This window comes from Drosophila miranda, chromosome 4 (genome assembly GCF_003369915.1).
Source record: "Drosophila miranda strain MSH22 chromosome 4, D.miranda_PacBio2.1, whole genome shotgun sequence".
NCBI lineage: Eukaryota > Metazoa > Arthropoda > Insecta > Diptera > Drosophilidae > Drosophila > Drosophila miranda.
This window is the reverse complement of record NC_046677.1, coordinates 31,517,319-31,578,015: the sequence shown is the minus strand read 5'-3', so window position 1 is coordinate 31,578,015 and position 60,697 is coordinate 31,517,319. Positions and strand designations below refer to the sequence as shown.

At 47.2% G+C, this 60,697-nt stretch overlaps 12 protein-coding genes and 1 long non-coding RNA gene across 24 annotated transcripts; 5 read left to right on the top strand and 8 right to left on the bottom strand.

The window, feature by feature from the left end:
* Positions 1-259: 259 nt before the first annotated feature.
* Positions 260-2,090, bottom strand: LOC108164063 (opsin Rh5). Its single transcript, XM_033393350.1, has 4 exons — positions 2,055-2,090; positions 1,758-2,000; positions 1,352-1,698; positions 260-1,283 (listed from the first exon to the last, which is right to left on the bottom strand). Exons 1-4 carry the CDS (start codon positions 2,075-2,077, stop codon positions 718-720), a joined length of 1,179 nt encoding a protein of 392 aa, XP_033249241.1. The 5' UTR covers positions 2,078-2,090; the 3' UTR covers positions 260-717.
* Positions 2,091-7,818: 5,728 nt separating this feature from the next.
* On the bottom strand, positions 7,819-9,277 carry LOC117188852 (zinc finger protein OZF-like). Its single transcript, XM_033393349.1, has 2 exons — positions 9,167-9,277; positions 7,819-9,115 (listed from the first exon to the last, which is right to left on the bottom strand). The coding sequence occupies exons 1-2, from the start codon at positions 9,250-9,252 to the stop codon at positions 7,888-7,890; spliced, it is 1,314 nt and encodes a 437-aa protein (XP_033249240.1). The 5' UTR covers positions 9,253-9,277; the 3' UTR covers positions 7,819-7,887.
* A 408-nt stretch (positions 9,278-9,685) lies between these two features.
* On the bottom strand, positions 9,686-11,322 carry LOC108163629 (gastrula zinc finger protein XlCGF52.1-like). 2 transcript variants are annotated; one of them, XM_017299035.1, is made up of 2 exons: positions 10,970-11,061; positions 9,686-10,911 (listed from the first exon to the last, which is right to left on the bottom strand). In XM_017299035.1, coding segments are annotated over exons 1-2 (1,050 nt in total). In that variant the 5' UTR covers positions 10,971-11,061; the 3' UTR covers positions 9,686-9,862. The 2 variants fall into 2 exon arrangements, with proteins under 2 accessions (XP_017154524.1, XP_017154523.1); XM_017299034.2 differs by adding an exon at positions 11,213-11,322 and having other exon boundaries at positions 9,688-11,150.
* A 4,010-nt stretch (positions 11,323-15,332) lies between these two features.
* Positions 15,333-17,487, bottom strand: LOC108164153. 5 transcript variants are annotated; one of them, XR_001775791.2, is made up of 4 exons: positions 17,424-17,486; positions 16,666-17,363; positions 15,710-16,149; positions 15,333-15,653 (listed from the first exon to the last, which is right to left on the bottom strand). It is a non-coding gene; the product is annotated as an uncharacterized LOC108164153 (long non-coding RNA). The 5 variants fall into 5 exon arrangements; XR_004473112.1 differs by having other exon boundaries at positions 16,870-17,363; XR_004473113.1 differs by having other exon boundaries at positions 15,710-16,146; positions 16,870-17,363.
* A 1,739-nt stretch (positions 17,488-19,226) lies between these two features.
* On the top strand, positions 19,227-20,277 carry LOC108162726 (very-long-chain (3R)-3-hydroxyacyl-CoA dehydratase hpo-8). Its single transcript, XM_017297594.2, has one exon. It carries the CDS (start codon positions 19,324-19,326, stop codon positions 20,065-20,067), a length of 744 nt encoding a protein of 247 aa, XP_017153083.1. The 5' UTR covers positions 19,227-19,323; the 3' UTR covers positions 20,068-20,277.
* LOC108162723 (cysteine desulfurase, mitochondrial) lies at positions 20,264-21,915 on the bottom strand. The gene is made up of 2 exons (XM_017297591.2): positions 21,681-21,915; positions 20,264-21,623 (listed from the first exon to the last, which is right to left on the bottom strand). Exons 1-2 carry the CDS (start codon positions 21,817-21,819, stop codon positions 20,365-20,367), a joined length of 1,398 nt encoding a protein of 465 aa, XP_017153080.1. The 5' UTR covers positions 21,820-21,915; the 3' UTR covers positions 20,264-20,364.
* A 102-nt stretch (positions 21,916-22,017) lies between these two features.
* LOC108162724 lies at positions 22,018-24,550 on the top strand. The gene is made up of 3 exons (XM_017297592.2): positions 22,018-22,932; positions 23,138-23,209; positions 24,081-24,550. The coding sequence occupies exons 1-3, from the start codon at positions 22,258-22,260 to the stop codon at positions 24,492-24,494; spliced, it is 1,161 nt and encodes a 386-aa protein (XP_017153081.1). The 5' UTR covers positions 22,018-22,257; the 3' UTR covers positions 24,495-24,550.
* Positions 23,348-24,013, bottom strand: LOC108162727 (mitochondrial pyruvate carrier 4). The gene is made up of 3 exons (XM_017297595.2): positions 23,833-24,013; positions 23,734-23,774; positions 23,348-23,665 (listed from the first exon to the last, which is right to left on the bottom strand). Exons 1-3 carry the CDS (start codon positions 23,924-23,926, stop codon positions 23,375-23,377), a joined length of 426 nt encoding a protein of 141 aa, XP_017153084.1. The 5' UTR covers positions 23,927-24,013; the 3' UTR covers positions 23,348-23,374.
* LOC108162725 (carbohydrate sulfotransferase 11) lies at positions 24,501-32,828 on the top strand. The gene is made up of 3 exons (XM_017297593.2): positions 24,501-24,904; positions 30,985-31,456; positions 31,520-32,828. The coding sequence occupies exons 1-3, from the start codon at positions 24,617-24,619 to the stop codon at positions 31,747-31,749; spliced, it is 990 nt and encodes a 329-aa protein (XP_017153082.1). The 5' UTR covers positions 24,501-24,616; the 3' UTR covers positions 31,750-32,828.
* Positions 32,829-34,450: 1,622 nt separating this feature from the next.
* Positions 34,451-35,321, bottom strand: LOC108162728 (electron transfer flavoprotein regulatory factor 1). Its single transcript, XM_017297596.2, has 2 exons — positions 35,150-35,321; positions 34,451-35,031 (listed from the first exon to the last, which is right to left on the bottom strand). Exons 1-2 carry the CDS (start codon positions 35,189-35,191, stop codon positions 34,816-34,818), a joined length of 258 nt encoding a protein of 85 aa, XP_017153085.1. The 5' UTR covers positions 35,192-35,321; the 3' UTR covers positions 34,451-34,815.
* A 333-nt stretch (positions 35,322-35,654) lies between these two features.
* On the top strand, positions 35,655-60,454 carry LOC108162105 (transmembrane protein KIAA1109 homolog). 6 transcript variants are annotated; one of them, XM_017296669.2, is made up of 23 exons: positions 35,655-36,341; positions 38,992-39,271; positions 39,330-42,471; positions 42,529-42,732; positions 42,792-43,350; positions 43,415-43,692; positions 43,762-43,882; positions 44,770-44,868; positions 45,247-45,827; positions 47,879-48,215; positions 48,281-49,489; positions 49,546-49,710; positions 49,770-49,971; positions 51,096-51,207; positions 51,302-51,417; positions 51,475-52,260; positions 52,328-53,186; positions 53,248-53,869; positions 53,927-54,856; positions 54,909-58,626; positions 58,690-58,890; positions 58,960-59,090; positions 59,155-60,454. In XM_017296669.2, exons 1-23 carry the CDS (start codon positions 36,228-36,230, stop codon positions 59,914-59,916), a joined length of 15,528 nt encoding a protein of 5,175 aa, XP_017152158.1. In that variant the 5' UTR covers positions 35,655-36,227; the 3' UTR covers positions 59,917-60,454. The 6 variants fall into 6 exon arrangements, with proteins under 6 accessions (XP_017152158.1, XP_017152159.1, XP_017152156.1 ...); XM_017296670.2 differs by having other exon boundaries at positions 49,770-50,022; positions 51,362-51,417; XM_017296667.2 differs by having other exon boundaries at positions 49,770-50,022.
* LOC108162107 lies at positions 37,572-38,835 on the top strand. Its single transcript, XM_017296677.2, has one exon. The coding sequence runs from the start codon at positions 37,848-37,850 to the stop codon at positions 38,625-38,627; it is 780 nt and encodes a 259-aa protein (XP_017152166.1). The 5' UTR covers positions 37,572-37,847; the 3' UTR covers positions 38,628-38,835.
* LOC108162106 lies at positions 45,902-47,653 on the bottom strand. 2 transcript variants are annotated; one of them, XM_017296674.2, is made up of 5 exons: positions 47,542-47,653; positions 47,309-47,480; positions 46,496-47,249; positions 46,196-46,409; positions 45,902-46,142 (listed from the first exon to the last, which is right to left on the bottom strand). In XM_017296674.2, exons 1-5 carry the CDS (start codon positions 47,605-47,607, stop codon positions 46,014-46,016), a joined length of 1,335 nt encoding a protein of 444 aa, XP_017152163.1. In that variant the 5' UTR covers positions 47,608-47,653; the 3' UTR covers positions 45,902-46,013. The 2 variants fall into 2 exon arrangements, with proteins under 2 accessions (XP_017152163.1, XP_017152165.1); XM_017296676.2 differs by having other exon boundaries at positions 47,309-47,440; positions 47,542-47,651.
* Positions 60,455-60,697: the final 243 nt, after the last annotated feature.

Sequence of the window (60,697 nt, the reverse complement as noted above, 5' to 3'; positions counted from 1 at the left end):
CGGACAGCACAGAACAGCATACAAATACAAGTACAAGAAAGAAAATTATTTGTGCACATATTAACATTAAAAAGAAATGGGTGATCTCACACCGTAAGATTGAATTGTTTAATAGCAAATACACAAGCTGGCTAATTGGAAACAGCTTGCTATATGATGGACCGTCCACGTCCACAGGACGAGCAATAGGAAGACCAACAAAAACCCTGGATAAGTGTTCAGATTACACTAGAAAGCGAAAACTTGTACATGCAACATGTCATATAGATACGGATCATTTATCGGAGGAACTGTCAATTAAATATACGAACAACAAGGAAAACAAGAGAGCGCATATAACAAAAGCTGTATCTAAGGCAAGCCCGGTGAGACTTGACAGGATAAAGAATAGCATCATCACGCCACCGAATCAGGAGTAGTAAAACTTCAATAGCTGGTGCAACATACTACGAAACGAAATTGAGAGTCTGCCACCAAATCTCACTTAGCTTTGCTGGGAACTTAAGAAGTTCGCCCAGATCAGCTCAACTTTTTCTGATTTGTACCTTTTGTATGCCCTAGATCCATGCATATGGACTTTAAAGGTATTCTTTTCAAATGCCAACTTTTTTTGGTTTGTATTTTTTGAACTTTTGTAGTTCGTTGCGCACTTAGAACTAAACTAATCAACTCGTAATCCATTTACCATTTCAGGGGCTATGTATATCCGATGTATCATCAGTTTTGGACACTGAGCGCCAGCGTGTCGCCACTGACACTGGCCACACTCTCCTGACCCCCAGATGATCCAGAAGCGGCATGCTTCTCCCGAATGCCCAGCCAAGGCAAACGACGCTCCAGCTCCAGGCGGAACTTGGGATGACTGGTGGCATACACCCAGGGATCCAGGCAGGAAACAGACTTGGCGGCCAGGCACGGCAGCATGGAGACGAAGGGCGTTATCAGCTGTTGCTCCCCAAAGCAACCGATCAAGGCCACCACCGAGTACGGAGTCCAGGCCAGGATGAACAGCATATAGATGATTAGGGCTGCCTTGGCAATCCGCAGCTCCACACTCATGTTGTCGTTGGAGGCATTGGCCGACAGCGATTTCACATTCATCTTCTTGGCCTGATTGGCCAACATCTTCTCGTGGGTGCGGACGTGGGTGAAGAGCTTGTAGTAGGAGGTTAGGATCATGGTCATCGGTATGACATACGACCACACAAAGATGGTGCGCACAAACAGTCGATTCTCATCCGTGCTGGACAGATAGTCGAAGGTGCAGCTAGTCAGGAAACCCTCTGAAAGATGGATTCTTGTCAATTCTTAAAGGTACTTACTCTGCCGGCTGTGGCCAAAATCAACTAACCCGGCTGATAGCGGCCCCAGATCTGAAACAGGGGTAGAACCGAAAAGGGCGTGGCCCACAGCCAAGTAAAAATAATCAAGATCACAATTTGTCCGTAACTTAAACGCCCATCAATCGGGTTCGAGATGGTCTTGTAACGGTCGAAGGCAATGAAGGCATTCGTTATTGATGCACCCATGCCAGATATGCCGCCATTCAACGCATAAATATCGCATCCTAGATCCCCGCCAACGATATACCCAACAGCCGCATTGAGAAGATAATGCGGCATATTGCTACACATGAACAGATCAAAGACGGCCAGATTCAGAATCAGCAGATTAGATGGAGTTCGCAGGGACTTGGAGCTGATTAGAGAAACAATTTAGGAAACAATTACATAAGTTAGGAGTGAGACCTTTCTTACGTGGAGAAAATCCAGATGACCAAGCCATTGCCAAATAGATTGGAGAACATGAGGACTATGAAGGCAATGTAAATGCCGGCGTGATAATAGATTGGTGCTTCGCGAAATCCCCGCCAGTGGGCATGCACCATATGCTGATATTCCGCCGGATAGCTATGTCCAATGGGATAGAGTGCGCCGCCGACATCTCCAGAGCTGTCGTTCACAAAGGCCTGCGGCCCACTCGGACCATTGAGGTGCATCCTGGCAGGAAGAAATGAACTTGAGTTCCACAAACCACTGCCCTGGCGCCTCTACTTTGCTCTGGTACGTCCCCACATTCTGGCCTTTGACTGGCCTGTGGAGCCTTCGGTCATGATGTTTTTATAGCAGGGCTAAGGAATTTAATTAAGGCGGATTATTAGGTGAGAATGTCTTGTCCGCGGTGCGTGTGCATACCTTTGGAGGATTATCCTCGCCTTAGCCGCGTCTTAAGACAATTAGAATGCCAACGTCAGGCGAAATTCAAGTTCCAACGCCTTTTGCAGTCGCTCCCGCTCTGACATGTACAAAACGTGTATAAGCGAGACGAACATTTGTACGAAATACGAAATCTGACACTCAGTTGCGGCGTCAACAGGGTGGCAGTTTCGAGCAGCAAGTGGATTTGCTGCGAGCAGCAGAAGTAGCAGCCGACACGACACTCTCGTTGCGGCAGGGCGCATCGCATCGCATTCACAATTAATCTCCATTTCCGCGGGTCTTTTGCCGGCTTCGACCTGTTTCTTTCAGACGCAAAAATGCGCACCGGCGCCCAGCAAAGGCGACAGAGCGCAGGCGCCAGACAGAGACCACTCTATAGCGCACTGCACCATCCGCCACCACTAGCTGTCCCGCTCTCGTTCTGCCGCTCACTGACTCTCGCTCTCTCTCTTGGCCAATGCTTTTGCCTGTTTTCTGGGCCCCTGGTTGGTTCGGCGCTGTTATTTCACAATGACCCACCTTCACGACTGACAGCGACGGCAAAAAAACGCGTCGCTTCGCGTCGCATCTCATCGCCTTTGCCTTCGCGCGATTTCTGATTGTTGTTCCGTTGTTGTTTGGTACTGAACGTAGCTCCGTTGTTACTCTGTTTTATTATATCAACAACAAAAAACAAAAACAGCAACATTTTCATTAGGCGGACAGAAAATATAATATCGTACCATATATGTAACAACAAGAAGAACGTCAGAAACAACAGCCAAACAACAAGAACAACAGCTACATACGTACGGATATACTGCTGGGCTGGCTTTCGCCTTTGTTGCGAAGCGGAATCCATGTTTGTGTTTCATGACGATGGCCTGTGTGAGTGTGTGTGTGTGAATGAGGACTAGAATCATGTGGGTGTATGTCGAATTATTTGTACTCTTACAATTGCGGGCGAATCAGGTATGTATATACATAAGTAACCTATATTTGATAGAGGATGTGTTTAGCATGGTATGCACCTATGATAATCGTTTGATCCTGAAAATCCTTATAGAGTTCGAATTCATACAATAATGTATCGAAAAAAACATTTATACGAGTATATCCGATTTATAAAATTATAAATATTCTGTTAAATGTATCAATGACACATGCTCAATTGTTTGCAGGGCATTTGCCAGAACGAGACCAACCAGACATTACTCGTTCGTTCTCGTTCTGGTTTTTTGCCTTCTGAGCTCGTCTCGCCTTGACCGTATTTTCTCATTGCCAAGTGAAGGACGCACCTTGAAACTCAAGGATTTTCAACGTTTTGCGAAATTTTGCAAACTTTTTCGGCAAAATGTGGGTCATCATGTGCGAATTTTTGCACAACGCTCGGAGCGTTGGTGGAGCTTGCTATACTGGAACGGAAGTGGGGGTTGTGGTGGGGGCCCTCACTGACTGTCGATGAGCTCATATTATTTTCGAGTGGCATTGAGATGAGCGCCGCAGAAACAAGTTCCTCTGTGTTTGTGAGTGTATGTGATATCCACTCGATGCGTGGCGTTGAACTCTCGGCTGTGGTTGGTAGTGTGTTTGGGGGCCACAGCGCATTTTGGGTGCCACAGCTACCAGCTAAACATTTTTGGGCGCCTCATAGCACAGGTTGTGATTTGAGCTTTTTTGGAAGCTAAGGTTAAGGTTATTCGCTAATTGCCACAGTGCAGCAGCAGCAGAACAAGCAGCAGCAGAACAAACAGCAGCGGTACTAACGTTTTGGGTCCCGGTACGATTCGAAGGTTGATTGGTACATTAGCCGTCGCAACGTGTCAACGACTTGCATGTCCGTCCCGTTTCTTAATAGTGCGGTCAGTCAGGCCCCAAAATCCAGTTTCGGGAACAGGCGCGCACAATGCGGCAACAAGTGGACGCCGCCTCGGCATTGGCGTCATCATCGGCAGCGCAAATCAAAAACGCGCACTGCCCTCGGACCCCACCATTCTCCGACAGTGGGGAGCCCGTGCATTTTGTGTTTGGTCAGGGCGTGGTCTGACATCGACTGGCCGTCTGGCCAGTGGATGGGATCCAAAGGGGAACACTCGTCGACTGCGGACTGTGAAGATGGGGTATAGGGCGTTAGCTTCTCTTGGCACTCGGCCAAAACGGCAGGGAATGAAGTAATACAGTGCGTCGCTACGTTCAGGGTTACGTATTTTGTGTTCCTTTATTTTATGCGCAGTTCAAGGCTATCATCCGCCCCCCCCCCCCCCCCCCCCCCCCCCCCCCGTTTATAGGAAATCTTAAATGTTTTCCGGATAAAGCCACCTGTTAAAGTACATTTTACAGCAGTTCGATAATCCTGTCAGACTCTTCGTTTAAATTGTGAGAAGTAAATGACCCAAAGAGAATAAATAGATGGGGTCCATATGTATGCATTCTCATTGGTTAGCTACAAATTGAGACAGATTTAATATTCTATTCATTCATTTTCACACCGTGTCTGGTTTCCGCTCAATTTGCGCCTGTTAAGCACTCCAATGCAGTAGGGCTGCTCAAAATAAAAAAAGCCAGGGCAAACATCAAAAGCTGACCACACGCTGACCATGGCAGAACTCTCGCAGAGGCTCTTGGAGCCCGTGCCAACAAACTGGTTTCCCCACGATTTGGCGCTTCTTCTTCCCCATACCGGTGGTACACACGAGCAGGCAGACGATGGTGGTGGTGAGGCCAATAGTTGGCTCTTTCTGTTTTTTGTTTTATTATTTTTTATCTTTTGGGGCCGTACGCTTCTCTTGTTCGGTGCCTCCACACTGTTTCGCTTCTGCTGCTTGCCTGTTATGATGCATGTGGGAAAACGTTGGACGCCCACAATAATAGATGCTTTTTTTATTTCATTTCTTTGGCTTTGCTGTTAGTTGTCATTGTGGTTAGGTAATAGTTTTGTGGCCCGCAACGAGCGCTGGTTGCTGCGACCCCAGCAGAATTTTGTGCAATAAGCAAAATGACGGGCACAAAACAAAATGTCCGGCCGGAGTGGAGGTGCCCGCAACTTCCGCCGATGGCGCTCTACATGATGATCATTCAGTCTCTCGCGACGCGCCGCGACGCCAAGCCAACGCCATCTTATCGTAAGTAGCAGTTATATGGCTCATAGTCACAATCGAATGAAATGGATGGCATGGCCCTGACGTTGGGGCAATTTTCTGTTGGCCTGTGATGTGAGCAAACAAAATGACTACTCAAAATTGAGCAAAATGTTCGAGCGATTGCAGCGAGTGGGTCGTGCGTAGGTAGGGTGCGGGAGGACGAGGCCGCCCGTTCGTTCTCCATGGGTTTGCATTAGAAATTTTAGTCAAACAAACAATGTTTTCTGTTGCAAAGTACAAAAGCGGGAGAGTGAGAGTGAGAGAGAGCGCGACTTTGTGGGCGTGTAGCATTGAGTTTTTGCCTTTGGCCGCCCCAGAGCTTGATATTCGCCAATCTGATGTGGCCCCATCTGTTGGGCAAACCCTGAACTAGCCATTCGTTTGGATTCAATTGCCCTTTTTTCCCCCATTTGTGTCGGTTGGAGGTGGAGTGCCAGTGCCAGTGCCAGTGCATATCCCCCACGGGATTGTGCTCAAAATTACACTCCTTATAGTAGCAAGAGCTAGAGAGAGTGAGAACACAAGAGTGTGTTCTGTTCAATTAACAGATTTCATTCTAATAACCGTTAGTTTGTGGCTTTAAACTGCTGCAATTTGTCAGGTTTTTGTATGTGAGAATTTCTTTGCTTCGCCAGCCCACGGACTCATACCGTGGGCATACACACACACACCAACGACCAGTCGTCACATGGCAATCCGTTAAAAACCCCTGCCACTGTGACACTATTGCCATCCCGCTCTAGCACACTGCGTGAGCGCACCAACGGCACAGTGTGCATTTGCGCTCTCCATCGACGCTTGAATTTGCTTCGATTGCCGCCTGCTGTACTCTCTGGGCGCCTGGTGAAAAAGAGGGAATTCACTTTTGGCGGGGTCTCGTTTTTCCTGGTTTGTCCAATCGGCCTTTTGTGGGCGCTGCTGTCTGAAATTGCCGCTCCGCCCGTCCAACAAAACACACACACGCTGTCGCACCCTCGCCCTCCGCCAGTCGCCAGTCCAAGCAGTGATGGCAAATTGTTGATAAGCTGATAACAAGGCGTCGACGGGCTTCAGGGGGCGGCTGGCATGGCATGGGATTTTGGTTTGCCTCCCCTCGTCGTGTCCGTCTGACTGGCTGGATTCTCTCTCTTGAAAATATACCGTTCTGTGTGATTGTCTGCTGCTGCTGCTGCTGTCTCTTTTCCATTTTTAGGGGAGGTAGTTAGTAATTTGCGTTAAATGTGCAGCCCAGCAAATTAATTTGCACGGTAGGCGTGGTTGTAGGCCTCCGCCCACATGCCCGTACATAGCAAAAAGGCACGTGCCGTCTATACCGAATCGGAACAAAAGTTATCCAATTCCCACAGACTTTTATACCGGTGGGCATGAAATTCGACAACGGCGACAAAGCGCCACAAAAACGAAACGAAATCGCTCCAAAGCTGGGGAAAAAAATTACCCCACAACACGCGCGGCGGCATGTGCGGACGTGGCCGGGCCCCGTGGTGGTGGCGGACTTTTTCAGACACGTTCGGTTTTCGGTTCGGTTTCCACCAGGCGAACAGAAATAACAGCAGGTCTTCCACCTGGTCATGCAGGCCGGCTGGCATCGGCAGAAACATCAGTCGGACCGAGTACAATGGGCCAGGCGGAATAATTTATCATCAAACTTCTTGGCGAATAAAACGAACTATCATTGTTAGGAAAGGAAGGTTAGCTTTCAATGTAAGTGTATCGATATACAAAGTTACACGAGCTTACGACAGATTGCTCTTAGCGAATTTCTGAATTTTTACTGAAATGCTTATAGCTTCTATATATGCCAACAGATCTTTTTGACTTGTCAGATCAGATCTGCTCCACATAGTAGTCCTCTACTACTGTGTAGTATATGTTAACCAGGTAAGGCAATGTACATTGTTCCCACCCAAAAGTAAATCATCAATATTCTAGATCAGGTGACTTGCTTCCATAGGCCTTTTGGCCTTGCTCTTGTCAATTTCGACCAAGTTTTATAGTCTATCCAAGCTTGGACGTTGGACAAGGGTTGGAAGAACGTTGCCAGAACTTGAGGTATGTATCTATTATGTTGAGATGCAGTCCTTCTTAATGTCTTGAGAGGAATCCTCGTACCGCTAGTAAACCTTCATCCTAAATAACTAGCGACATCCCCGCGCCCATCAGAAAGAACACTCAAATGGTGGCATAATATGGAGACGGCGCTCACTTGTCAGGCCGCAAAAGTTCTCGAGCAGCGGTCCTGGGAATGGTTTGCCGGTGGCATTGTACAGGGCATTGTACATTTGCACAGGGCAGAGAGCAGAATATCTGACTCTGTTTGCTTTGTTTCCAAAACTTTCTTGGACAAAAAATTGTTGTGATTAAGAAATTGTTTTTGTGCCAGAATAATACATACCTTATAAAACCTAAAATAATCTGAAACGAAGAACGACATCCCAAGTTACTTTAATTTGGCCCATCTAAAGAAAACCAAGAAATCGTAAATTTGTTGGTTGGATGTATTGTTACATACATAAGTATGTATCGGCGACCATCTATGGTTAACAAGTTTAAAGACCTCGTTCTGCACTAGGTACAATCGTATCTTCCTGTCCCAATTTGTCTTCGCTTGTGTGAGCAAGTATGTGTTTGTGGTAGCTATTGTTTCTATATCTAAATGTCTTTGAGCAATGGGTACACTTGTAAGGATGCTCCCCTGTGTGAGATCGCATGTGTACCTGGAGATTCGACTTTCCTTTGAATGACTTCGAGCAATGAGCGCAGGGGTAGGGTCGTTCACCTGTGTGACTACGGGTGTGTATAAGATATTTAGATTTATCGCTGAAAGATTGTATGCAGTAAGAACACTTATGCGGTCTTTCCTCCGGAGTACAGATGTGTTCCTGGAGATGAGGTAATTCCTGATATGACTGCCTGCAGTAGGTACACTTATATGGTCGCTCCTCTGTGTGACATTGGATGTGTTGTTTAAGTTCGTATTGGTATTTAAATGACATCGAGCAGTGGGAACATTTAAAGCGTCGTTCACCAGTGTGCGTACGAACATGTTCTTGAAGATGGCCTTTCTGTTTAAATGACTTCGAGCAGTGATCACATTGGAATGGGCGATCACCTGTGTGCGTACGGGTGTGTGCTTGAAGATTGCATTTTTGTGTAAAAGACATTGGGCAGTATGAACAGTGGTAACGGCGATCAACTGTATGCGTATGGGTGTGTGCTTTGAGATCGGATTGTAGCTTAAATGACTTCGAGCAGTGTGACTTCTTGTGTGTTCGAAGATAGCATTTTAGTCGAAAGGGTTTTGAGCAGTCGGAGCATTTGTAGGTTCGTTCTTCAGTGTGTAATTGTTTGTGTCTATTTAGATTCGATTTGTGCGTATAGCTCTTTGGGCAAAGACTACATTTGAACTGATGATCGACATCCTTTGCATTTTCAAATTGGTTGGATTGCTCATTTCCACTATCTGACGGCTCCCAAGCCGCATCGTCTTCCAGATTATCACAGATGGCTTCTCCTCCAGCCTCCTCCAACACTGGAAAATAGAGCTTATGGCTCTGCTCGCAGGTCTTCTTAAGGCTGAATGCACCCACTGCATCCTCAAGGCAGGGTGGACATATGTTTTCAGGTAGTAAGTCCCCTCGCCAAACCACGTACCCGGTGCACTCCGCTATCATGTCAGCAATGCAAGTGTCCCAATTCTGTGCCTCATCAAAAATGTTTTTGAATGGTCCGGAGACTGGCGGTGCCATGCAGACTCTGCATACTTCCGCCATTTTTCTGCAAGTAAATGAATGTTAAATGATTGGAAGACTTAAATTCCGCACTTACATGTGGTGGTGCAATAAATAAACAACCGACGAACCAATTTGCAAAATTGTAAAAATTGCACGAATTTTGTGTTGACCACAAAACATAAGAATTTGAGCTGTTAGACGCGAAATATAGCTCAAAAAATGTTGTGGGAAAAACAAACAAAATGTGCTGTTGGACGCAGTAGGTATCGGTGGGAATGTGCTATCGAACTCCACTTTTTAAGTTGCAATGTTTTGTTTAAACATAATAATCATGCAAATTTGGAATTGCAAGAAGTCTGCAATGGACCGAGGACCCATGGGCGGAACGATCTAGGATCATGCACAAGAACAACACCTGGACCCAGTGCGAAAGGTAGGAGCATGTAACACACTTTGTTGGCCACATGGACGTGATATTGTAAGTAGATAGATTCCTGCGCGTCTATTATCGTATCAAGAAGGCGCTTGAATTGCAGCGAATGATTGTGAAGAACAGAAGCAGTACATGCTAGAACCAGACACCTGCTTTTTTGGTACAGAAATTCGGAATGACTATTCTATTTCATAGTTTTGCTTTATTATCTTTATTTTACAGACAAAAAAAAGTATTAAGTTAATACTCTCTAAAACCCTTTTTCGAAGAAGATCTGAGATTCTCTAGTAGTTCTGGAATAGGTAGATATTCCATATACATATATATACTTTTATATTTGGAAAGCTAGCGATAATTTTACGAGTGACTGCAGGCGTGATTTTTAAGAGATGTTTTATGTTTGAATGCCTTCGAGCAGTCAGTACACAAATATGGTCGCTCCCCCGTGTGAGTACGGAGGTGTCTGCTAATATACCATTTATATTTAAATGACTTCGAGCAGAGGGAACATTGGTAGGGACGATCAACTGTGTGCGTACGAGTGTGTATGTTTAGATCGGATTTTAGCTTAAATGATCTCGAACAGTGAGAACATTGAAAGGGTCGCTCACCGGTATGCATACGGATGTGATTGTGGAGAGTTCCGGAGTGAGAGAAAGATTTCGAGCAGTGCATACACTTATACGGTCGCTCCCCAGTGTGAGTACGGCTGTGATCAATGAGCTGGGCTTTTTGTTGAAAGGATTTTGAACAGAGGGAGCATTTGAAGGGTCGTTCCCCTGTGTGCGTACGGATATGAATTTGTAGTAGTTTAGGGTACAAAAAGGACTTCGAGCAGTGAGTACACTGATATGGTCGCACTCTCGTGTGAGTGGGGATGTGAATCTCCAGAGACGCTTGCTCTCGAAATGACTTCGAGCAGTGAGAACATTTATATGGTCGATCACCTTTGTGACTTTGTGTGTGATTTTTAAGTGATATCTTATGTTTAAATGCCTTTGAACAGTGAGTACACTTGTACGGTCGCTCCCCAGTGTGATAACGGAGGTGTACTTTGAGTTTATCTTTTTGCTTAAATGATTTCGAGCAGTAGGAACATTGATAACCTGTGTGCGTATGGGTGTGTGCTTGAAGATGGGACTTTAGTTTGAATGACTTTGAACAGTCTGAGCATTTGTAGGGTCGTTCTTCAGTGTGTAATTTTTTGTGTCTATTTAGATTCGATTTGTGCGTATAGCTCTTTGGGCAAAGACTACATTTGAACTGATGATCGGCATTCTGATCATCTTGAACCTTTGAATCGGTTTCAAATTGGTTCAATTTCTCAGTTTCCCCATCTGACGGTTCCCAATCCACATCGTCTTCCAGATTATCACAGCGATCTTCTCCTACAACTGGCTCCATCACTGGAAAATATAGTCGATGGCTCTGCTCGCAGGATTTCTTAAGATTGAATGCACTCACTGCATCCTCAAGGCAAGGCGGGCATATTTTTTCTGGCAGTGAATCCCCTCGCCAAACCACGTACCCGGTACACTGGGATATCATGTCAGCAATGCAAGGGTCCCATTTCTGTGCTTCATCAAAAATGTTTAATGATGCTCCAGTCGTTCCCATGCAAACTCTGCATATTTCCTCCATTGTCCTGCAAGTAAATAATTCTTAATAAACGGAATGCACTCTGCTGATATGATGGTGTAGCTTTACTAAATTGAAAATATTAATGATTAATGTGAATTGTTTTGTTTTGAGAAAATGAAAATGAGAAAACACACGGAATGGGCTGTTAAGCGCAAACCACATATAATGGAATGTGCTATCGGATATAATAATATGGGTATTTCTGTAATTGGTTTTCACTTTGGACTAATTTTTTAAATCAATTTTGTTTCCATTTCCACTTTTCCATTGACAATTTTCTCTTGGTTCTGCTTCTCTTATTCTTGTATTCCCTCCAGCTCTATTTGGCGAGACGCTTTCTGGACACAAACTTCTATGCCGTGATCCCCTCCTCTGACCCCGCCAGGTAAAGTTATTAAGTTATTATTTATTCATTTACTTTATTTAAATCTTTCTTTCATTTTAGCAGGTCGCACCCTCGGGTGGCTAGGAATACCTCTTGAGTGCCCGCGAATACCGATATTACCAGGGGCATCACCTTTTTGGTCTTCCGGTTCATATAAGCAAGGTTGCGCCCGATTATGTCTGTCCAATCCAGGCGCCTGACCAGCTGACATCGCGAACTCCCAGCCGGCTCCCGGGCACGGGGCCACGATGCCGTGTGCCTCTCGAGCCATGATTCTTGTGGCTTTTTGTCCGACATTTTAGTCCGGCCACTGCCATGGCCATCTTCCTTGCGTCCCCCGTTGTTTCCTCCTCCACTGGTGATTCCGCCGTAGTTCCTCGTCCTCTGTGACAGCCACTGGCTTGCCTGTCCTGATGCCGCTGCAACGTTAGTGATGATCAGTGAGCTGCTGTGATCGACGGCGGAGTTGTTGGTTCACGCCAACGGGAAATAATGTCAGCAACCCCCCATTCATAAGCTGCCGAATGAAACGCTGGGCTTCAGCATCGAGACGCGTAAGTAAATCAGTATAATCAAGACGGACCATGGCACGCCCAGATTGGGCTACAAATCAGGATAGGGTTTTTGGAGTCCTTAGCGAAGTATCAAGGATATTTTTCCAAATACACGAACCTATGGAACGGCCAGATCGGCCCACAAATAACGAAGAAAACAGGAAAAATATGACTGCAGAAAATATCCTGGATCTTTGGCCCATGGTAAGGACTTCACCAAATCAAATATTTTCTTAAGATCACAGGAAGCTGTTGCACGCCTAGATCGGACCATAAATAGCGAAGAAATCAAAATATGTATGAATCATGAAAATCGAGATTTTGATGCCGTTCGACAGTCTGGATCGTCACGATCCTGGGAGAGTTGGTCCTTTACCGATCGGCCCCTAAATAGCCGAGATATAGCATTTTGAAGATTTAGATTTTGCATTTCATTAGAGTACTGGTTTTTTCTGCACGCTATATCTCTGCCATACGGCAGCTGATCGGAGTGCGGTATGTATTCTTGCGATCGGGAGAGTCCTCCCAATCGACTGCCATCGGAAAAAGGGACATCCATTTTTTCACGATTTTCGCCAAAAATCATGATGGTTAATCCTCACGATCCTGGGAGAGTTGGTCCGTCAACAATCTGGCCCTATTTATCCGGGATATAGCCTTCCGAAGATTTCCATATCATTAAAATACTGTTACTTTATTGAACTCTATCTTTCTTTTTAGCAGGTCGCACCCTCGGGTGGCTAGGAATACCTCTTGCGTGCCCGCGGTCACCGATTCGCTTGTTTACCAGGGGCATCACCCTTTTGGTCTTCCGGTTTATATGAGCGAGTGTGCGATGATTCCAGTCGCGCGCGGCTGGGGCCTTTTGTCCGACATTTTGGTCCGGCCACTACCATGGCCCTCTTCCCTGCATGCCACGCTGTTTTCTTCGTCTTTTCAGTTCGCTCGCTGTCGGTAACTCCTCGTCCTCTGTGGCAGCCACTGACTGGCCTATCCTGATGACGCTGCTGTGTAGCTGGCCCTGCTAGTGGCGCCCGTCCGCTGCAGCAGTGACCAGTGATCGACGGCGGAGTTGTTGGTTCACGCCAACGGGAAATAATTTCAGCAACCCCGCCTTCATAAGCTGCCGAATCAAACGCTGGGCTTCAGCTTCACGACACGTAAGCGAATCAGTATATAATTGTGGATATAATTTTAATTCTATCTTCCTTCACAGAGGACTTACTTATGTACCCTACGCTTTGCCACAAACCATGTCGTATCTGATTTGACCCAGCCAGACGGTCCTATCCAAGCATGAGCGAGGCGTTTTCGAGTCAGACCGAGTATCCCATTGCAAGATTCATACCTAACAAGCCATCGTCATCCTTCAACATGGTGATCGACAAGAAGGACTTTGACTATGGCCACCAAGGGAGGAGCTACGCGGGACGCTAGATACACGCATCCATTCATTTAGATAGTACTTAAAAAATGTTTTCCACTTTATTTATTTATACTAAGCTAAGTTTTGATGAATAAAACTATTGAAAAATCATCCTTGCTGTATCCTTAATCGGGGAAACTATCCCGATTACAAAAAGGCGCGGCACGCCGAAATCGGTTCACAAATAGCGGAGAAAACTAAATATTTGTAATTGGGGAAAATGTCCTTGATCCTTGATAAGGACTAGCAAATCAGGGACAATTTTCCGATCACAGGGAGCCATCGCACGCTCAGATCGGTCCACAAATAGCCGAAAAAACTAAATATGTGTGGCCCGGGGTTTTTGGAGTCCTTATCAAAGGATCAAGTACATATATCTGATCAGGGGAAGCATGGCAAGCCCCGATCGGGCCACAAATAAAGGAGAAAACGAGATATATAGGTCTGGGGACAATATCCTTGATCCTTGGTCCGTGATAAGGACTGCATTAGATCAAGGATGCTATTCCGAACACAGAAAGATGACGCATGTCCCGATCGGGCCACAAAAAGCCGGGAAAACTAAATATGTATGGTTGGGGCGGTTGATGTCCTTACCGAAGGATCAAGGAACAAGATCTGAGCACGTGGGTCCTTGGCACGTCCCGATCGGACCTAAAATAATGGCAAAAACAATATATATACGTCTGGAGTAAATATCCTTTATCCATGGTCCTTGACAAGGACTCCATCAAATCAGGGACATTTTTCCGATCACAGGATGTCGTCGCACGTCCCGATCGGGCCTCAAATAACGGAGAAAACAAATCTAGGCTGTAATTTGTTATTTTTGAAAATGTAGTTCAAGAAATCACCGATAGGGGCGCCACCGTACAAAAAATAACTCGCCTCAAATGGCTGGGATACCAGGCAAACAAAAATCAGCAGAAGGTCGATGATTTTTTTTAAATTTCGAGCCCCCTAAGGTATGCTGCGAAAATTTTTTGCAGTTCCTACAGTTGCTTGCTGCTGATTTCTGTTCGCCTGGTATCCCAGCCATTTGACGCGAGTTATTTTTTGTACGGTGGCGCCCCTATCGGTGATTTCGTGAACTACATTTTCAAAAATAACAAATTACAGCCTAGATTTGTTTTCTCCGTTATTTGAGGCCCGATCGGGACGTGCGACGACATCCTGTGATCGGAAAAATGTCCCTGATTTGATGGAGTCCTTGTCAAGGACCATGGATAAAGGATATTTACTCCAGACGTATATATATTGTTTTTGCCATTATTTTAGGTCCGATCGGGTCGTGCCAAGGACCCACGTGCTCAGATCTTGTTCCTTGATCCTTCGGTAAGGACATCAACCGCCCCAACCATACATATTTAGTTTTCCCGGCTTTTTGTGGCCCGATCGGGACATGCGTCATCTTTCTGTGTTCGGAATAGCATCCTTGATCTAATGAAGTCCTTATCACGGACCAAGGATCAAGGATATTGTCCCCAGACCTATATATCTCGTTTTCTCCTTTATTTGTGGCCCGATCGGGGCTTGCCATGCTTCCCCTGATCAGATATATGTACTTGATCCTTTGATAAGGACTCCAAAAACCCCGGGCCACACATATTTAGTTTTTTCGGCTATTTGTGGACCGATCTGAGCGTGCGATGGCTCCCTGTGATCGGAAAATTGTCCCTGATTTGCTAGTCCTTATCAAGGATCAAGGACATTTTCCCCAATTACAAATATTTAGTTTTCTCCGCTATTTGTGAACCGATTTCGGCGTGCCGCGCCTTTTTGTAATCGGGATAGTTTCCCCGATTAAGGATACAGCAAGGATGATTTTTCAATAGTTTTATTCATCAAAACTTAGCTTAGTATAAATAAATAAAGTGGAAAACATTTTTTAAGTACTATCTAAATGAATGGATGCGTGTATCTAGCGTCCCGCGTAGCTCCTCCCTTGGTGGCCATAGTCAAAGTCCTTCTTGTCGATCACCATGTTGAAGGATGACGATGGCTTGTTAGGTATGAATCTTGCAATGGGATACTCGGTCTGACTCGAAAACGCCTCGCTCATGCTTGGATAGGACCGTCTGGCTGGGTCAAATCAGATACGACATGGTTTGTGGCAAAGCGTAGGGTACATAAGTAAGTCCTCTGTGAAGGAAGATAGAATTAAAATTATATCCACAATTATATACTGATTCGCTTACGTGTCGTGAAGCTGAAGCCCAGCGTTTGATTCGGCAGCTTATGAAGGCGGGGTTGCTGAAATTATTTCCCGTTGGCGTGAACCAACAACTCCGCCGTCGATCACTGGTCACTGCTGCAGCGGACGGGCGCCACTAGCAGGGCCAGCTACACAGCAGCGTCATCAGGATAGGCCAGTCAGTGGCTGCCACAGAGGACGAGGAGTTACCGACAGCGAGCGAACTGAAAAGACGAAGAAAACAGCGTGGCATGCAGGGAAGAGGGCCATGGTAGTGGCCGGACCAAAATGTCGGACAAAAGGCCCCAGCCGCGCGCGACTGGAATCATCGCACACTCGCTCATATAAACCGGAAGACCAAAAGGGTGATGCCCCTGGTAAACAAGCGAATCGGTGACCGCGGGCACGCAAGAGGTATTCCTAGCCACCCGAGGGTGCGACCTGCTAAAAAGAAAGATAGAGTTCAATAAAGTAACAGTATTTTAATGATATGGAAATCTTCGGAAGGCTATATCCCGGATAAATAGGGCCAGATTGTTGACGGACCAACTCTCCCAGGATCGTGAGGATTAACCATCATGATTTTTGGCGAAAATCGTGAAAAAATGGATGTCCCTTTTTCCGATGGCAGTCGATTGGGAGGACTCTCCCGATCGCAAGAATACATACCGCACTCCGATCAGCTGCCGTATGGCAGAGATATAGCGTGCAGAAAAAACCAGTACTCTAATGAAATGCAAAATCTAAATCTTCAAAATGCTATATCTCGGCTATTTAGGGGCCGATCGGTAAAGGACCAACTCTCCCAGGATCGTGACGATCCAGACTGTCGAACGGCATCAAAATCTCGATTTTCATGATTCATACATATTTTGATTTCTTCGCTATTTATGGTCCGATCTAGGCGTGCAACAGCTTCCTGTGATCTTAAGAAAATATTTGATTTGGTGAAGTCCTTACCATGGGCCAAAGATCCAGGATATTTTCTGCAGTCATATTTTTCCTGTTTTCTTCGTTATTTGTGGGCCGATCTGGCCGTTCCATAGGTTCGTGTATTTGGAAAAATATCCTTGATACTTCGCTAAGGACTCCAAAAACCCTATCCTGATTTGTAGCCCAATCTGGGCGTGCCATGGTCCGTCTTGATTATACTGATTTACTTACGCGTCTCGATGCTGAAGCCCAGCGTTTCATTCGGCAGCTTATGAATGGGGGGTTGCTGACATTATTTCCCGTTGGCGTGAACCAACAACTCCGCCGTCGATCACTGCAGCTCACTGATCATCACTAACGTTGCAGCGGCATCAGGACAGGCAAGCCAGTGGCTGTCACAGAGGACGAGGAACTACGGCGGAATCACCAGTGGAGGAGAAAACAGCGGGGGACGCAAGGAAGATGGCTATGGCAGTGGCCGGACTAAAATTTCGGACAAAAAGCCACAAGAATCATGGCTCAAGAGGCACACGGCATCGTGGCCCCGTGCCCGGGAGCCGGCTGGGAGTTCGCGATGTCAGCTGGTCAGGCGCCTGGATTGGACAGACATAATCGGGCGCAACCTTGCTTATATGAACCGGAAGACCAAAAAGGTGATGCCCCTGGTCATATCGGTATCCGCGGGCACTCAAGAGGTATTCCTAGCCACCCGAGGGTGCGACCTGCTAAAATGAAAGAAAGAGTTAAATAAAGTAAATGAATAAATAATAACTTAATAACTTTACCTGGCGGGGTCAGAGGAGGGGATCACGGCATAGCAGTTTGTCTCCAGAAAGCGTCTCGCCAAGTAGAGCTGGAGGGAATACAAGAATAAGAGAAGCAGAACCAAGGAAGAATATTCAATGGAAAATATGAATATGGGGTAAACAAGGAAAACTTACCCGGTCCAAGCCGATGAGGTAAAGCATCGTGCAGGAGGGAAGACGATTTCGGTAATGTATGCACCTGCGAGGCAGGTTCGTCGTACGTCGTAAAATGTGTACCTTAAACACACCTAGCACCTTGAATACCCTAATGGACAATTATTCCACTGAGTTAACTTTGATACACTCATCTATTATGTTTAACGGTCGACTAACATATCATTGGACGTCATCGGCGTACCTGTCCACATTCTAGATGATTCTTCCTGATTCTTTCTTGATGATATAGATTTATTAAAAACATTAAATATGCACATGGTTATTATTTATCAGAGTGAATCTTAGCTTTCGTTCGCTCGCTACAAAATGCTCAGTGAAAAACAGTTATAGATTTGATCGGGGCTTTTGCGCGGGCAAATGATTCATTCGAGGGTGAGCACGTATTATGTGACCGTTGAGATGTCCTTTACGTTTAAATGGCTTGGTGCAGTTAGAGCATTGGTAGGGTTGTTCACCCGTATGCATACGGATGTGACTTCGGAGGGTTTATGATTGAGAAAAAGACTTCGAGCAAAAGGTACATGTATACATTCGATCCTCTGTGTGAATACGTACATATGTATGTGCTCGATGAGAAGGGATTTTTGAATAAATGACTTGGAGCACTAAGAACACTGATATGGTCGATGGGAATTAATTTCAAATGAGCATTGATTCGTATAGCTCTTGGGACAGGGACTACATTTGAGCTGATGATCGATAAATTAAGCCCGTAAAGTAGGAAATTGATTAATTAATCGGATAAAATTATGTGGGCAGGGCAAAATGTTTTATCTAGCCAGTAATATTCCACGGAATATAAAAATCAAGCAATATAGAAGTTTAATTCGTCAGTATATTTACGGTATATATTTTGGTATATTTCTGAGGGTCTGATCGTATACTTCATCGAATTTTCTTGTGTTCTTGCCACCACGTCTAGCTCACACACCTCGCAATTTTTATACTTTTAATAGTTTTTTCTAGTATTTTCCAGTATATTTTAAGACGCGTATGGACTCACCCTCTTGTGCAATGCACCAATGTAGAAGCCGTGTAGAAATGCAACATAGAGCCATGTTCCAGGCCACATTAAATGCACATTAAATCGTGATCAGCATCGAATTCCTGATCGTTTGCCGTCAAAATCTCAATTTTTTCAAAAATGTCGGTAAAAAAGGCATGTCAAAAAATGGATAACGGAGGTTTTTCACACTGGCGCTTCCATGGGGCTTATATGAAAAAAAACGGGCAAAAATTTTTGAAACGTACTCATTTCCCCTTCAGGTGTCGCCTTTGGTAATTACATGAAAATGTAGTTAATATGTAGCGAATGTGTAGTTACCGTGTAATTAAATTAGTTTATTGGAAATTGTTGTTGAGCGGTTTTGTTTAAACCTTATTTTATAAACAATCCAAAAATGATGAGAGTTTAAAGTTAACCAGTCTTGTAGGAAATTGATGTAATAATCGGATAAATTTATGAGTTTAGACCCTCAGGTCTTAGCTAGCTAGTTATATTCCACGGAATATAAAAATCAGCAATATAGAAGTTTATTTCGTCAGTATATTTACGGTATATTTTGGTATATTCCTGAGGATCGGACGGTATATTTTGGTCAACAGGTGAAAGCGACAATCGCGCGATAAGCTTTGACGACTGTGATTAAATTTAATCATTTTATTAGTCGAGGGGTGAGGTGAAAGTTCACGCTGGTTGAAAATGTCCGCAAAAGTAGCCAAGTCAAACAAGTCTGCCTCCAAAGAGCCGTCGGCGTTGGCAAAGCTCTACCTTATCGGCTACAACGCTGTGCAGGTGGGCGGCTGGAGCTACATCCTGTATCAGTTGGTCGACTACTACCTGCTGCAGGGCCCCGAGTTCCGCGCCCAGATAACGCTCTGGGACTACACACAAGTGGCTGTCATTATCTTCCAGAATGCAGCCTTTGTGGAAATCCTCAACGCAGCCTTTGGCCTGGTGAAATCTAATCCGGTGGTCACCGGATTTCAAGTCTTCAGCCGCATGATGGTCGTCGTTGGAGTGGTCATGGCCACGCCCACGGGCAAGGTATCGCCAGGTCTGCCCATTGCCCTCTTTGCCTGGGCCATCACGGAGATCATCCGCTATGGTTACTATGCGCTGAACATTGTCAAAGTGGTGCCACACTTTGTGGTCTTCCTGCGCTACACCACCTTTATTGTCCTGTACCCGATTGGCGTCACCGGCGAGCTCCTGTGCTTTTGGTGGGCCCAGAGCTATGCCAGGGAAAACAGTGTGTGGAGCACGGTGATGCCGAACAAATGGAACGCCACCTTTTCCTACTTAGCCTTCCTGTGGATTGTAATGCTCGGCTACATTCCCATCTTCCCCCAACTGTATCTGCACATGTTTGCCCAGCGCCGCAAGATCCTTGGCGCCGCCAGCAGCGCCGTCGGAGCCTCTGCCCAAAAGAAGAAAGCGCATTGAACCTTGCCCAACCAGCACGACACAAATTCCGGACTCAATTTGCATACCGCTCGTCGTCGCACTTTGGAGTCGGTCGTCGTAAGCGTTTCGCGTTCGCTTTTGGGGTCGCCTCTTACCTCACCTCTTGCACAAACATATTCGATTTTGACGCGTAAGCTTTAGCTATTAAGTGGTTTTTGTGTACAAATAAACTAGATACTTTTTTCCAAAGGCGTTGCAACTAATTTATTTTGGGGTTTTATAATTATTGTATTGTATTGTAACAGTAACGGCTAAAATATTAGATCTCTTTTTCGCTTAGTGCTGGGACCATTGTATGGACTTGAGATCTATGCCCTCTTGGACCATTTCCCAAAGCGGCGACATCTCGCGCAGCCTCTCCACATGCTTGATGCACTTGTCCGCTGTGTAGTCGACCTCTTCGACAGTCGTGAAGCGTCCAAGACCAAACCGAATGGAACTGTGCGCCAAATCCTCGTCGGCGCCAATGGCTCGCAGCACATAGGATGGCTCTAGGGAGGCCGATGTGCAAGCAGAGCCACTGCTTAGGGCCACATCCTTGAGGGCCATCAGCAGAGACTCTCCTTCAACGTAGGCAAACGATAAATTCAAACAGCCATTGTAGGTGGCCACAGCATCCCCGTTGCGGATGACGTGTGTCAATGCACTCGAAAGTCGATCCACTAAGCGGTTAGATAGAAAGTCTATCCATTTTTTGTCGTACTCCATCTCCTGCTGGGACAGCTCGGCAGCTGCTCCCAGGCCTACGACCAAAGACGCTGGGACCGTGCCGCTTCGCAGGCCACGCTCCTGCCCGCCGCCACTCTGAATGGGCTCCAAACGAACTCGAGGCCTGCGACGCACATACAGAGCACCGACACCCTTGGGTCCGTATATCTTATGCCCCGATATGGACATCAGGTCAATATTCATGGCATTCACGTCCATGGGGATCTTTCCTACGGCCTGGGCCGCATCAGTGTGGAAAAATACTTTGCGGGATTTGCAGAGCCTGCCAATCTCGTCGATGGGCTGCTTCACGCCAATCTCATTGTTCACTGCCATAATCGATACCAGGGATGTCTCTGGCGTGAGGGCCTCCTCCAACTGCTTCAGATCGATGATACCATTGGTCTGGACCGGAAGGTAGGTGACTGTGAAGCCCTCGTTTTCGAGTGCTCGGCAAGAGTCCAGGACGCACTTGTGTTCCGTTTGTGTGGTTACGACATGCTTCTTCTTGGTGCCATAGAACCGTGCCACACCCTTGACGGCAATGTTATTGGACTCTGTGGCACCTGATGTGAATATAATCTCCTTCGTTTCGGCGCCAATAAGATTGGCAACTTGTTCGCGTGCCTTCTCCACAGCTGTTTCCGATTCCCAGCCATAGGCGTGCGTGCGAGAGTGAGGATTCCCATAGTAATTGGTTAGATAGGGCAACATGGCATCCAGCACACGTGGATCCATAGGTGTTGTTGCCTGGGCATCCAGATACAAGGGCCGACCCTTTGTCTGTTCGTTTTTGATGTTGAAACGTACTTGGCGCTCGCGAAACTCTGCAAATATTGTACCAGTTTACAAGCATGCACAAGTATAATCTTCCATAGCATTACCTTTAGATGTTGCAGCGAATTTTACTGCTGGTTGTGCAGGGGCTGCCGTTGTGGCTTCGTGCCTCACAACCCCCACAGCTACATTTGTGGCCCTGGTGCGGAGAACGTGCGCTTGCACGTGACCTAGCACCTTCTGCATGATACAATTTGTACTCTAAAATTCGTTAGTTTAGTTTTCGTAATAGTTATTTCACAAGATTTATTTAATTTTCTTATCAGCTGCTGTTAATCGACTGTGCTATCGATAGCCACCAACGTAACGTTAAGGCAGTCTATCGTTACATGAAGTCGCACGTAGCGCAACGTACGCTACTATAAAACACGATTTCGCTTACAAGTCTTGCAATTCGATCCCGATCTGGATCCAACCAATATTGGTTTACTATGAAGAAAAAAGCTTTCACTTATTGAACTCCGTTCATTTAAATGATTGAATACTCCGCACATAAGTGCAAAAATTTATTGATACGTAGCTACGATAGTAATTGTAGCGCTATCGATTGTACTGCAAAAACAGCTGATCTGCCGCCGAGCAAAAATTATGTTTATTTTTCAATAGACAACGTAAAATAAAAATATGGATAGAGGGGAATACAGAAAAGATCGCTTTACAGATAGAAGAGAACAGTCTTTACAGAGAAGGGATCGCTCTTCTTCACATGGAAGGGAGCGCAGTTCACACCGCAAGGATCGCACATCACACAAAAGGAAACACTCTTCCCGCAAAAAAGAACGCTCCCCACACACTGCGTCAGATCGTGGAGAGTCTCGGGAACGCTCTTCACACGAAAGGAAACGCTCATCACACCGAAACGAAGGCGCTGCGACATCCAGACGGGAACGCTCACCACACAGAAAAGTGTACTCCTCACATAGAAGGGAGCACTCTTCCCCACACAGAAGGGAACGCTCACCACACAGAGCAAAACGCTTTCCACCGAAGGAGCACCTAAAAACGCCGGAAACCAATGTCCTGACCTACAAGAAGTTGCAGCAGATGCCCGTAAATCTGCGCAAGAAAGCAATTAGAGAAGCACGCAACCGAAACGAGGAGATACTAAGCAATCGCAAGGGAAAGAAAAAAAAAGACAAATCATGGATCACTGCTCGACGCCAGTGCAACGCCGCCGAATGTTCCGAGCACAATAACCTGGTGGACAGCACAGAGCAAGAACTCCGTCAGATTTTGCAGGGTTTCGATGTACTCTCGGACATCCCCTACGACTGTACGGCTACGGAGCTGCTGGGCGAGGTAAGTGACCCCGATTTCGCACAGTTGAGGCAAGCAATTAGCACACTAGGGTGTTCTGCCATCATTGATGTCGTCACTCTCAATGACTGACCTACTGCCCGGTCTGAAGACTCTACAGATGCTAATTGATCGGCTTTATTGTGGGAAACGGCTACCGTTATGCGCAAGTCAGTGCTCACGTATTGAATATGTTTCATAATTTCAGATTGCCATCGCAGAGGGAAACGCCACAACTATTTTCGTGGAGCGAGATGGACTCAGCACCCTGACAATTGTGGTTAGTAGTATCTGGAAACGCAGCTGTTTGCACTCGCTTTCGGCGGCTTATCAATTAGCTTGATTCAATCACCAATCGATCAATATTTCACGAGTGAAATGTTGGCGCCGCAATGTCAATCCAGAACAGCCTCAATAGTTTTATTTGTTAGCATGCTTAGACTCTTTAATGATCTTGTTTAGAAAGTGGGACAGTGCTGTTGGGTTCCACTCCTCGGGGTGACCGAAAGTCCTGCCACACCTTGACCAGATCATTACTAATGCTCCTCCACAGCAGGACGACTTGGGAAGCAGACATCACAGCATTGCAGGCCATATAATTATAGTTCCTGGGCCTGATGACCATAGACCAGCGAGACCATAGGACACCACTCAAAGCTAGAACAAGAGTCTGCTTTTTTGATATCAGATGCGGCTGTCGATTAAGCACATCACCAAGCCCAGCCAAAACCACGCTCTATAGGAGAAAAGAGAGAGCAATGTTGGGGATCAAACACCTAAGGGAGGGATCCGATCCGGCCATACCCATTTGACAACAGGACCCCAGAAGAAGACTGTCTGCGGACCTTAACAGAAGAATTTTAAATGGGGAAATCCGTAGTGTAAGCCGATCTGTTAGCATACCCGTGGGTGAGGTCCAAAAGGGTCTCAGCGGGGCCGGCACATGCCTGTCTACGTTCCTGACGACGACGCCATACAGCAGGGAGAAGAGTCTCATATCCTATTATGTTTTTCGTGATATCCGAAATCTTGTACAATTATCGTATTGTACAATTTAGAATTTTGAATGGTTAGGCAACGAATGTACGATGGAACTCCAAACAAAACTCTCTCTCTTGAGGCATGCTCTCTCTAATGTTTTCTCTCCGCAGCTCCATCAGCCCGAACCGACCATCGCGCAGCTTAAGAAGGCCATTGCTGTGATATCTCGCGCCGAGCACAAGCGAAGACAGCGCGAGCGGCACGAAGAGAGTCTCAGGCGTCGTGGATTGGCCGACGGCGGACCCGAAGATCCACAGCGGCAGCAGCAAGTTGCTGGTGGAGCTATGCCGAGCTCCACCGGCGAGTTAGTTTATTCCGCACTGCGCAACGGGCACGATCATCGCGCGTTCGTTTCTTGGCACTTTCTATGGCGCTGCTTTGGCCTCTTCAACGTGGAAACGAATCAGCCGATCGACGACCGCTCCAACGGACGGGCCACCCTCACAGAGCTGGGCATTGAGAACGCTGCCACCCTGAAGTTTGTTCATCGCGTCAAGTACTTCGGTTGCCAAAGGCAGAAATAGCCAGCAGAGCACATCCACTGACAGCCAATGACAGTAGTAATCTTTTATAACATAAACATCGGATCATTGAAAAGCCAGTCGCTGGGCGTCAGCAATCGTAAGGAGGCCACCTGCACTGCATTATGCATCAACTGGTTTCGCTTTGGTTTTGCATTTCACTCGTTGCCACCACCATCTTCACTCTCACCCGCTGCACTCCGTTTGAGGATGGGAACAACAACAATGTCAAGATCACCAAACGGAGCCTGGAGCTGACACAAACCATCAATATCCAGCGGCAGGAGTATATGCAGCGGCAATGCGAGCTACTCGGCGAGCACACCCAGACCCAGGAGGATCTCACGGAGCTGCAAATGGATCATATGATTGTGGACAAGCAGCACAAGCTGCTCTACTGCTATGTGCCAAAGGTATGTCAACCGCTGGCTTCCTGCTGACGCAGCAAAACGATTGAAAAACGAGCCGACGGTCATGAATGATGTACATATTTGTACATTATTGCGGTTGCCATGTGCCTTCCCAAAAAAGGCGTCGGCATTAGTCAAAAATCGGCATAAATACCGAGTTCTCTTTTCCTGCTCTGCTTTGTTTATAAAAAAACTTGTTTCCTCTGCTTTTTGTGCCTCACGTGTTCTCGTTTTGCTTCGAAACTCGGAGAGTCCAAAGCATGTGTTGAGGTTTTTTTTGTTTATCTTGCAGCTTGTGGCAGGGACAAGCGAAGAAGATCCAACCAATGAGTCTGTGTTTGCTTAGGCCACAATTAGAAGCTATAGTTAAGTGATGTCTTTCACCCAATTTGGTTCTATAGAGACTTACAAGCGCATTTGTAGGCACTTTTAGCTTATCGAAGGGTTTACACTCTCATAACAGCATTATATTATAGCGAACCACTTGTATATATACAGTGAATTTTCTTATAATCGAACAATCTCCTGTTCAGGCATAATTTTGTATAGAAAAATCAATTAAAATGTTCCTTAACCAAATTTATCAGCTTATGGGGACTGCTCTAGTATTAGAACAGTTTTAAATGTAAAACTTCCGTTGATTTATATGTTTTATATTCCTTTATACAAATGAAGCCACGTATATGCAGCTTGCAGTTAACTCTAGTCCGTTTCGGTTCTATACAGACTTACAAGTGCATGTCTTATCGAAAGGGGCTTACGCACTCATATCAGCATTCACTTCATATATATACTCATATATAGTATATTCCTTGAATATACTGCTGATTACACTGGAATTAAATGCTCAATTACAGCTCAAAACGACTGTTCTCGATCAGTTTCGACCCTCAGTTATTCTGTTAAATGGCTTGTAATTATACGTAATAATCTACAACTTTTGTAATTTGTGATCTAAGCCACCAATAAATTACCAACTAGATTTGCATTCACTTGCAAACTACTGACTACTACTCGTGTTAAAGTAATCTGCTTAGCTCGGGAGTCAAAAGTCAATGTCTTAATGGGTCTGGCCAACCGCTGGCTCAGTGCCACTGTCCCCATTCTCTAGTTGATAAGACCTAAAACGAAGCTGAACTTAGAGATTAATATAGAAATATTTGCAAATATATGGCGATTATCTGTGGAATGGCCCCCATGAGGCCATCTATTCTGTGACGTCTTTTCCCCACAGATAATCCAATCCAATCTATATAAGTATATACAAAAATTAATTAACTTAAACTCTATGCACCTTTGATTGCTTTAACTAATTGGATTAGGAAATTACCTATAGAGGAAATTAACCAAAGGAAATGGCCTTACAATAGTACCACCCGCTTATCAGCCAATAAGTTATTGGAAAACATTAGAACCAAAACTATAAGATTAGATTGTCAGAGTGGCCGCCCGATGCCGGTTGCTTGGTGTGAGGCGGCTTGACATAAAAATAGATTCCTGTTTCATGTTGCCGGACAACCTTTGAACCCCTTTTTAGTTCTTCAAACAAATTCATTTCGGCTCCTCCACAGAACACAATTGAGTAATAGCCAATGAATGATGCGGCATGCGGCATGCGGAATTCTACGCTACTTATCAATGCGATACAAACCTTGATTGTGGAGTCTGGTTATACCAGTACCCAGTATCAGCTTTTTGGGGTAGTGGAGGAAATGTCATCTTAAACGCACACACTTCAAAATCTTTTCTTTATTCGAATTATACCCATTTGTTGTTCTACAAGATATAATTGTGAGAGATATGGATGTGCTATAGAAGTTTACTGATGGATGTTTAAGGGACCAAAAAAGAAAAGAAGAAATACATATCATAGTTTCATTAGTGGGATTAGTTTTCTAAGAAGTACCCTAATCTTCACGAATTTAAACCTATAGGAATTTACAGACTACTCGTATTCCCCGGAAAAAAGATTCATAGAAATGATTGGTGAGGTATTCTAAAAAAATAATCTTTTAATAAGGGAATTTAATTATTAGAAATATATCAAAATATAGATCAGCTAGGGACACTCAAACTTACTTGATTTATCAAGAGTTTATGTGCAGAAACTATTTGGCGGTCAGACATGGTCGGACAATTCATTTTTGCCCACATATGGGACGACGACGACCCAAAACTTTTTATACCCGATACTCAAAATGAGTATTGGGGTATATTAGATTTGTGGTAAAAGTGGATGTGTGTAACGTCCAGAAGGAATCGTTTCCGACCCCATAAAGTATATATATTCTTGATCAGCATCAATAGCCGAGTCGATTGAGCCCTGTCTGTCTGTCCGTCTGTCCGTCCGTCCGTCCGTCCCCTTCAGCGCCTAGTGCTCAAAGACTATAAGAGCTAGAGCAACGATGTTTTGGATCCAGACTTCTGTGATATGTCACTGCTACAAAAATATTTCAAAACTTCTCCCCGCCCACTTCCGCCCCCACAAAGGACGAAAATCTGTGGCATCTACATTTTTAAAGATAGTATAAAACTAAAAACGCAGAATCGTAGAAGATGACTATATCTTCTAGAGTGCAAAATCTGAACCAGATCGTATAATTATTATAGCCAGAATCAAGAAAACAATTTCATTCTTTCTCGCTCTGTCTCTCTCTAACACACAGGTTTCATGGTCGGTTTTGCCAATTGCAAAATATGAGTTCAAGGAGCTCAGAACCTATAAGAGCCAGAGCAACCAAATTTGGTATCCACACTCCTGTGATATCGGACCTTGACCGTTTTGTGTCAAAATTTCGCCACACCCCCTTCCGCCCCCGCAAAGGACGAAAATCTGGGGCATCCACAAATCTCAGAGACTATTAACGCTAGAGTAACCAAATTTAGTATCCGCACTCCTGTTAGATCTCACTATAAAACGTATATCTCAAAATTTCGCCCCACCTCCTTCCGCCCACACAAAGAACGAAAATCTGTTGCAGAATCATAGATAATGACCATATCTATCAGATTGCTGAATCTGGATCAGATCGGATCATTTTTGTAGCCAAAAGGAACAAATCAATTTGCAGTGGCTACGCAGCCCCCGACGTCACGCTCAGACTGATTTTCTGTCTCTCTCGCACGCACTCTTTGTCTTGTCGTTCAATATTAGCGGCGTCTGCCGGAGGAGAGCAATACTTACTAAGTATCGGGTATAAATGTAGAGTTGCGGTGTCCGCAGCAACTCACAACGTTCCACCTCGTTTATATAATATATTGATGAAGTTATCTGTAACGTAACACAACTCAGACTGCAGATCACTATTATCCGCAGTATTTGCTTTTAACAAAGCGCTAAGTTCGAACAGAGTGTACTAGGTTTGTTATCCGATCTAGGAGATTAACAATCATTGTTGAGTATAGAAATTTAGTTAGACATTGAAGAATGTTGCGACTAGGGAGGGAGTAGGCGTGTCAGCGAACATGCCACCTGAAGTGGCTATACACACGTTCCCCTTATCAAGGTATTGCCTCCACTCCACTCCATGTCTATAATCTGGCAGAGCGAACAATGAGAGGGGGATCTCTTAAATCATATATGTAATTACAAGCTACTATTCATATTCGACTCTTTTCATATATGTATGTACACGCGCGCTTCGGTCAAGCGTTTTCCCAGCTCATTCTTCCATGAAGTCGTAAACTGTTTGTGTTTACCCTTGGCCAATAACACTCTCCACATCATATTTCGTATACCCCGATATCCTCCTCCACTGCTGCTGCTGCTGCTGCTGTGATGGAGGCTCGCCCAGAGTGTCGGCTACTCGTTACGAGTACGCGGCCGTCGCGTGTTACTTTAATGGCTATAAATGAATTGCGTTAAGTTCGCATATTTGTGTTTACGATTGCTTACGTATGTATTGAGAGTGTACTTACTCGTATTTTCAGCATTACTCTGAACTTTGGCCCCGAACCCTCCTAGAGCTGGAGAGCGAATATGACAGTGGGACGAGATTGATTGAAAAGATGACAAGAAATGTTTAAATTTCACTTGAGTGGTGAATGTGGTTCTAAACACTCAGTCTGCTCTGTGAGCCTTGGTTTGATCAAGTAAAACATTATTTATTAATTTACAAAATTGTAGCCTAATATTATTTCTACAGCACAATTTAATGTGCTAAGTTATGGCTGGAGCAACAAGGCCTTCAAGCTGTAGTAAAACCTAGAAAGGCACAAAACGAAAGCCTGATTGAAAACTTTCACATTTTCATTTTCTTTTGATTTGTTGACAGATCCTCCAAGCATTCACGATGAACTATGGGCTTGATCGAATGGGGGAAAACATGGTTTAGATTGTCTAAACATTTTTCAAGGTTTCCATTTCGTTTTCCTCTGATCTAGACAAATAACTGAGTACTGTAAGTACTCGCATTCTTGAAATTACTGCGTAAGCATTCTTTCATTCGACACTGCGGACATATCCCTTTTCACTGAAAGCACTTACAATCGAAAACTTGGACTTGGATCATGCGAGCGGGGTACACTGAAGCAATAGTGATTGAAAATACATGTATACGCTGCTGTGTTTGGTTAAATCTTCTGAAACATTTAAGAAATTCGCTTTCATCAAACTGCTTGGCATATGCTAGTTGTTCCACCGAACTGATCTTTTTGAACCTCCGTCCGTCGTTTCTTTTTGGATTGTGGTTCCACTGTCTACGTGGGAATTGTTTGCTTTTGTAATGTGAAATGTTTTTGCGGTGTTTAATTGCGCTCGGCATTATCTGTCCGCCCAACCAAAATGTTTATATACAATTGTTTTTTCGAGCTGTACGCGAGTACTCGTTTGCCCCTAGTAATACGTACTGTTTGTGTGTGTTCAGTGTTGATGTGCTGCTTGAGGCTAAGGCTGTGCATAGTTTTCGTTGGTTGACTTCAACGACTTGACTTATTGCCCAATGTGTGTGCCCCATTCGGCCGTTGGCTATCCCCCAAGCAGATCTTTCTCTCTTGGCGAAAATTATAATTTATTGCAGTTGGCAATTAAAATGAAAGCACTTGCCTGATAGAGGTCTCCGAAGAGATGTAATTTCACGATTAACACTCGCAAAATTGCAACAAAATGGCATTAAAAAAAAAAACAGACGTCCAGACGGGGTCACTTTTCTGAACAACGATCCCAAGAATATGATACCTTTTTTTACTAGTACTTCATACCCAGCAACAGAACTCCTCGAAAAGCGCTGACTGGACTATTGAACTCGAGTTTTTTTGACGGAAAATTGCTTGCGACTGTTGCTTCTTTTAGACATTGATTTTATGACTAATAGATAGGTACATATGTATATTGAGTGACAAAGGTTTATATATAGAAATATACTAGCAGTTGCTCCCAGCTCCTTCTATTGCTCCGAGATTTCAACAATTTCAAACACAATTAGACTAGATCCCTAACCTAAGTCTCTCTAAGTCCCTACTTATAGTTCCTTAAACTATATTTAAATGCTATCAAAGTTATCCATTTCAGTTCAACAATTGTCAGCCTAAGGCCATAAAAGGATCTACTTGGAATCTCATTCAATTCAATGACTATTGTTAATTGATAATATATCCTATTCAAAAGAAATAAGCTAAATGAATTAAACAAATTACTTTATGAAGTGACTCAAAACTAATTTGATAACAGATATCTTTAGAAATATCGAATACAATGATGACAATGATAATATTTGCCCTTTTGCAGAACTTCTTTTTGGAATAGTTATTCAATGTGTGTGCAAAATGATGGCAACAAATAGATTTCTTCGACCTTTATCTATCACTAATGGGTTCTCCCCGTAAAGTAATGGAAGATATGCTATAGGCTTATCTAAGTTTTCCTTTGAATTATGTGATTATGTGAAATGTATGATGATTCATTCCGAAACCCAAAAAATTATTCTGGCGAAATAACTCATAGGGAAAATGTAAACGAAGAATTGTATTTTTCTTGTGGCCTCAATCGGATATGTACATATTTCTTGTTTATTTTGATTAAATTGCTGAATACCTCTTGAAACTAAACAAATTCTAATGCCGCTTTTCTCTTTGCCGTTTTCCAGGTTGCCTGCACGAACTGGAAGCGAGTGCTGATGCTACTAACGGGGAAGTGGCATAATGGCACAGATCCCCTGCAAATCCCCGGTTCTCTGGCCCATTCGGTGGGCATGTTCGCCAAGTTCTACGATTTGAGCGATCAGGAGAAGCAGCAGGTGCTCAGCGAAGACTATACGCGCTTCATCCTGGTGCGGCATCCGTTCGAGCGGCTGCTTTCCGCCTATCGCAACAAACTGGAGGGTGATTCCCCGAGTGCTCGGTACTTTCAGTCGCGTGTGGGCAGGCAGATTGTGCGGGAACTGCGCCCGGAAGCCAGCAACAAGTCGCTAGAACATGGGGACGACGTCACGTTTGGAGAATTCGTGGAGTATCTGCTTACTCCAGAGCTCAGCAGGGCCAATCAATCGGCGTACAATGAGCACTGGGAGGTGATAGCCAAGCTGTGCAATCCCTGCGTAATGAAATACAATGTTGTGGGTGCGTATGAGGATACCACATCATCATTCGAAATCCATATCTGACCACGACTCTTTTTTCCAGGCAAATATGACACATTGCTGGATGATTCCGCATTGGCGTTGTATCTGGCCGGTGCCACAAATCTGACATTCCCCACCGGCCACAAACCCTCCAGCACGCGTGCCAATCTTCGTAAATACTTCGATCCCCTGCCAATCGGTGCTATACGCCAGTTGTACGAAATCTACGAGGAGGACTTTCGCTTCTTCGACTACGGCATGGACGATGTTCTGGGCTTCGAATTCGGCTGAATGAATGAATTTGTAATGTGAATGTTCTCTGCTATGTCCGAGTCACTACCATAACGCTTTCCACTGGAAAAGAATGTGATTTTTATCATAGGATTCGTATTAGCAAATTTTGGTTTAGTTAACGTTTAGTGAAGCGCCATGCGAATATTATTTTACATTCACCCCTCTCCACACAAATATCACAAACATTATTCGATTATTACTCGTAGTAGTTGTGTTCGGTTTGTTTAAGAGATTATTAATGCAATCAAAGTGTTAATTTGTTAGGGAAATTATACTGTAATCATACGTTTACATATTGTACGATAATATAAGTATTTTATTTGATTTTAGTTATACGCCAAATGTAGTTAAACGTATTAAATGTATTCGGTTATGTTGGAACAATACTTTGACGTTTGTGTTTAAATTAGATTAGTTAGATTTAGAATGGACAACAGTATACCTTCAGTTTGATGCGTAAATGGTTTGGAGGATAGTCTATAAATATTGTAATCTGTAAGAATTATTATTATAGATTGATGCTTAAAAGATGTGGAAGATAACTCTGCACATATTGCAATCTCTTAGCATTGCATTGTTGAAGACCAAGAACTATATAGTAAATTGTATAGTTGACAGCATGTTCACCATTTCAATCCTTGACGATTATTGTCATTATTTCAGTTCGAAGCTTTGGCCTCCAGTTGATCAGTAAATATGCTTATCACTGAGCATTACATTGTAAGGCTCAAACATACTTATTATAATTAACGTTCGAAGCTTAAGCCTCTCGAATAATCTATTCTGTAAATATGGTAAATTTAAAATCCGAACTAAAATTGTGTTGGGATATTGTATTATTTATCTATTGCGTTGTGAAGTCAAAACCTCATTAAAATTATTATAGTTCGGTGCATCATAGTGCATCAGACCCTCTGTAAGCATTTTAATCTTAAGCATTATTTTCTTGACGACAAACGACCTTTAAATTACTTCTCAGCTTAAATGTTGGGTGTGATACTCTGTAAATATTGCAATCTGTAAGAATCACATAGCGGGGTTTCAACATGTTTATTATTAAAGTTATTTGATTTTTAGACGGTGTATAGGATAGCTCCGTAAGTATTGTAAATTGGGCAAAAATTATTCCAATTATTAAAAGTTTTTGGCTTATATGGTGTCTCGGATATTGTGTAAATATTTTAGATAACAGAACCTTTCTTATATTGCATGTAGGACACTGAGTATATATTGTTATTTTAATCCACTGCATTGTAGAGACAAAAAACCCTTAGAATTTGTATAGTTCGATACTTAAAAAGTGCATCAGATTGTCTGTTAACATTGTATAAAGTTTTCAAGTCTTTATTCTTTCACGACTTTTCTCCTCCTTGGAAAAAATCTAGGAGTATATATGTATCTACACAAATTTAGTTAAAACTCGAGTGGACAAAACAGGTTATATTAGAAAAATATTAACTTTTAATTCCTTTAGATTTAAAGTGTCTTCGTTCTATGATAGATTTACAACTACTAGATAGTACTTTCAAAATCTATTTTCATCTTCGCGTAAGTTTCATTTACTCCTTTTGCCTTCTTGGAATATCTCTCTATCTGTATGTATATATATGTAGATATGTATAAATGTATATTTTACCAATTCTACCAAGTTCTTTATGGATAACAGATTCAAGTTGAAGTGTAGTTTCCATGGGCTGTAAATCAATTTATTTAACGATTCTTTATTGGGTTCAATTGTGGAAATGGAGGAATGAACAAGTAAGAGTGAAAAGAATGATTGAATAAGAAAGTGTATAGTGGAAAAAGGCATCCCATTGTCTATCTAGTCAAGAAATCCATCGCATCAGCGCTTTATGTAAATCCAGCTTTTACTCTATAAATAGTAAGTACGCAAATCTAAAAAGCGAATCATGTAATGTGCCTGCAAATGACGATCACATCTGAATGAGTTTACACGATTTTCATATTGACATCATCTGAACCCTGGACACACTTATCAGTTTTACATTCCCGTGCTGCATTGATCGATGAAAATCGCATTGTTTTTGCCCCTTGATTGCGCGAAAGCTTTCATGTTTTCGTCAGCGTAAAATAAAAGCTCAATCAACCCGATGGATGGCGTCGGAAGTTGTTTATCGCCTTGGAGGGGCGACCCCATGATCAGCCCAGCCGCCCGTCTGAATAATTTAAATACGCAATATTGTCTATAAGAGAAACGGAGACGGCCGGCGCCCAAACGCATTCGTGATATTATTTCGTGTGTATTTTTATCCGGGCGACATATCATCAACAAGAGCGGTAGAGTTGCAGCCAAAGCCGAAGCTATTGATACCCTTTACAGATTGAGCCATTCTATAGTGGTTATAAAGAATCTTGTGAAGCTTAAGTTTGTGAACTTTCTTGAGTAAAAGGATTTGATTTGGAACAACATACATATGTGGAGATATAAACTTGAATATGCAATTTCCAACATCGTTTTGGATCTAAATATCATATGGCTCGTGATTTACGCTAATTATATCATTAAGATCAAGAATATATATATTTTATGTGAGGTCTTGTCTTTGTTGCAAACATCGCAATACCCTCTGCAGAGGGTACAACAGTAACGATATCACATGCGCGACCGGCCTTCCTCCCCGCCCTCTACAAAAAAAGCGCCGCCAGTTCAAGGTCGCCCCATACAATTATTTACGTTTTCGGCTTTGGTTATTCAATGACTGCTTCTTTTATTCGCTACGTCAATTTTTTCGCTTTTTTTGTTTTTGTTGGGTTTTGCATCAATCACAAACTTGAAGTTAGACATTGACAAGACATTCGAAATTATGAATTAATAGGTTTTTGTATAGCGTATAGGTATAGGGCGTGTTGTGCTAGTATTTTATAGGGTGTGCGGTGTGTTGGGAGCTGCGTTGTTTTGCTTTGGCAAAAGAATATGCATTATACATATGTATGTGTGTGTGTATTGTTTAAAGCAAAAGACATATCATATTTCTCTCTCTCTCGCGTCGTCAGTCCTTGAATTTCAATATCCGCATAAACTTAAACACCGCCGTTGCAGATCTATTCATTGTAGCTATAGCGCTGCTTCACGGTCCGATACTTCTTCAAAGAATAGAGCGCTTCCACCTCCTTGGCTAGGTAGCGTCCTTGCGCCAACAAAGCCACAATCTTCTTGGGATCACTCTCATCTTTGTGATTCATGAATGCGTCATGGATTTGCTTGCGGAACTTCTGAGGCCCATTTTGGCCGGGATACTCACGGCCCAGATACTGCAACTGGAGGAAAATAACGTTTACGCAATGTTTTTTGGGCGGGGTGGGGGTGCCCTGTTTTCCCAATGGAATGCGCCGGAATGCACGTGGCCGGCCCGGGTGGTTGCTGCAGCGAACTTACGTGCTTGTAGAGGCTGATAACTTTGGAGCGCAGCTGTGACATCACCAGAACTCGGGGAGATTTGTTTGTTTGTTAAATGCAAAAGTATTGACTAATGCGACCGCAGCTTTGGAGCAGTGCAGCTTTTCAAGATTTTAAGTGAACCAGAGATGGGAAACAATCAATAACATTTGACAATTGAACGAACTTAACCCACTTTTCGCGGCTTAACTCTATATGTTCACCTGTTTAAAACGAGGGGATTAAGTTGGTTAAGTTCATACAGCGAATATGTCGTAAACGATCTTTCCACAAATTCCAGCAGTCTATACATGCAAAATGCGTGTACACCAATACAATAAAATATGCTCTCAAGAGAAACAGCAATAAGAAACACACATATCAGTTCTAGCGGTAGCCGAAAACCCTGGGATCTAATCCATCTTTATAGTTTGGTTGTTCTTCCATCGGTATATTTAAAATAAGACGGTATATTTCGGTATCGGTATTATCGATAGCGAACAGCTGTTTCAAAAAGAAGAAGAAGCGCGACGAGATGGGAGTGTTTTCGTTTGAGCGAAATAATTTGATATTACTTTTGCGCTAAATAGCTAGCCATTTGTTACTAAATATAGTTTAAAACGTGATCTAAGTAGTTAAAACACATCCTAACCATTACGGCAACACCGCTGATTCAATAAAAGTGCACGAAAAAGTCGAAGGAAAATTTGAGACACTTGCGACGATGACCTATAATACAAATACAAAGTGGGAAAAATCGAACAGTATATATGCGTGTTTGTGTGTTTGTGTATAAGTGCCCCCCCCGTAGAAATAATAAATTTAATTTAATATCAAATGAGCGGCACTGCAGCACACCATTAAGGTTATAGTAGCCACCAAATATGATATGATGTTGTGTATAAATGTGTATATGTATAGTGTGAATCGATAATGTGCAACAATGATGATGAGCAATCAATAGCGATAAGTGCAAAATTCCATTAACAACAACAACAACAACAGCAACAGCAACAACACAACGACAAAGGCAGTCATTCGATCCATCCACGCACACACACACACACACACCCCCAACATGGAAGTGGAGGAAACAAGTGACGATGTCTTCCCACTGGGATTTCTGGAAGTCGGCACCTGGAACAACACCCACAATGTAGCCTTCAATGACATGAATTTGGATGCACGAATGGTATGGCATAATGAATAATGAATAACGAAAAAGAATACGAATTATGTATAATAAAGTATATGGACGTGTGTGCCTGAATTTGAGAGTTGTTTGGATGATGATTCCAGCATGCGGGCTGTGGCTGTAGAAGCATATGATAGCTCCAATACTGAACAGGACAAGGTGGTATCATATACATATGTATATGTACATCTCAATTAGGTTGTAGTGCAGACACACACACACACCTGAGTATAATATATATACTATATTCTTATATACATATGTATGTAATCTGATTAATATACGATGCTATGGGTACATGAATCAACCGACGAATGGCTTTATCTGCACGGCTAATGGACTGATTGCTGCCTTTTAATAGTCTCATTCCCCGTCAGAGTCACAGTCGCACTTCCAGAGGCACATTCCCCGCCGCTGTCGCAGTCCCTGTTGCCGTTGGAGCTCTCACTTTGTGCCCCGGCGAATGGGCTTATCAATCATTGTGATTTGGTCATTGACACACACACACAGTCCCTGCTGCTCCCTGCTTCTACTATCCCACTGGCTCTACAGAACCCAGAAGACCCAGAACCCAGTCGTTGCTCGCTGATAAGTCATTCAGCATGTTCATATGTAGTTATTGTTAATTCCTACACTTAACGCCCTCTCATGATCTTTTTCTATAGCTATAAAACCAAGAAAATATGTAGTTTCCTTTGTACATTAGCACAATACCAATGTCTATATTTGTCTAAAATATAAATGGAGTGGTATGTCCAAATACATAGTCAATGACTGTCCCTATGGAAACTAGTGCCTGACTTTTCCATATATCTTTCTGAAGCTCTTGTTCCGTTCCACTAGTGGACGTTCGTTTGGTTCACTGTACAAATTTGGCATTAACAAACGGCATTCGAAGATCCCTTTATGCCAAATCCTCTCAAAGAACTTGGTTTTTCCGCCCCAAATGTTGAGATTTCCTTCTATACATAGAGCAGGAGCACTCACATAAGTTGGGTTCCGATATTTCCTGATCCAATTCACAGAATCTACAGGAGTTTCTATCTCTACAAGGAGACAGTGCCTGGTGAGATATCCCATTAAAGACGAGTTTTTATGGAGAGAAAAAGTAAATGCATACATTATATAGATTTTTATACTCCCTTCACATATGAAATGCTTCCTATAAACAAATTAAATGTAAAATTGCAAATCACATCTGCCTTTCCAGCTCCAGCCTAAACACTGTCAAAGGGCTCAAAAAAGTTGGAAAAATCTCAGTTCTAAAACTCAACACGTCCGATTCGTCAAAATTATTTCTTAGCAATAGTATCTTGTTTGCAAACCAAAAACGTATATTTCGAACGTAAAAAACAAAAAACACGACACAAGCAATAGAACGAACGCCGAAGTCCCCCTTGTAAATTACGCGCTGCGTTTAATCGAAATACACGGCCACATTTTTGGTTTTGTTGTCTCCTTCGTTAAGCTTTTCCTTGTTTGCTGAAATCATCGTTAGTCATAATGCCACTGAGGGCCCTCGTGGGCTGTGCTGTGCACTGCCAGGGGATGCTGGCTCGCGCTGTGTGCAGCAGCAAGTCTTCGACGAATGTTTGCCGCTTGGCCAGCAGCAAGAGCAGCGTACCAGAGCCCACCTTTGTGCTGGACGATCCGCGGGAGATTGAGCTATCGGAGGTGGAGAAAATGGGCCCATGTCGCCGCAATTTTGCGTCACTTCATTCTCCCCAAATGTTCTTTTTCCCGGAAATGGTGGCGCCGGCCCACCACGACCCCAACAGCCTGGATCTGATGTTCCTGCAGGAGAGCGACGAAGTGATGTTCCACAACGTGCGGCGTCAGTGCGGAGACTTTGAGTTGACGGTGCAGCAGATGCCCAAGCTGCTGAACTCCTACCTGAAGTCCATCTTCTATCGCAACTGCGAGGGATATCAGGGATTCAGGGACTCCATGGACTTCACCGCCATTAGCCTGAAGTTCAGCTGCGACGTGGACCTCGCCATCAAGGCCTTCCTCGACCTTGCAATCAGCGAATCCACTCGCCTTGCCGAGGCCAACTACTGGGTGGACTTTGTGAATCCGTACACGGGACGGGCACACCACGCACCAGCCGCCGCGGAACTCTACTACTTGAACAACTTTGGACTGGCGGGCCAGCACTGGAACTACGAGAACGCCAATGGCTGCACCATCATCGATGACTCCCACGAGAATGAATTTACGGGCACCATTTACACCGATGCCCCCGTACATGTTATACGGAAATGGTATTGCTCTGAGCGTTAACTTGAGCTGAAATGTCTGGCCGATCTGTTGGTTTAGTTTTTACATTTTGAATGGCCCAAAGCTTTCAAGAGTATGGCAATGTCTTCTCCCCTTGCTCCCCCGAACCTGATAATTGATAATTGATTGTAGCCCTCGAAGACATAAATGTATTTGAACGAATTTCTGTTAAGTAAAAATTTAAGTATCACTTTCGAACAAGCACAACAAATTTCGTATTTGTCTATTAGTTTTCTTATAATAGTAACGATTTAATTTTATATAACCATAACCAGTTATAGGTTGAAACAGCATGAAACAATTCAGCGAATATCAACCTCTTACCCTGCTTTAATTAAGCTTCTGTTCTTTGGATCCTTAACTTTAGATATGGCTGCTGTGTTCGCTGCTGACGACCATCACCTGGGTGACGTACATCACGTTCTACAACCATCGGGTGATCGGGATGCTCATCACGAAGATAGCCAATCGGTGGTTCATCAAGGGGGCATACTTCAAGATCGGATCAGTGTCGCTGAATCCGCTGGCGGGGAAGATCATGTTCCGGGACTTTGTGTACATCACCTACGACTACACGGTGCGGGCGCAGGATGGATACTTCATATTCCGCTGGTGGCGTTCCTATGTGCCCAAGGACGTGTCCGAGGGTAAGAGAGAAGTTAACCTCGAATACAGATCTGTTTCATTCTGCTTTTCCCCAATTAGATCTCTCGCATTCGGATACCCGTTTGTCCGTTCAGTTGAATGGCTACGAACTGCACATCTACAATCGATCGGATCTGTACGATAAGCTGGAGAAGACCTTTGGGCTGGAGCCGTCGCTGCTGATACCCACGGATTTGCTGAGCAACGAGGAGCGGAATAAACTGAAGGAGCACAACATGAATCTGGAGAATGCACGGCAGAGCCAGCGGGTGAACAGCGTTAAGAACTCGGAGGCCATGCAGGCCACCACGTGGCGGGACCTCATACCAGTCATCAAGATCGACATCTGTTCGGGTCGCTTTGTGTTTGGCAATCGCCTGACGCCCACCACACTGTCCATATCCGTGGAGGAGGCCCACTGCACGTACAGCACCAAGCCGGCTGTGTGTCGTCTCGATCATTTCATGCATTTCGTAAAGGCCAAGGTGGAGAATGCCAAGGTGCTCTTCTGTCCGAGTCCCAAGTACACGGGACTGATTGACGAGCCGCCGCGGTACATGGGCGAGGGCTTTGTGGTGATGATGTCCAACCAAATGGATCTCTATTTCTACATGGATGAGCCGGGCGTGGTGCCTGAACAACCCGTGCAGATTGTGCTGCCCAATGGCGATGTGGTGGAGCCGTCGCCGCCTGTTTGGGGCATCAATGCCCACTGCCTCAAGGGCACAGACTTCAGCTACGGCCCCTGGGCCGACCGACAGCGGGATCATCTGTACAAGTACTTCTATCCCTCCGATTGGAAGGAGGGGGAGGTCACACCCACACCGCAACCGGGCGAGCTGCGCAGCTATCAGTCGTTCGATGTGACGCTGTGTGTCCTCAACGAGGCCACCATCGACATACTCTTCTCGAAGGAAAAGGAGACGAATGCCATGCACATCACTGTGGGTCCGGCCTCCTACGTGGAGGTGACCATCCCCTGGATTACGCTACCCGACGGATATACATCCAAGATCCAGGGACAGCTCTTCCATGTGGAGGCCACCACCTCGCTGCAGTATCGGAGTCTCGCGGAGTTCGAGTCTTTGGAGTACAAGGTGCGCATCCATTATCCCACCAAATGGAATGCACCGCAAGATTGGAGCGTGTCCCTGGCCGGCTGCAAGACGAGCGCTTTTATTGTGTACAAGCACAAGTGCTTCTTCCAGGACCTCATCGAAGACTGGGCGAACAAGGCGCGGCCTGATATCCTCAGCTTTGTGCCGTACACGTGCAATTTTAATATCCGTCTGCACGAGTTCGAGATCCTGATGCTGTGCAACGAGTACAACTGGATCGACTGCAGCAGCGCCAATCAGGAGAACAACCATCTGGCCTTCTGCGGCGATGTGTTCGAGATGAGCTTCGCTCTGCCCTTTGACGATTTCCTGCCCAAGACGGTGACGCTGAAGTTCTGGATCCACGGCGAGGGCCTCGACCTGAGCCTGTACGTGCCCGAGGTCTCCTCGGTGCGTCCCATAGTTTTAGCCATAGACGAGAATGCAAGACTGTTGACCCGCGAGGGCAAGCTCTGCCGCCGGCCGGAGCTCTACACGAAAAAGTGGCGCAAGATCTGCCAGCGCTCGGCTGGATGGATCGACTGCTGGGCCGTGCCCATCCTGGCGCTGTCTATCCAGTACGTTTACCATCCGGTGCCCCCGCTGGGACCCGATCCACAGGCGGACATCACGACGCCCGAGAAGGAGGAGATACTCCTCAGTCCCATGCGCATACCAAAGGTGCGAAAGTCGCCAGTCAGCAGCTGGCAACAGCCTCCGGAGCAGTTTAGCAAATTCGATCCGGGGACCCTGGCAGCGGATCATGTAACCGTGGAGCTGGAGATCGGCAGCTCTGTGCTGATGGCCTACGGGAATGTGCTGCGCAACTTTATCAGCCTAAAGGAGAACATTTTCGGCGAGGATCAAAGCTTCACGGACATGGAGCAGTCGAATGTGAATCTCAAGGAGCCCCCAGCACTCAATCCCAAGGACCAGTTGCTGGCCAAGGAGAAGGAGCTGGCCAACAAGTCCATCTCAGAGGTGCAAGTGCCCGAGGAGAAGCGCAAACCCTTCGACCCGCGTCTCTACCGACCGCTGGAGGTGATGGTCTCCGTGATTGTGCACGACATTCAGGCCCATGTGATGAAGAACTGCAATGAGGATGATCCCCCCTGTCCGGTAGTGCTGATCGAGCGTTTCGGCTTCGAGATGAACAAACGTTACCACGAGACAACGCTCCAGGTGCTCGTAAGCCCCTCCTATCTGCTGGCCTCCGACAGCATCCAGCGGCCGCAGCGGGAGCAGCACATCAACCAGGGACACCTGCTGCTCTCGGCCGTTCAGGTGCGTGGTCATGCGATGTTTAGCAACGAGGGTTGCGCCCTGGACGAGGACACACTCGAATATTCCTGGCTGGTGGAAGTGCAGTTGGGCAAGCTGACGGGGAAACTAACGCTGCCGCAGCTCGTGAACGTTGTGACGGGGCTGGAGACGCTCATTCTGCTCGCTATCGACCCCGAGAACTGCCTCAAGTCGCCGAAAACGGTGCGGAATTGCCATCACGGAGTGCCTAGCAATCTGTGTCCCCAAACCAAGGAGGAGAAGAAGTACAAGTGTCCCTCCTCGGAGGACATCAAGTACAAGATGACGCGGGTGTCGGTGGATGCCGTGGATGTATATCTGATAGAGAGCGGCACAGCATTGCATGCCTGGATATCGCCCATTCGCCTGGCCAACTGCAACCTGCATGGCCAGAGGGTCAAGTCGGGGATCTCCGGTCTGCTGCCCTCCATTCTGCTGCGTTTGTTCATGCTGCATGCCACCACGCCATCGTACAACACCAACACCACGGGCAGCAATCGGTCGGGCAAGTTGCGTCGTGCCGACCAGGACTCTCTAAAGTCGCAGGATCATGCTCCGCCGCACACTAAAGCCGGGAAAAGGAGCTCCAACTCGTTCTCTCAGTCGCGACGGGATTCACGGGATGAGGCCACGCGCCGCCTGCGCGATAGCTTCTCGGAGCCACAGGCCAAGCGGACCCCGGAGACGGCAGATCTCTCGGAGAATTGGGTGGAAGTGGGATGCACCTCCCTGGGACCCATACTGCTAGAGGGAGCCTCGGCACTGCCCATACCCGACCATGAGCTGCATTTGGTGCAGCACAAGTGAGTGGAAAATGTACACGAAATGTCCATATTTTCAATGCTTTCTTTCCCTTGCAGCTTCCTGCGCGAACACGACGCCAAGTTCAAGCGTCTGTGGTTCTTGTGGTCCAACAATGGCAGTGCCTTGTCCTCCAGCACAGAGATCTCACGCTGTGGCTGCATCGGAGGCTGCGTCTTCTTTGGCAGCAATCGGAATGGCCAGAAGTTTTTCAAGCCCACGGCACAGGATGTCCATGATAATTACAACATAGCGCGTTACTTGTGAGTGTCCATTGAAGATCGAAAGTCTGAGCCAGAGAATGATTTCCTCCTCCCAACAGCATCATCAATAACAACAAGGACTTTGGTTTCGGCGAGAGCATACTCCACCAAGGACAACTGGTGTTCCACACGCCACCCTATAGCCTGCACTGTGTCTCACTGTACGACGCGGCCGATTTCAACGGCAAGGGTCGACTGTATAGGCCCGCCGGGGGGGATTTGCGGAATGGCGGAAGCCTCAAGAAAGCGGAGCACTGCTCCCTGCCAGACGGCACAAAGTTCAAGATCGGAGGCTGTGCCAGTGCCGCTGTGGAGAAACCAGAGCTCAGCAGCCGCCACAAGTCACGGGAGAGCATTGGCTCCCCCAACACCCTCGAGAGGCGGAGCAAGCGGTATCCTTGCACGCGTCAGACCTCCGTGGAAGTGCCCTATGCTCGCCTGCTGGATAGCCCTTCCAAGAAGCTACAGCAGCTGCAGCAGCATGAAGCAGCTGCAGGCGATGCAGGTGTAAATACTAAACGACGCGGCTCCGATTCGAATAGATTGCGAGTGTCGCCGCCCAAGACAAGCATCTCGGACTCGCGACTGACGGGCGAGGCGTTGGATGATGAGCATGAGGTAGGCTAATCCTTCAGAAACAGATACATGTGTAAACTAAAAAAACGGTTTGGTTCCCCTGCAGATGCCCGATGAGATGTCGCACTCGGCACCGCATTCGCATCCCTTGGAGTTTGAGATTGCGGACATTGCTCTTCATTGTCAGGCTCTGGGCGAGCAGCTGCCTCGAGAGGTACAGCGCACCATCTCTTTGACATCGGAGAATCCCTCGGAGATGTTCTTCTCCGCCGAAGAGGACATATCGAATGTGATGTCGCAGCGTGGATCCATGAAGCAGCGGAACAGTGCCAACAGCGGATCAGTGGTGCTCTCTGGCAGAAAGCGTTTCTCTTCCGATTTGAGGTTGATTATTACGAGGATTACTCCTTTCTGAAACGTGAATGTAATCCCTTTCCCTCTCTTTTTGCGCAGCATTGGTGCTCAAAACGAGAATGGCAGCCACACTCTACCCACATATCGCAGCGATCTGGAGATCCATGCCCCCGAGGGCAACAAGACACTTCCCAAGCGGCCGCAAAGCACCACAGAACTGGTAAAACTAAAGAGCGTTTATGCGCTTTATATACCTATGTTAGGGAGATTTATTCATTAACTTTATGTATATGTATACTTATACACGAAACGCGTTTCGCTTTGCTGCTTTTGAAGCCAAGTCTATATCTATCTCACAGTCTCTGTCACCATCTCTCCAAAAATCTCACTCGGCAAAAGAAAGTGGCATAAGAGATTCTGAAAAACTGTGTCCAGTGCATGCTTTGAGCTTCTTTAAGCTTCTTAACTATTTAAATATCTATTAGTATTATTATAAATATATATAATACCACAGTTCCATTAGCAGAACACTGGGCATTCGTAGATGATTTTGGTTCAAATTAGTACTATATTTCAAACAAAAGTTTTACTTTTTCTATAAAAAGTTTCAATATTTCGATCAATATTCATCTAAAAATTCGTGATGGAGCAGATACTATTTCTTACCGATCGATAAATCGATAAATTTTAAGAATTTATTCGTTAAAGTACCAGAAGATCTCGAATGAACTACTTTGAACGATATTATTCTAGTTTCTGATCAGAAAGATTTAATTGTTCGGGTGTCGAATGTATCGTGTCACTTAGAGGAAATTTTTTCAGCGAATCAAAGTCATTCATCGAATGTGTCCTCTTCTAGTGGAACAGGGGTGGTATATAACTCTTAAGTGACGTTTTCTCAATGTTCGGTTGACATTCAATGTACGTACGTATGTATTCTGTTAAGCGAACATTGAGAAACCGCTCCATAAATCTGTAACCCCACCTAAATTCTATTCCTCTCCTTAAAACTCCTCGATCTTCATCTTAAATCAAACTAATTAACAAACCAAACAAATCAAATTAAAACCGAAACCGAAAACAAAAACAAATACAAAACTCATCCAGAACGAAGACGCGAGACGCATTCACGGTCTTGCCACACCAATAAGAAAACAAATAACAAATATCTCATCACGACCTGAGTACCGACATTTTATTCATGATGTGAGTAGTTCTTAGTTTCCAACCGAACAAAAAAAAAAAAAAAAAAAAACAAAAACCTCTTAGAAAGTAGAGCCACAAAATCTCGATGTATCTGAAGATGTTTATTGATTTGGTAAAAGATTTTCTAAATTTACGATTCAGGAGATGGACACTTGCATGCTGTTTGTCAGAGATTCTTAGTGCATGCTTCAATTGGTTCTCTAATCTAGTCCTGATCCTATCTAGTCCTAAGTTAAGTTTCTCGCAACCTTACACGAACTTTTCTTTCCACAATTCTGCTTGCGCCGCTGTCTGACTTCTGGCTATTTAGTTGTAGATTAGCCACGAAGCGAACTCCCTTAGTAATCTTTACGCGCTCTTCTCCACTGTTCCACACAGGCGGACTCTCGAGGCTCCTCGTCGGGCACTCCATCGCTGTCGTCCAACTCCTTCATCTCCGCCATGTCGTCGCAGGAGGATGTGGCTCTGGTGAATCTTCATCAGCAGGTCAACCGACCCATCATTGACTCCCCGCTGCTGATGGCCAGCTATCAAAATCATTTGTCACAAGTCAAGTGCTTCAATTGGAACGCCTGCTCCTTTCCCCTGGGGCCGGACGTCTTCTCCACGCCGCTCTTCAGCGAGAACGAAGATGGAGGTCTAACCTACATTGGCAGCAAAATGTTGCCCCATTTTGATCTGTATTCGTGCTGGCGTGAGATCAAGGTGGTGCCCCGGTACGAGAACGCCACGGGGAGCAACAGTTCGGCCACATTCATGGGCGGACCCAAATCCCATCCCTGGGATCCCAGTGTTCTGCTGAAGGAAGAGGAAGCGGACAAGACCACGAATGGCTTTGATGACGGGGAGTTCATGAGTCTTCAGTCGGAAGGTGGAGCTGCCTGCACATCTGTGGTGGCGAGGCTGAAGGGACAACTAAATATCTTCCTCACGCCGCTTCTGCTGGAGGGATTGCAAAGGTTCGTATATGTTGTACAGAGGGGTACATAAAGAAAGAAAGAAAAGAAGTCATACAGAAAAACGATTCACGAGTAGACAAATAAACAAACTTTATTCTTTATCAATTTATGGGGTAAAAAATACAACTACAATTATAATTATCGTGATAACAACAATTGCGCTTCAAGTTTAAAACAAAAAAAAACTCAACGTCGCTTAACGCGCAAATGAGCCGAAACCGATTCCTGCAGGGCCTCCAAGTCGTCATTGCTCTGACCGTCCTGATCGCGTGGGAAGCTGTCCATTAGCTGTTTCAAATAGGTCTCCTTAGAGTTCTGAAGAGGCAATCAATCCCAATGTATGGTGTATGTACAGATTTAAAACTCACGTCAGGGGCATCGTCCGTTTGCTTGTTCTCTCGCTTCATTCGCCTGAAATCGAGATATTCATTGGGATCCTGTTCCTGTTCCTCTGTAAGCTTTTCTAGGGTTAGATTCTCGTTCTGGCTGCGATCCTCCCGATGATCGTTCCGGCTATCGATGTTCCCGTTCTCCATCTGGGCGAGGTAGCGCATCGGATCGCGCTCATTGCTGGCAAGGAAACTGCAAGATAACAACGAAACGGAAACAACGGACGCGGAAACGTGTGTGTATGGATTATCGGTGATTGAAGTGATTATGCTGCCAACCTGTCGGCAGCACTGAGCTGTGGCCTCTCATCCATGGGATCGTATGGGTTTGGCTTCTGCTCCTGGGCTTTGGCATACTTTCGCTCTCGGTGTGCCATTCGAGAGAGATGATGGCGCTCGTACGTTTCTGTACGCTCCAAGGTAGCCCTCTCCTCCTGCTCGTCGGCAAGTGGTTTCCATCCGCTCTGCTTGACCCGATCTTCCATTGGTTCTCGATCCAGAGAGTGAATGAGAGTCTCCTCGTCCAGTTGCCCGATTCTGGACAGCTCATTGGCTGGAACGTAAACCGAGGAGTCATCAGAGTTTCCCTCGTCGTAGTCCAGTGGTGACTGTTTGAACAATTTGGCGGAATCTATTTCGCGGAATCTCCTCAGGCACTCAAAGTCGTCTGCTTCGCATTCTTCCTCGCTCTTGACCGTTGGCTTGGGCTTGTACTTCATTTGCTTCGTCTTCTGGCACTTGGACATGCCGAAGGGGGCCCCCATATTGTCGTAGTCTGGCGTTTTCTTGCTGGAAGTTTTCTTGTAGGGGAGCCCTGATGTTGTATCTGGGGGCTCGCAGGTGGTCGCAGCCGTTTTCGTGGTGGAGCGTGTGAATTTTGGTACAGGCGGTCGCTTGGTGCAGAGATTGTTGGGCTTTTTCTCCTCATCCTCGTCCTTGCAGCCATCATCGAGGTGATCCTCCGATGCAAGCAGATCCTCAAAGACCTGCTCATCCGTGCCCTTAGCTTCCCTGAACTGGTTTCCTTGACTTGCTTGCTTAGAAAGCCCTCCAACTGGTGATAAAATCGTAATCTCATTTGCAAACACTCACCGTCCGAGTCCGAGTCCGAATTGGGATCTTCATCGTGATGGCTGTGCTCATCCAAGAGATGGTCCAGCGAGGTCAGGTCTTCTAGCGACAGATCTTCCAGAGCAGCCTGAACTTCGCCATCGGTTAGGCCATCTGTAAGATCAGGATAGTTTTGCGGGTCGGCATGTTGCGCCTGTGGTGTCCAAGGGACTGAGTTTGTGGGGGAATCTCTCCAAAGATGGGAGGATACTCACCATGGGATACGCGTGTAGTAAGAAGGGAAATATCAAAAATAGTAAACATATCCGCATCAGAAGCATTTTCTTTTTATGAAAGCTAAATTTATTTATGTATATTACTGAGAATTGCAACGCCTACTTGTTAATTTGTGTATACTCGTACATATGTTTGAAACAGTTTCTGTAAAGCTAGTAAGCGACAATGTTATTGCATAGAAACAGCCTAGAAACAGACGAAAGAATCACATTTCCATCCTCTGCATGAAGTTGCATTCTCTGTGCCACTAGCTATGATTTATGTAGATTTACTCGCCCATACGATTACGATTAACGAAGGAAACATTATTTTCAGGATGGTAGAGGCTGCCATACCCACCATACAGTCGATGCACCTCCTCTCAGTCGTCAACTTCATTCACACGTCGTGCATTGCCAAGGTGAACAACGACAATATACTGAAGAGAGACCAGAGCCTGAGCTACTGGTCGCAGGTGCACTCCAACTCGAAGCGATCCACCACTGAGCGCCATCTGCAGGGGCCCGGGGACTCGTTCCTCAGCGATGTCTACGAGGAGAGCATTTCGACCAAAACGCAGGGGCTGATTGTGCTGCCAAAAGTCAGCATCACGATGTTGCAATCCTCCATTGTGGAGGAGGTGATATCCTTGGCAGCTCTGGACAATGTCCAGGTAAGAGTTCGCGCTCTCGAATCGAAAACACAATTACACACAAACTCTTTCCATTTGCTTGACAGGATCTCAGCTGCGTCTCGCTGCTGACTTTCTACATGGAGGGGATCTCCACCAAGTTCCATTTGGGCAAGACGACGCGTGCCTCCATGCACAACGTGTACATCCAGCAGACGGTGCAGTCGGGCAATAGCCATAAGAAGGGCGGGATTATGAAGGGAACGCGTGCCCTACTGGCGCACCTTTCCTCCCAGACCCGACCCGACAATGTCCAGGGGGAGCCCATTCTCATAGAGACATCGGAGAAGCAGTTGGAGGAGCTCGTCATTACCCTGGATATTGGACGAGCGCATGCACAGCTGCGACGCCTGAAGACGGAGGGCCAGTCGTGTGCCCAGGACTCACCCATCATCGTCACTGCCATTCCGGAGCACAAGAGCAAGGTGCTCTTCGAGTGCCTGAAGATGCCCGAGAGCACGGGCATCGAGAGCATTGGCTACATCATGTTCGAGTGCGGCCTGGAGGGCGTGGGCGTGAAGATCGTGAAGCGCTCGCACTTTGAAAAGTCCGAGAACAGCAAGGAAGAGCTGGCCGAGATGGCGGGCGCAGGAGGCGAGGGTGTGTCCGCCAGCGGTGGCTTCAACCTCAACGATCTTGTGGGTCACGGTGGGGCAGGCAACGAGGGAGGAGCGGCAGCACCTTCCTCGGATGCTGGTGCCACTTCCAAGGCGGAGGCCGCCTGGCGAATGATCACCAAGAAGCCACCCACTCCAAAGACCCCCAAGGAGAAGTTCCACCACGGCCAGGACAGCGAGAACTCTACCTCTGGGGCTGACCAGAGGAAATCCACACCCAAACCTCCAGACGAGTATGTGGAGAAGGGGCCCACGGCGACAGGTAATCAGGGTGCTTCGAAGACCGGGGCTGCCGGTGGCAGCAACTCCAAGGATGCCTACGACAAGGTGCTTTCGAACGTCAAGGAAACCGACAAGACCTCTTCATGTGTGATCGAACTGAAAGCCGTGTGGCTGAACTTTGCGGCGCCGCCCTGCGTGCCCATCACCCGAAAGATCGATCTGACGCGCCTCGACTGGAACCTGCTGAGCACTGCCTCGCCAGCCATCACTGCCTGGATGAATCCAAGCAATCGGCTGGCCATCAAAGTGGTGGCCCTTCTGAAGGCGCTGCACACGCGGCAGACGGCGGTGGCCGCCTGTCTCATGGCGGAGGCCTTGGACAATGAGAAGATCCAACGGAATCCCAAGATCAAGAAGGTGAGGTCGACAAACGTATACCTGGGAGTGCTAAATCTTCAACTTTTCTTTTGTAGAGTCGCTATGCCAACAACTATACGCTGCTGTCGAAAACGCTGCAAGAGGATCCCAGCTGCCAGCTGTGCTATATCATGCAGAAACTGGTTCTGGACGAGGGTGTGCAACGGATTGAGCCGATCTTCAAGCAGGCGGACGTACCGCATCTGATTACTCTACGACAGGTGAGCCGCTCTCAATCGGAAGAAGAATATATCTTTATAAACCGACGATTCCTTTGTAGGGCATCATTGTGCTGAGTCGTCAGTGGAAGAATACACTGTACAATCCCATACTCTTCGAGCATCAGTACAAGAATAAGCTGGCACGTCCCATCAATGTGACATTCTCGTTTCCGCAGAACGAGGAGGAGGCGGAGAACGATGAGTGCGAAGGTGATGTTGAAATGGGCGCCTATGCGGGCGTCGGCGAGAATCCGGAAGAGAGTGAGAATGCTTTATTACTTGGGCAAACACAGCATCATCGAACTCACATTGGTATTTTTTTGATTAACGCTCTCTCCCTCTGGTTTACTCTCTCTCTCCTCTTAACCTAGTTATATGTATAGTTCTCTATTCTCTTTCCTGTTTCCTATTTCCTATTTCCAATTTCCTCTCTTTCTGCACGTTTTTGTTGAATGTGTGTTCTATATTCTCTCTCTGTCTGTCTATATATCCTTTTTTTAGCTTTTTACTACCCACAGTTTTCCACTATTTTCCCTTCTGTTTCCCCACTTCCGTGTCTCTCTCTTTCTACACTCCCCTTCTCGCTCACACCCACACACACATGTTGTCAAATGCTTTAAGTGTTCACACTTCATACAGTTTGATGCTTTTGCATATACTCGATGCATTATACTCGTACTACAATACAAACTATACTATTCTATCCTTTCTGGCTATAATCTATCCTCTACATAGAACTAAATTTATAACTAAATGTGTTGTACATTAAACGGAACTTCTCGGCGGACCAAAACACGATTGTAAAACGCAACTAACGTAAAACAAACGAGACAAATCCGCGAGCAATGGCTGAGGTTTCGATAAAAGTTTGCCAACGAGCTCTGAAAAGATCGAGACAAAACCAAGCGACTACTAAAGTCTCGCTAATTGTGATCTGTGTATAAAATCTTAAAATCGTTTTCACAAAAACAGGGCCCTATCGTACTTCGACCATCTTTGGATCTTTCGTTCAAAAAGTATCATAATATTCCTCTTCTAAAATGTTTGGGAACCGGTCTGCACACAGATTTATATACATTCCGAACATTGCGGAGTTGAAAACTCCCTGAGCCGTAGTCCTATTACTTGGAGCTCTCTCAGAAAATGTATGAGCTGGTGCACCTATGTATATACGTAATACGTATACACTGTATGGTAACGCGATATCGCTGATGGTGTTTTGGTCCAATGGGGTTATAATCGTATATATGTAGGTTATATATATGTATGTGTTCTCTCTTAATCCTTCGTTTACTGTACAACCTTTCAACGCAAAAGTGAAAAAAATACCAGAAGAGTGTGCCGAATTATTACTCACAAATTCCCTGTATCCTCCATATCCATAGAAAACAATCAGTACGGCGGACTCTCGTACAGCCATGAAGCGGGAGGTCAGCATGGAGCTGCCTCCCAGCGTTCGACCTCCACATCCCCGAACATCCATAACCCGCGTCGTGGGTAAGTTTCATCTTTTCCAGTTGCTTCTCATGCTTGTCATTTTCTCTTCTCTGCATCTTTGCATCCCCGCACCCTGCATTGCTCTACGCTTTAGGCTGAACAAAGTGCACAGCAAAGCCTCGAATTATTCACATGGCAATTCATCTCGTTCCAGCATACAAATGCTGCCCATTATCTCGGGGCTGGTGGAGAAGCAGGTGCCAGAATTTGGTATGTATCAAAGAACACCATCCAAGGGAATGCTTTCTGAAAGATTTCCTTCTACAGAGTACGGTGCCCTCCAGGAGGGTTCTCTCAGCTCCACCAATTCGGTCAACAAGTTCTGGCAGGGCGCCGAGAGCCACAAGGAGGATCTGTACTTCTGGATGGCCAAGCAGCAGGACAACAAGAAGAAAGAGCATTTTGCCGAGAAAGAGCACGCTCGTCCTGCTCCCCCGAAGATCCCTGGACACAGCCACACGCGCAGTGGCATCATGCAGGACTCGATCAAGCTGTTGGATGCTCATTTAATCTTCGAGCCGTTGCTCACTTGCCTGGGCGTGATGCCCCAGCAGATGATCAACAAGTTCTCGAATGCAGACATCTCCTCGCTGGAGAATTTCGGCACAAATCTCTCGCTAATCGGCACTTTCGATTCCATTCGCGTGGACATTGTCGTGAGCGAGGCGGGCGACAAGAAGAACCCAGCCCAGAAGCCGGCAAAACTGAACAAGAAGTCGAATGGCAGGGCCTCGATTATGATGGACACTCCCCTGTTCCTATGCGAGCGCGTGGGCGTGGAGCTGGAGGTGCTGAAAATGTCTGACGGGGCAGTGGATCAGGCCCGACAGAACGTCATTTACATGTCGCGGCGGCAGCTGAAGAAGCACACGAGTACTGTGATCAATTTCAGCCTCAATGTGAGGTTCATTTCGCAGCAGGTGAACATGCCGCTGCTGCGGCTGCTCCATCAGATCTGCAACATGTATCAGAATGTGAAGGATGCCCAGAACGAGTTCCATGATCACCCAGAGCTCAGCAAAAAGAGCCAGACCAAGGATGAATGTAGTTTGGGTAAGACTGCACCATAAATAGGATTAATTGTAGCAGTTCCTCACAAGTTTTTCTTCTTCCCCTTCAGCGTCGGAGCCCACGGATATCTTGGGCTTCAATTCAGTCTCTGAACGGTTTGGCCATGGCGAGAGCTATTCGGATGAGCGTTACGACAAGTTTAACGAGACGATGCCGACAATGCCAGCGGCTAGAACGCGTCCGGGCGGCATGGCGCCCATCATACAGCTAACACCGTCGCCAAACGCCAAGAATCGTCCGCAGAGCTTCGCCCAGAAGCTGCGTTCCACGGGCAAGTCGGTGAAGGGCAAGCTGGGCTACACCAATCTCAATGAGTCGAGTTCGTCGCCTCTGCGGGACAGTCCCACCATGTCGCTGCACGAGCAGAACATCCTCAAGCTGGCCACCGAATCGAAGGCCTCGCTCAACGGCGGCTGTGCCACCAGCATGAGCGGGGACTACCAGAACACTCTGACCAAGGGCATGTCATCGATGGCCCCCCTGCTGGAGACGCCCAACTGCTGGAAGACCATCTACCATCTGCTGGAGCTGTACGGCACGATGCCGGAGACGAAGACGGTGGTCCAGAGGAGCTCCCTCAATGAGCACAAGAAGCCGTCGGCGTTTGTCAACGACGAGGATGATTTGGCCAGTGCCCCCACCCCATTGCCGCAGCATCGCGAGATGCTGATCATCGATGGGCCGTCCCAGGAGCGAACTCGTCTGATTGTCTTTGGCGTGGCCAAGATCCACAAGACCCGACTGCTGGCCACCCTCTCCGGGCTCAAGCTCGAATCGGAGATCACCACGCTGAACAGCACGGCCACGTGGCGAAAGAAGGCGCGTCCCGTGTCCCTGGAGTGCTCGCTCACAGGACAAGTGGGACGCGCCATGATTGTGCTGCTGGAAGGTGTAGCCCCCAGTCAGCAGTAAGTGTGCTAAAGTCTTCCCCTCTCTTTGTTTCATGGCTAACTCTTGTTTCGATTGCAGAACCGTGGTGAAGGTGACCGTTGGCAAGAGCCAGACGCTCTACTCGAGCCTCTCCAAGCGGGGCAAGGACAAGAACAGCGGCCTGCTCTCGATCGGTGCTGTGAACATAGACATCCCGCAGCATCCGGTGGCCCTGCACGGCATGATGACGCGCAGTTCCAAGCAGCTGTCATCCACCATCCAGGAGCTGAGAGTAAAACGCAACTCCGGTCGCTCCACCCTGCGATCCTTTACAGCCGAGGAACCAGAGTCTCCATTCCATGCCCGAAACTCGGGCGGTGCCAGCAGTGTCGCTGGTGTGGCCAGCGAAATGCGAGAGCGCACTGTCTCCGGCGGCGGGGGAGCACAACAGCAGCCTCAGCAGGCGGCGCGAAGAGCCGCTCACATGGCCCAATCGAGGTCGGGGGCAACGGCGGCTCAGCACCAGAACGGGTTGCTCCAGCCACTGGTCATGCAGTTCAATATACTCCTCCAGAGCCTGTCCATCAACGCTGCGCTGCTGCCCTCGCTGCAGGCCCAGTATCGGATGAACCATGTCAGTTCCATGGGCGTCACGGGCCAGAGAGCGAAATTTGTCATCGACTTGCCCACGCATACGCTGAGCTTCAACACCAAGATTCAGGTAAGTAAAACTCGGATCTTGAATCGTTCCTCTGAATAACACTGGAATCCTTTAAAGAACGAAATGAATTTGCCGTCGGAGGCCTGCATTGGGCTGCCGCCCGTCCACGTGTTGGCCGAGTACATTCCAGACAATCGCCAGGATCAGGCAGAGAGCACCGAGGGCATTGTACTCCGGCAGGGCGGCTATGTGAATGCCAGTGCGGAGATCGGGGAGTTCGAGCGCTGCCTGACCACGGATTTGCTGAACCACTTGGTGTTTGTGCAGAAGGTTTTCATGCGCGAGATCAACGAAGTGCTGCAGAAGGTGTACGGCGGGGAGAAGCCCGTGCCGCTGTGGACCGAGGAGAGCGGGGACAGTTCCAGCGTGCAGGAATCAACGCTGAAGAGGATCCTCTTCTCCATCAACATATCGATGAAGAGGATTCAGCTGACGGCCACCACGCCCTGCTCGTCGGCGGTGCGCTTCGAGACGGGCACCATGGAGCTGCAGCTGTCGAATCGCGTGAAGAATCTGGGCGACATGAGCAACCGGAAGCTGTTCTTCAAGGCGCACATTGACTTCAATCTGTCGCTGGGACAGATCATAAGAAATGTGATCTTTGACGAGGCGGAGCCGGAATTCCAGCAATATGCCTTCTTCCACACGACCATCGGTCTGCGCAATGCCTTCCAGGACGAGCTGCTCAACGAAGACAAGGAGCTGATCTTGCTCACGTTGAAGCGCCCCCTGGTCTACATCCAGCCGATAGCCGTGGACAAGGCCATATTGGTGTGGCTGAACTACAAGAACGCCTACGAGTACTGGGCCGAGAAGCGGGCCAATCTCTGCTACGAGCACAGCCAGGCGACGGCCCAGCAGCAGCAGCAGGTCTTCGATCGCGTGGCCTTCGGACAGATAGCAGGATCGAACTTGTCCACCCTCTTCCTGCAGCTAACTGTCGAGGATATGGGCATATGCTTGCCCCTGAAGCAAGTCAATACTGTGGTATGTTCCCGTCTGTTTCAGGAATTTCCCAATTTAATTCATCTCTTTCTAGTCCTTTGGCTCCCGTTCGTATCAGGACTTTGATGCCAAGGGAGCTGTTGTCATCACGCTGGAGAACACCATCATTTCGGCTTGCAATTCGGGAGCTCTGGTGTCCAAGGGAAAGTTCCAGGGACTGTGCCTGCGGTTCGCAGACGATTTCGAGACCAATCTGGATGACTGGAAGCCCACCAGCGGCGAGCCCATAATGAACGTGTGCGTGGTGTCCGAGGGCACCTTCGAGGTCTGCTCGCGGACCACCGCCGCGAAGAAGGGAGAGAACGCCAAGTGGCTGCTCAACGTCAAGTGGCAGATGGAGGGTGTGGACATCCACTTGGACGTAAACATCGGCAAGCAGCTGAGTTCCTTGGGGCACACGCTGACAATGCTGACGGGCTTCGAGGAGGAGGACACGCAGATGGAGTCCCCAGACAGCGACGAGGGAGATCAGAGCTGCCGAGACACGTACGTGCGTCGTCGCGGGGAATTCGATAGCCTGCCCGCTTTCGTATTCGACCCCACTATCGACTCCAAGAAGCGCTCGTTCATGATGGAGAAGGAGATGGCCGAGCAGCTGAAGATCATCAATGATCTGCGGACGCTGGGCGCGTCCCACAACACGGTGGCCCACGAGGAGCGGCGGCTGCAGGAGCTGCAGGCCATCTGCTACAAGTACTTCCGACGCGACATGATCCAGAAGTGGAAGCGGCCTTCCCTGAGGAGATCCCTCAAGAACTACAGTCGGTCGCACTCGTACATTGGCGGAGGAGTGGGGATTCCCGGAGTGGGAGGAGTGCCTCCATCGCTGGACAATGGCAGCCACAGCTATGCTGGCCGAAGACTGGACACCATTGCCTCCAACGACGAGATCTCCAGCCTTCAGAGCACCCCCGCTTCCTGTCACTCGCGCAGTGCCTCCCTCAAGATGGGCGGCGGCGGAGGAGCAGGGGCAGGAGTAGGAGCAATCAATGCCCTGGGAAGGGTAACCTTTACAGAGGCCATGCGCCAGACGTCGCTGCCCAATGCGGACACGGACACGGAGACGGCGGACAACGAGTTGGACTGGCGTGGCGACTGCACGCCCAGCGAGATGGATGTGGATGGGATATCCGTGGAGATGCGACGCAAGCACGGGCACGGCCAGAAGCAGGCCGAGCCGAACATTGACTTTGAGCTGGACGTAAAGGTCCTGGTGAACTCTGGCAAGTGTGTGCTGCACACCAAAGACACGGGAGACGAGCGCCAGGGTCAGGGGTATGCGGCGGCAGGAGCTGCCGGAGCTGCTGGAGCGGCTGCCTCGAGCGTCAAGTCGCACAAGAGGGAGCGCAGCATTGGCAACGACTGGGGTAGTCCCACGCCATCCAGACGGCAGCGTGATAAGAGCAAGCTGCGCTTCAATGCCAACGCCCTGCTGGCGGATCTCACCATTTTCCATATACCCGGACTGGACGTGAAGCTGCACTACCAGTCCAAGACCTTGGCGGAGCAGGTAAACCATCAGCCGGATCCATCGACAGCATCCACGCCGCACGGACCCCGTCGAATAGGCAGCAAGCGGGCCACACTCTGCGCTTGGATGACCCTGCAGAGCATACCGGAGGAGACCATCATCTCGCCGCACATTCTCGAGTTTCTCGAGCAGACACTGGAGCCGATCCCCGCGAGGCAGCCCAGCAGCGTGCCCCAGACGCCCAATCACAACGCGGCTGTTAATCTGGACATTCTGCCAGCCAACTATGTGACTTATGCCTCCTTCCCTGTGGACGTCATCGTCTACTTCCACATGCAGCCGTCGACTTTCCGCTTCAGCTGCCTGCCCGTCTCCCGCGTGGAGTGCATGCTGCAGCTTCCCAGCCTAGACATTGTCTTCAGCTCGAAGCGCAGCAGCGAGGAGGAGAGCTCTGGCACCCACTCCAGCACCCACACGCATCCGGAGCAGCTGCCGACGGGCGGGCTGAGTGTCACCGGGTGCCTGGCCGACTTCAATGTGTTCATATTCCATCCGTACGGCGGCAAGAAGACCTCCAAGGAGACCCAGTTCTCGCCCTTGAGTGACAGCGAGCGCAAGGACTCCCTCAGCATCAACGTGGAGTTCGTCAAGTTCCACATCACGCGCTGCCGCAAGGTCTACATCGAGCCGCTGCCCAGCTCAAAGCGAGGCCTGGACCACTCGCGCGCCGTCATCCGCTTCTCCACCATCGTGGACATTGGCAGTGCCAGCTTCAAGTACGACATGCGGCGGCTGACGGAGATCCTGGCCTTCCCCAAGGCGTGGTACAGGCGCCGCATCGTGCGACGCCTCTTCCTCGGCGATCTCAGTGTCCACCAGCAGCAGCAACAGCAGCAGCAGGCAAACGCAGGTGGAGCGGAGACACCCACGGGCTGTGCCCCGGCCACGCCTACTCCCAGCGAAGACGCAGGCCGGGCGAAGGATAAGATGCGACTGGACTTTGATGCCCAGCCGACGCAGCAACAGCAGCAGTTGGGGCACTTTGGGGCCGTGCGCAAGCTGAAGAATCTAGGGAAATCCTCCAGTGCCGAGTCCTCGGGTACGCCTCCCTCCGAGAAGAACCAGATCACGTCCTGGGAGACGCTCGTCCTGTTTGCCGTGAACTTCACGAAACTGAATGTCCAGATGAACATCGGGAATGTGTGCGGCAACGTGGTATGGCTGACGAAGGACTTCCAGTCGGACGGACGCCTGTCCATCGGCAGCACCGGCTACAAGAACATGTATGCGGGTATCTACCTGGGCGGCTCCGCGCTGGACGCCAAGGGTGGCATCGTGGGCGGCAGCTTCGAGGTGAACAAGATCAACAAGCGGTTCCACATCAAGGAGGAGGCCGGCATGGAGCCCTACCATACGCTGGGACTGAGCTTCATGGCCCTGGAGCTGCGGCTGGACTACATGGGCACCTCGGTGCTGATGACTCGCATCAGCAGCTTCTCCGCGGCCATGAAGGATGAGTGGCGCACCGCCTCCCAGGCAGCGGCAGCCCCCGCCCATGGCAAGGATCAGCCGCGGGCTCTGATCTTCATCCACGGCGATCTCAGCTGGGACCAGCTGCAGATCATGATCTCCAAGTCGACCACTGTGGATATGCTGAAGATGTACTTCAAGCTGGAGGAGTTCTTCACGCAGCAGTTCAAGTCCTCCAAGCGGGTCTTCTCCAGCCTCGAGCCTCGGCTCCAAGATCGCACGGCCAGCATCAAGCGCCGGCAGCAGTTCAAGAAGAAGCCCAACGGAGAGCTGGCGCCGCCTCAAGGCGTGCCGACTGGCATGATTGGGGACAACACGGATGCCCGACACCATCGCCACTGGCAGAAACCCCTGGCCCAGGCTGTGGGTCTGGTGGTGCCCTCCCTGGTCACCCGTCTGCCCCGCCACGGTAACGTCTTGGGCGGCACAGTGGAGCTGCGCGGACAGAACATCTCGCTGGCCTGTTTCCACGGCATCAACTTCAAGTCCAAGTCATGGGCGCTGTTTAGCCTGCGGTCTCCTTCGATCAACTTTGCCACGGAGGCGCGACAGATGGAGGAATCGGGCTCCCACGAGGTGCTGGTCACGCAGACGCTCACCTCCTGCCTGGGCCAGAGCATGGAGGTGCAGCAGCAGCAGAACCACTCGATGGCCATCGTCAGTCGCATCACGCGCAACATCATCTTCCCGCCACAGTTCAAGACGCTCAACGAGTGGTTCCACTATGCGTTTGCCAACAGCGAGATTGATGGTGAGTGCCCCCGAACGATTGACTGCCCCCTGATTGATGACTTTCATTCTCTTCCATTTTTAGCTGTTGACCGCTTCCCCATCATGGAGTGCGAGCGGGAGATAGCATCCAACTCGATTGAACGAACGCGTGCCTCGGGGAGCAACAGCTCCGCCAAGGCACAGGAGCACAACCACAATCGGGAGGTAATCTTCGCCTTGCCCAGCCTGCAGCTGCATTTCAAGACTGAGCACAAACAGGGACCAACCACACCAGAGCCAAGTGGTAAGCAGAGCGGCAGAGACAGTGGCAGCATCCCCTTTGAATCTCTGGAAACTCGACTCTTTCTTGCAGAAACCAAGCCAGAGGTGTTGTGCAGCTTCATCACCGAATTCGATGACCACATCTTTGTGACCGTCGATGCGGATGCCTTCTTCTTCCTGCACGATCTCATCACCTCCTATGTGACTGAGAAAGAGAAGGTGGTAAGTCTTTCCTGGAGGAGCACATTCCATGGGAGTGGTATCTTATTGATTCTTTCTTCGCCAGATCGGAGCTCAATCGGCGAGGGCTGCCTCGCCCAATCTGTCGCAGAAGACCAACCTGAAGCCGTATCTGACGGACGAGATACTCAAAGAGAAGCGGAGCTCTTCCAACACGAACCTAACTGCCCAGGGCAAGCAAATGAGCGCCAGCAAGAGCAGCCTGGAGCCCCTGCAGGGCAGCCACACGAACCTAGCGAACTCAACGACCAATGTGTCAGCGACATCAAGCACGACGGCCAACACGGCCTCAACCGCAGCATCATCATCATCGACGACGACCACAACGACGGCAACGGCAACGGCAACGGCGACGGCGGCGGGCTCCACAAACGATGTCAAAGATGGAGGCACACAGCCACAGCAGCAGGCAAACGCAGGAGCCAGTGGCTTGGAGGCATCCCCGCCGAGCTTTGATCTGGAATCGTTTGTGCGCGACTGGCGGCACTTTGAGTGCCAGACCTGGCATCTGGAGCCCACAGTTCGCCTGCTCTCCTGGGCGGGCAAGTCCATCGAGCCCTACGGCGTCGACTACATACTCAACAAGCTGGGCTTCAGCCATGCCCGCACCACCATACCCAAGTGGCTGCAGCGCGGCTTCATGGACCCCCTGGACAAGGTGCAGGCCCTCATGATGCTCCAGCTGCTGCTGATGGTGCGCGAGAACAAAGTGGAGAGGGAGCGGGACAATGGCACCGGAAGCGGAAGCGCAGGTGCCAACGGCAAGCAGCAGCACCAGCAGCAGAATCATCGACCATCAACGAATTAGCATCCATGGCATATGCACACACACACACACACACACACACAAACACACACACAAATATATGCATGAAAAGTGACAATTATCAAAATCGTTCGTTTAAGTTAAGTAGCAATGTATAGATTTGTGAACCGTGTAAAGTTTTACATAATTTATTATCCTCCCCGGTTATCCTCCCTCCCCGTGGCCTGGCATGCTTTCTACTCGCGGTATTATCTAGCCAATAAGGCAGCTTCTTCTTCTTCAGAACTGTGTCCCTATATTGTAAATGGTTTGCTCCCGTTTCCCCGTCTGTCTTCTCTAAGCGTAATGGTATACTAGTTTTATTTTATAGGTGTGTAAAGTCAGTGATTTGTGTAATTTGCTCAATTTTCGCGCTTTGTAACTATCATTACAGGATTTTGTTGCTTTTGGGATCTGCATCCATGGATACATACTATATACACATATATCAGGCAACAATGAGCAAAGCAATTGTGTTTAAACTATAAGTAGCTCTAATTGATTATACAGAAATATACAATGCAACACAGAACTTCCAATACTTTCGATGGCTTTTCTCTTGATGGTGGGCCCCCGAATCCCAGTCGATCAACGAGATTCATGCGATCACGATAGGGTGGAGAAAAACCCATACAACTTAGAGGATGTATTTAACAGCATTCCCATTAAAATACACTAGAATGCACTCGTCTCTGGCTAGGGTATAGTACATCTATCCTCGCTCTTCTGGGACTAAACCAGGCATCTCTTCCATGAATGTTTGCCCCTCACATTCCACATTGAA

Excerpts from the sequence above, each read along its gene's own strand:
- LOC108162106 (XM_017296674.2), bottom strand. The coding sequence starts at position 47,607 with ATGCTTCTGATGCGGATATGTTTACTATTTTTGATATTTCCCTTCTTA. Across the intron at positions 47,481-47,541 it reads TACTACACGCGTATCCCATG|GCGCAACATGCCGACCCGCA; the intron begins GTGAGTATCCTC and ends TGGACACCACAG. Across the intron at positions 47,250-47,308 it reads TTCGGACTCGGACTCGGACG|CAAGTCAAGGAAACCAGTTC; the intron begins GTGAGTGTTTGC and ends TTTCTAAGCAAG.
- LOC108162727 (XM_017297595.2), bottom strand. The coding sequence starts at position 23,926 with ATGAGACTCTTCTCCCTGCTGTATGGCGTCGTCGTCAGGAACGTAGAC. Across the intron at positions 23,775-23,832 it reads CTTTTGGACCTCACCCACGG|GTCCGCAGACAGTCTTCTTC; the intron begins GTATGCTAACAG and ends TCTTCTGTTAAG. Across the intron at positions 23,666-23,733 it reads GGGGTCCTGTTGTCAAATGG|AGCGTGGTTTTGGCTGGGCT; the intron begins GTATGGCCGGAT and ends TTTCTCCTATAG.
- LOC117188852 (XM_033393349.1), bottom strand. The coding sequence starts at position 9,252 with ATGTTTTGTGGTCAACACAAAATTCGTGCAATTTTTACAATTTTGCAA. Across the intron at positions 9,116-9,166 it reads TATTTATTGCACCACCACAT|AAAAATGGCGGAAGTATGCA; the intron begins GTAAGTGCGGAA and ends ATTTACTTGCAG.
- LOC108162107 (XM_017296677.2), top strand. The coding sequence starts at position 37,848 with ATGCCACTGAGGGCCCTCGTGGGCTGTGCTGTGCACTGCCAGGGGATG.
- LOC108162723 (XM_017297591.2), bottom strand. The coding sequence starts at position 21,819 with ATGCAGAAGGTGCTAGGTCACGTGCAAGCGCACGTTCTCCGCACCAGG. Across the intron at positions 21,624-21,680 it reads ATTCGCTGCAACATCTAAAG|AGTTTCGCGAGCGCCAAGTA; the intron begins GTAATGCTATGG and ends CAATATTTGCAG.
- LOC108164063 (XM_033393350.1), bottom strand. The coding sequence starts at position 2,077 with ATGTGGGGACGTACCAGAGCAAA. Across the intron at positions 2,001-2,054 it reads TGGGGACGTACCAGAGCAAA|GATGCACCTCAATGGTCCGA; the intron begins GTAGAGGCGCCA and ends TCTTCCTGCCAG. Across the intron at positions 1,284-1,351 it reads CTGGGGCCGCTATCAGCCGG|AGGGTTTCCTGACTAGCTGC; the intron begins GTTAGTTGATTT and ends TCCATCTTTCAG.
- LOC108162105 (XM_033393102.1), top strand. The coding sequence starts at position 36,228 with ATGGAAGTGGAGGAAACAAGTGACGATGTCTTCCCACTGGGATTTCTG. Across the intron at positions 43,351-43,414 it reads CGTTGGATGATGAGCATGAG|ATGCCCGATGAGATGTCGCA; the intron begins GTAGGCTAATCC and ends GTTCCCCTGCAG. Across the intron at positions 54,857-54,908 it reads TGAAGCAAGTCAATACTGTG|TCCTTTGGCTCCCGTTCGTA; the intron begins GTATGTTCCCGT and ends ATCTCTTTCTAG.
- LOC108162728 (XM_017297596.2), bottom strand. The coding sequence starts at position 35,191 with ATGTCACAGCTGCGCTCCAAAGTTATCAGCCTCTACAAGCAC. Across the intron at positions 35,032-35,149 it reads TTATCAGCCTCTACAAGCAC|TTGCAGTATCTGGGCCGTGA; the intron begins GTAAGTTCGCTG and ends ATTTTCCTCCAG.
- LOC108162726 (XM_017297594.2), top strand. The coding sequence starts at position 19,324 with ATGTCCGCAAAAGTAGCCAAGTCAAACAAGTCTGCCTCCAAAGAGCCG.
- LOC108162724 (XM_017297592.2), top strand. The coding sequence starts at position 22,258 with ATGGATAGAGGGGAATACAGAAAAGATCGCTTTACAGATAGAAGAGAA. Across the intron at positions 22,933-23,137 it reads CTACGGAGCTGCTGGGCGAG|ATTGCCATCGCAGAGGGAAA; the intron begins GTAAGTGACCCC and ends TCATAATTTCAG. Across the intron at positions 23,210-24,080 it reads TCAGCACCCTGACAATTGTG|CTCCATCAGCCCGAACCGAC; the intron begins GTTAGTAGTATC and ends TTCTCTCCGCAG.
- LOC108163629 (XM_017299034.2), bottom strand. The coding sequence starts at position 11,146 with ATGGAGGAAATATGCAGAGTTTGCATGGGAACGACTGGAGCATCATTA.
- LOC108162725 (XM_017297593.2), top strand. The coding sequence starts at position 24,617 with ATGCATCAACTGGTTTCGCTTTGGTTTTGCATTTCACTCGTTGCCACC. Across the intron at positions 24,905-30,984 it reads TCTACTGCTATGTGCCAAAG|GTTGCCTGCACGAACTGGAA; the intron begins GTATGTCAACCG and ends GCCGTTTTCCAG. Across the intron at positions 31,457-31,519 it reads AATGAAATACAATGTTGTGG|GCAAATATGACACATTGCTG; the intron begins GTGCGTATGAGG and ends TCTTTTTTCCAG.